Source organism: Phoenix dactylifera, unplaced genomic scaffold (genome assembly GCF_009389715.1).
Source record: "Phoenix dactylifera cultivar Barhee BC4 unplaced genomic scaffold, palm_55x_up_171113_PBpolish2nd_filt_p 000723F, whole genome shotgun sequence".
NCBI classification, from domain to species: domain Eukaryota; kingdom Viridiplantae; phylum Streptophyta; class Magnoliopsida; order Arecales; family Arecaceae; genus Phoenix; species Phoenix dactylifera.
The window spans coordinates 9793-63029 of record NW_024068101.1 but is presented as its reverse complement, the minus strand read 5'-3'; the positions used below and the strand labels follow the sequence as shown (position 1 = coordinate 63029).

The window sequence follows — 53237 nt, the reverse complement described above, 5'->3', positions numbered from 1 at the left end:
TTTTGGGCCGGAGCCTTAGGCGACCGCCTTAGTCGCCTAAGGGTTGGACCGGCCCTGCTTGGATAACTTTCTGAGACATGCAGGTATTCAGGTTGGTTGTTCCTTTTCGATTTCTTTGCAACTGTTACCTCGGGACCTTAGTAACCTACAGATACTAATGGGCCCTCATGATGTGGTGTATGATAGTGAGCCCAGTTTCATCATGTAACCATTCATTTTTTTCAATGAATACTATATATTCCAGTTAATGGCATGATATTTGGTATGATAAGCATCAAATTCTCATAATCAAGTATAATCTTATTTGCATCTGTATGGCAACACCGCCAATGTTCTCTAGCTATACATATGTTGTAGTTTGATCATATATACTTGTCAATTGCCATTGATTCTGTCTAGTGAATACTCTATTCACCAATTAGTTGCTTGGTATATAAGTATTGTAAGCATTAAATATCCTTTGTTTCAGAGACAGTCTTATCTGCAGTCTGGTTGGTGAAGTCCTCAATACTCTCTAGCTTTATATTGGTAGTTGACATATTTACATGGTGATGAATTTGTAAAGCAACTTTTTCTTCTTATTTCAGGCAATTCATGTTGATGATGATCCAATATACGTCACTTGAAGAAATTCCATTCGGTATGCTGGAATGTACAAGCTATTTTTTTTCCTTGAACTTGTATGCCATGTTCTTTCTCTATCTATCCATTGAACTTCTTTGACCTCTAGATTCGGCGCAATTAAGTCGACAATCTCAGATAGGGTCAGCGCATCAGAGATTGTTCGGAAACACTTCGACAACTTCAGGGGAAAGATTTTTTTTCGTAAATACAAGCATTCTTTTCGTAGGCATTTGTCCCCAATTGGATCGAGGGATCAAATCAATGACGTTTCCAATACTGACAGCAGCTCTGGCTGAAGCAATTGTAGCAACTTCGCACGGGGTAGAACCTCCTCCTTAGGGAATATAAGGTTTTTCATGAGGCTGATCCTGAGCCGCCATCCAAAAGCATGAATACCTTCGTTTAAGTGTATATTTTTGGTGTAAAAAGTCTCAAATTCAGGATCTTTCATTAAACTTCTTGAATCCATTAAGTTGGCTTTCTCATTAAATATTAAATCCTTAAATGAATGAAAATTATCATTCATTCCTTCATGGTTGTTTTTTCGGTGAAAATATCATAGAGATGCAAAGCAATATAACCAGGATCCATTTTTACTGATAAACTTCCAGGAACGAAGCAGAGAAACCTTGTGATGCCAGTGCATGCTATGCACTGTTTAACATTTGGCCTCTAATATACTCTTTTTGGGTGTTGTTTTTTATGTAGGAATCTTACATGCATGACCCTCACAACTCCACCATGCATCCAGTTGGCAATACCAAACACAGACATGTAGGCAAAAGAAATGCTGAAGCACAAAAGGGTTAATGTTTTTTGATTGTCAGCATTGATGTTCTAGTTGGACATGCAAAATTCATCTGATATGCTTGAGGAAAAATTACTTTTCCAACATTCTACTTGAATTTTATTTGAATTGTTTTAGAATTCGACATCCGCAACTTGTTGGTTTTACAGTCCAATGTGGACCTACTATCATAAACTCTTAGCACATTTCATCCATGCCTGAAGCTAGCATTGATGGCGTGGAAGTGAACATAATTTGGGAATCTAATTGGCCACATTCTTATTGTGGCTAGCTCATCCCCATACTAAATTACATAGCTTTGCATCATTCCTTTATAAGACAATTCCATAGTTTTGCATCATTTGTGGAACCGAGTCGGAATTGGTTCAGTCACAAAGCAGGATCCAGAACACGACTATCAGGCCGAGCCCGGCCATCCCTTGCTCGACCCTGAGCCTACTTATATTTGTCCAAGCCCGGCTCAACCATCGAATTGTAGCCTAAGATTGGCTTTGCCTAACTCAATTAAACCATAGATCATGCAAACTCATCACTTGGTTTGCACTCCACAGATTTATATATATATATATATCAGATAGATAGATAGATGGATAGATAAATAGATAGATAGATGATAGATAGAGATCGATCTTAAATTTTTTTTCTCTACTAACTACTAGGTAGCAACCTATGCAAGTTGTGCAGGATAGTTGATGGGACGGGTCTTAAATTAAATTGCTCATTTAAGTTAAGTTCCCATGGTTCCAGGGTGCAGTTTAATTGGGAGGCAGAAGACCATATGGAGCCACGTTAGTCTTTTTCCTTTGGGGGGGTCCGATGATGTGAACCTCTCACTTGGAAGTGGCCTCCACCGGCCATGTGCGACTCCAACCCATCGCCTTTTGCCCATCCTCTGCACCAACACCAACTCACCTTTTCCACTCACTGAAGCTGTTGATGCTGGTCCATCAATATCTTTTGGATATCTTTGAAGACAAGGAAACCCGGGGACATTTGTGTTAAGGTGTTTCTAGAGGTATATATCAATCACTATGATAAACTATCACTTGATCTTAGCAATTTTTAAATTGGTGAGAAAATGAACTAGTTTAATTAGCATGTTTCATATTCTAAGGCTCGCTAGTCGATCAAGTGCCTTTAGAGATTTTCTGATATATATATTTATATTTGCTGAAATGGATGATTCATACCATTTTAGTACGGATACGTTCAATAAAAAATATAACATATCTCGAAGCGCACAAGGCAGCTCCCTCTCTCCAACCCAAAGGGTGTTTCCGGAGTGGTTGGTTATGTACGAGGCCACCCAATATAAATGTTTTAATCTAGTCTTGTTATTGTAAGTTGGGGAAGTATTACTTCTTTTATCTTAGAAATAAAAGAACCTATAAAACTTTCATGTCACAAAGAAACCTATTCTAGTGTTGTGATTAAGCCATGGCTGATTTGGATAGGAAAAAGTCTGAATTTGACCCATTACATCAAAGTGCATTCAATCTAGCACCGCACCAAATTATTGGAAACTATGGATTGCCGCGGCAACTTTTGACCTGTATTTACCAAATTGCTTGAAATAGAGAGATTGGGATGAGGAGTTTATATTATTAGATTAGGTTTAGGTTTATAGGTTTGGTCCTCCAACCCGGCAAGTAACCACAAGTTGAACAAACTTACCAAATTCTATATGAAATTTGTAAATTGTACAGTGAGTCATGGTCTAGTCAAGGATTAATTTATATGATTGTAAAGGCTAGACAGCGAATGGCCTTAAGATGAAAAAAAATATACCTAAAGAGTTCAGAGGACAACTGGAGATTTAAATTACAGCACTAGAAGAAGTATTGGTACTTGTTTCGGTCTGACTGTAAACTACATGTAATGCAAAAGTTCAAAATACTATTCAAGGCCATACTCATCTGAATCTAATTAATATTTATTTTGCCAATTAGCATATCTTAGATCCATAAAAGAAAACATATATTGGGGTTCAGCTGCTATGGATATTCATGAATTTTGAATTCTTTAGAAAGAAACCAACTACTGAGTTCACAACCCTGGCCTACATAATATTTGTAACATAATAATAACAGTAGTAGTAGTAATAATAAATCATCATCATCATCACCAACAATGACACATAAGTGAGAAGAGCACATAGCAGTTGTAAAAGAATCAAAGTCCTGACTAATTAATTATAACCTTGTTTTGCTTCATATCATTATCCTCTTAGAACTTCTACTTCATAAATTCATTTGTACGGTCCTAAGCTTACAATAGCAGTTGGACCATAGGTAATTGAGGATTTCACAAGACTTGATCTCTCTTGTCGTGCATGGTCTTACCTCCTTTTCCAAACCAGCTCACCCAAAAATCTGACTCTTCCACACACTTAAATAGCAACATCCTTCACTTTACATCTGCATCTTCTTCTCCACCAGTACTTGCTCTTCTTCTATCCTCTTCCCTTTCTCTATTTCCATCTAGTCTTTCTACTCCCTAACGAGCATGGATGGCTATAGAGAAGACTACTTATGTTGCTATTTCCATCCCAAGGAAGTGGTTGTGGGGATATGTGCCCTTTGCTTGAAAGAAAGGCTCCTCTCCTTGGCTGCTAAACAAGGCCACCTTCCTCTATCCAAGGACACTCAAAAGTCCTTCAGAGTCCTAAGGAGGAAGCCCAACATCACCCTCCCTAAAGTCTTTGCTCTTGGTTCCTTCTTGCATCGCATCGAGTCCCGACGTCCTCGACCAGACGATGGCTCCGATGAAGGTTCCATTGCCAGCCTTGAAGGTACGTACTTTTTCATCACAATTTCCTCATCAGGGAATAAGGTCTTTAAAAAAAACAATTAAACAACTTAAAAGACAGCAAGAACCTTCTCACCAATACTTCTTCAATTTGTTCATTTCATGGGCCATCAAGTCTTTTACTTGCTCGAAAAAAGGGTCATCAACCTTGCAATTTGATCTGACTAATAGAAAATGAAGACAGATGTTGCCAAGAAATGCTGTCATCGAAAGAAATTTAACACAGCTTTATTACCTTCTAATAGTTTTATTGCCCATACATAGTTAGGAGATTAAACTTCAAGAATTCTAAGGAGATATCAATGAATAGAGCTGTTTTATCTCACATTATCAATTATTATGAATTACTATTGATCAAAATGTTCTATTCTAGCTCCTTTCCATGAGCATAGCACACACTTGCAATAATGAAGTCGAAAATTTGTGACAAGTTAACCCAGTAGGACTTTCTATGTGCATTGAATTCATAAGTTGGTGGATTCCAAGTAGAAACTTGTAGAGCGGCATGTTCTCACTGATTTAAGAGCACTGCCTTTGCTTAAATTAGACTCCTTCATATCGATCAAGTTTGAGGACAATGGGCACGCTTCATGGGATAACAAGAAAGCAGCAAGCATGAATCCAACCATGAACACCATCAGCATCACCACCGACAAGATCCAGGCCCCCGGGAAGGAGAGACCAAGGAGCATGGTGGAACATGCAAAGGCTCGTGGGATGCTGAGGTGGCGCAAGCGGATTGGCCACCTTCTCCAGCTGGCGCGATGGAAGAGGTCCAGCAAGGCAGGGACATGCCATGTGGCACTGGGGGGTAAGGTAGAGGGGGCGAAAGGGAGGAGAGGCTGGATCAGGAATCTAACAAGGAGGAGGACCGCCACCATAGGCTAAGTTGGGATAAACCTCTCACCTACTTGCCTTCCACCAAACTTGTGTGTCTTGTCACAATTGGTACATAGATATGTAAATTTATGTGCTTGTCTGAAATAGAGTTTTATTGACACTATACTTGAAGAATATCAAGATAGCACATGGCAAGTTGTGAACTCCCATGATGATGAGCTGCTCTTCTGTCTTTTAGTTATTTGTTTGTTATTATTTTGCACTTAGAAGGGATTAGATATTTTGGCTTCTTCTGCTCTGATTTTCTTGGTGATATCTTTTGGCCCCTGAGTTCTGTGATTATTATTGGCATTATTATTATTATTATTTTCTATTTCAGTGAGTCATGGGAACTAATGGCTCGTTTGGTTCGCGGAAAAAGAAGGGGGAAAAGTGTGGTCAACGGGAAAGTAATGAGATGCATCTTGTTTGGTTGGAGTTTTCAAAAGAGAAAGATGGGAAACTTATATTCTCATGGAAATATGATTCCCACATTTCATGGAAAAGTATTTCCCATGAGAAACATGAGAAAGTTACTTTTCCATAAGGTGGAAATCACTCTATTTTTACTTTTTTCCAAAAAGGCCCTTCAGTATTAAAGAAGCATTAAACAGGCATTAAAGAACTAATTTTTATTAAGGGCATAATAGGAATTATACGTAACTTTCCTAGGAAAGTAGATGACCGACCAAACATAAGCACACACACATATAATTGATTAATTGTGTGTGTATTCATTTGAGAGTAGCTAACTAATATGCATTAGGATCAAGAGTCCGTATTATGTCCAATTAAGCTGTCATATAATTGCTTAATTTATGACTATAACATTATGATTCATGTTCAAAATTAATAATACGAAAATAAGGAATATCCACAAGTAATTTTTATTGTTATATGATGTCCAGTTAAAAATGACCGGCTTGGCATGTTTGTCAATGAATTGCAAAATTAGGTTTCTAAAATTTTGTAGTCTAATTAAGGTTTACTTAAAAAGTTAACCTTAACTATATGGAACTGATGCGGGATTTACACCCCGTCACCAGCAGAGCCCACACACCAGCCGAGCAGCAGAAGAGAGAGTGTCCCTCAGAAGGTATTGTCCGCTTTGGGTCCGATTCGGGGGTCGAGCGTACCCGGAGCCCTCCTCACGGCGCCTCACGGTTTTGCCCCACAAAAGGCGCCTCCTTAGGGAAGGGTGATTGAGCCCCCCATTATATGGCACAGACCTTCCCGCTACACGACCGATGTGGAACTAAATTCGGGGAATCCCCCGTAACACAGCCCCCCCAGCGGGGAGGTCCTGTGCCCGGGTCGGCTCCTTGCTGGATAGGCGGAGGGCCGAGGCCCTCCTTCTAGCGCCATCCGAGGCGGGATTTACACCCCGTCACCAGCAGAGCCCACACACCAGCCGAGCAGCAGAAGAGAGAGTGTCCCTCAGAAGGTATTGTCCGCTTTGGGTCCGATTCGGGGGTCGAGCGTACCCGGAGCCCTCCTCACGGCGCCTCACGGTTTTGTCCCACAAAAGGCGCCTCCTTAGGGAAGGGTGATTGAGCCCCCCATTATATGGCACAGACCTTCCCGCTACACGGCCGATGTGGGACTAAATTTGGAGAACCCCCCGTAACACAGCCCCCCCAGCGGGGAGGTCCTGTGCCCGGGTTGGCTCCTTGCTGGATAGGCGGAGGGCCGAGGCCCTTCCTCTAGCGCCATATGATGCGGGATTTACACCCCGTCACCAGCAGAGCCCACACACCAGCCGAGCAGCAGAAGAGAGAGTGTCCCTCAGAAGGTATTGTCCGCTTTGGGTCCGATTCGGGGGTCGAGCGTACCCGGAGCCCTCCTCACGGCGCCTCATGGTTTTGCCCCACAAAAGGCGCCTCCTTAGGGAAGGGTGATTGAGCCCCCATTATATGGCACAGACCTTCCCGCTACACGGCCGATGTGGGACTAAATTCGGGGAACCCCCTGTAACACAGCCCCCCCAGCGGGGAGGTCCTGTGCCCGGGTCGGCTCCTTGCTGGATAGGCGGAGGGCCGAGGCCCTCCTTCTAGCGCCATCCGAGGCCCTCCTTCTAGCGCCATCTGATGTGGGATTTACACCCCGTCACCAGCAGAGCCCACACACCAGCCGAGCAGCAGAAGAGAGAGTGTCCCTCAGAAGGTATTGTCCGCTTTGGGTCCGATTCGGGGGTCGAGCGTACCCGGAGCCCTCCTCACGGCGCCTCACGGTTTTGCCCCACAAAAGGCGCCTCCTTAGGGAAGGGTGATTGAGCCCCCCATTATATGGCACAGACCTTTCCGCTACACGGCCGATGTGGGACTAAATTCGGGGAACCCCCCGTAACACAGCCCCCCCAGCGGGGAGGTCTTGTGCCCGGGTCGGCTCCTTGCTGGATAGGCGGAGGGCCGAGGCCCTTCCTCTAGCGCCATCTGATGCGGGATTTACACCCCGTCACCAGCAGAGCCCACACACCAGCCGAGCAGCAGAAGAGAGAGTGTCCCTCAGAAGGTATTATCCGCTTTGGGTCCGATTCGGGAGTCGAGCGTACCCGGAGCCCTCCTCACGGCGCCTCACGGTTTTGCCCCACAAAAGGCGCCTCCTTAGGGAAGGATGATTGAGCCTCCCATTATATGGCACAGACCTTCCCGCTACACGGCCGATGTGGGACTAAATTCGGGGAACCCCCCGTAATAGGAACCGATATATATAACATCCCATAATATTTGGCAAAAAGAATAAAAGGATCCCAAAACATTTTTAGGCATCATAGAGCAATGATGGCATTACCAAGACCACCGTTTTAGGAGTCGGCACCAGAAAGCCAACCACACCTTTTTCACATATAACACTAAGAACTAGCATCTCTTGCTTAACTTTCTCATGCGTTCAGATGTATTATTATAATATATATATCACACTTTACAAGCTTGAATCCATAAAAAATATTCACTTCGATCTCTTAGCCTTTGTCGTCACTCAATTAAAAATATAATTATGTGAACGGATATATGTGCTCCCCATCATATGCGCACGTGCGACCAATACATTTCTCTTTCACACGAGCCTTCCACAAGCCAGCTCTTATCAAAGGACCTTATCTTTGGGGTCTATCAAAAGAACCATATATAATTAAGTAATACAAATTACGACAGATCATGAAACTTTCAGGAAACACTAAAAGCATAAATGAGCCGAGTAACTCGTTGGCTTCTTGAGCTCGATTTGGATTTAAGTTCGACTTAATTTGATTATTATCGAACGCGAGTCGAATTTGAGTAGCTCAAATAATTTTTCAAGTTGAGCTCGGACAATAATATACTCAACTTTATGAATCTATGGATATGCGAGCTCATACGTTTCAACATGGTTGTGGAGACGTGCCAATTGGTGGAAACCCCAGCTTAAATTCATTTTGGGATTTGGGAACTTGCTTACAATTTTTTTGGTAATTAGTTAGTGAATAACATGTAACATGTAATTTTCATTTACAAGTAAAAGTCTTTATTTATTATTTATTAGATATTCATGGTTATTAAAAATTATATCTCGATATTCATGGCTATTATTTATTTTTTGGTAATTTTCATTTTCTTTCTTTCTTTCTTTTTAACATCCTTTGAGTATGGTCCTACAACTTCTACCTTTTCGTGGGCTGAGATCTAGACTTCATCAATTTGGTGGTGATAAATTACAATCATACAAAATTGTGCAAGTATATTACGGGAAAACTTTTATAAAGAATGGCTGCAGGCCAGTGAGGCTGTGGACTGAGTAACTTCGTATGTGACTAACTATTTCAGAAATACTTTTTGAGTTGAGGAGAGAGTTGTCTAGTGCGCTCCGAAATCTATTATTTTTCGATTTTTTTTGGATGTATCTGCATCTAAACTATATGAATCATCCGGTTCAGCAGCGGACAAGCACCCGTGCAAGCTAGGTTAAATGGTAGTCCAAATTGCAACAAGGAGAAAGCCAAGGATGCTTGAGTGGACTGCATAATTTGGTGGAGGATTGCTTGGCATCATATAACGAATTATAGAGCTCAATTATGCAAGCAAGAGGGGGCCGGGTCACGGGCCCTTTCATCTGTCAATGTCTTTGAATTTCTTTTTTTTTTTTTTTCAAGTAAAGCGAATAAACTATGTCAGTCTATGAGTTTTAAATCTAATACGGCTAACATCCATTCTGTTTTAAGTCTAGTCACCCTTATACTTTGCAACCCCCTTCAGTGTATTAGTCATCATGCAAACTATGACCGTTGGTATAGAGTCGTATAACGGCTTAACAGTCATTGACATTATCAATCGCTATTGGTGATAAATGCTAGTTTTCATATTCATTAGTATTTAAGAGACTAGTTAAATACTAGATAACCAATAACAGACCTAACTCAAAAATTATTAGTTAACTTTTATCTTCAGAACAAAAAAGAAAAAAAAGATTGCTATTTTAGATGAAGGATATTAGAGTTTTGGACCATGATCATTATGTAACAACATTATTAACTCCGTGGTCCAGTCTCCAAAATTTCCTCAAAACAGAAAAAGCTATGGAGACTTGTGTATGCTAGATGAGCGTGGGTTCTCGCACATACTTAGGATGTGGCAACAATTTGGTGCCTATTTGGAAAATCAAGTAAGATTGGGTTGGATTTCCTACTGGATTTATGGAGTAAGCAAATTATTTGAGTAGGCTCATATCAATTATGGAGTGGCAATCGGGTCGGGTTGCGACGGATACTCGGGTTGGATGCAAATCGGGTCAAAAAATTCGTCAACTCAAATCCGACTTGTTTATTAAATAGGTCAAAATTCAAATTTAAACCCGACCTATTTATTAACCATATAACTTGATCCGATCGGTATAAATCGTTTATTAAATAGGTCGAGTTAGGTTAAACGGATTAAATAAATTAAGTAGATTTTTAACAGGTTAAATAGGTTAAGTGGGTTGATTAAACAAGATAAAAATAGGCTAAGCAAGTTTTAAACAGGTTAAAAAGATCGTCCGATTCAATCCGATCCGAATGTTAAATAGGTTAAATAGGTCTGATGTCTGAAACCCAAATCCAATCTGAATGTTAAATAGATTATATGGGTCAATCTGTTTACGACCCGAACTTATTTAGTCCAAATCTAAACCTGCTTATTTCAGGTTGAACATGATTGGATTGATGAGTTGGGTCATATTTTGCCAGCCTTAATATCAATCCAATACCTCTTTAGTCCAAAAATTCTATAGAAGAAAAAAAAAGATTTATGGAGATTTTTTTTTCTTCACACAGGCCACATACTTACAGATAGAATTTAAGCTAAAGCTAGGACAGACTTTTAAATGAATATGAGCTGGATAGGCAACAAACCCAATTTCTAAAAAAAAAATCTAGCCCATTCTGCTGGATTTTCCGAACATACTTTTAACAATTACACAAGTATTTTATCATGACCGAGCTTTAAAAATTAACAATCATATTTATTTAAATAAGTTATCCTTGTCACCTTTTAGAAATCAGGTCAAGCATATCAACATCACATTGGCTGTCCGCCTTGTGAGTGTGGTGGATGTCCACCTCATGACATGATTTAAGATACTTGGACGGTGTGGGTAGGGCTCGCATGGGAAAGCCTTTTTTTTTTTTCTGGTACTGTAACTTATCCTTAATGTCCAAGCTAATTCCCAACCATGTGGGATGGCTCCTGTTGGCCCATGCATCATTGTTTGATTCAGCCATTGAACCTTCTCCACTATTGAAGCTTTCCTGCTAACCCTTGGTCATAGTTGTACATAGGAGAACAATAATGTCAATAGATTTCAAGCCATTAACATGAGAGGACCCATTGATCAATCAAGAAGATCATGAGGAAGCCTATTAACCTGAAATTGAAGTCAGTAGTAAAAGTTGATTCGAGTTTGAGATATAGAAGTGCCAAAACTTCTTACAATGGCTGGATTGCCGTCCTCTGATCATTGGCTAGCAAAATTGGTGTCCAGCATACTGAAATATAACTAGATCCCAAGTTTCTATCTTCTGCATGGAAATATGATTGTTAAGAAAGCTGCCTTGAGCTACTGGACAGCTCGGGCATGTCCACCAGATCCCTCTTCCTGGAGTCCCACGTTCGGCATCTCGGTCTCCAAACCCTCCTGGTGCAGCTGGTCGGCGCAGCCCCGTCTGATGACACCTTCCACCCGAGCTGTTAATTTAAGCCCTATTGACTCCATCCCCGGCACTTCACCAGTTGCCAACAACTTACTGGAGCCGATCATCGCCCCAACAACCTCATTCATTTATTCATTCTTCTTCTTCTTTACATCCCCAAGAAACCCTCTTGGAGTTAAGCATCGGAGGGTCTGACTGGAGCCAAACTGGCGAGCTCTCTAACCCTTGTTTGTTGCCTTACAAATCCATGGAGACGGTCCACATCATCATGTCAGGATCAGCAACAACAAATTGGCATCATCTATGAAAAATGAAGGAAGAATTGCTCTGAGACTTAGGAGAAACAACCGTTGAGTATCCCTCTAGCTTACTTTAGATTGATCCTCATGCAGCCCTCTAAGAACCTCGTCTTCTTAGCAAGTTATGGGAGCTATCAATGCCATACAATTTGACCTGCTCACCCAGCAAGTGTAGGCCCTAAGAATTATGGTGCAGAACATACAATAACATGCCCATCGATTAAGTCGTTGACGTGGAAGGAGCGCATGATGCTCTTGTCAGCACGTAATTGAATAGCTCGGGCCACATCTTTGGCCACCCGAGGAGTTGTCAAGACCGAATCAGACCCTTTGGCACACCACCTCGGGATATAGACCATGCAAGGGCGAGCCCGAGCTAAAGGGATTTCTTTTGCAAGAGCCAAAGAGCTCGAACTAGCCCGTGCTAAGGTACAAGCCTTGGATGTTGACAGATAGAAAGAAGCAGCAACGACAGATGGTTGGGCAAGGATGACTCCCTCCGGAGGAGCCGACCTAATCGGCGATGCAATCTCAACCTTGGGGTCGAGATCCACATTCTCCGCCCGAGGTACCGGCACGTCGGGAGAAACCTCGAGAACCGAGGCCTCAGCAACTGCATCAGTAAAGGTGGATTCTCCCCTCAACTTCTTCTTCCTCTAAGGGGTTTCATCCCCGAACGCTGCAACCGACCTCTTGCACATTTTCTTCTAAATTAGTGCCAGATCGGTCTTTATAGCTACAAGAGCTGCAAGGCCAAGGACGAGGTTAGATAAGAATATGATAACGAGGAGAAAAGATAAAAATTATGAAAAAAAATTTCCTGAGGATCGGCTAGTTTTAGACTGACGTTAATTAGTGTCTCCTCAGACAATAATTCTTGCAAAGGAGGAATTTTAGATTTAAGGAGAGTATCCTAGGATCGTTGATCGTTGCCAAACAACTTTGGGGGTCGGTTTAAAAATCTTCGAGGTGTCCTCCATAGGGTTTCCAACTGCCATCGTTGCTTGAAGAAAACAAAAAAAAACTCTCTTCCATCCATGAATAGAAGAGAGAGTATCTCGGATCAATTGGCGGCTTTTCTGAGGAGAGAAATACCATCAATTTCTTTTCTGAGGATGCCCCTTTAAAGTAAAGCATTCTCGGAAAAGAAAAATCGAGGCCCGAATGTTCAAAAGAAAACAAAGAAAAAGAAAACCTACAATGACCTGCCAAGAGTTCAGAACCAACTAGGTTGGGATGAGGTTGTAAACCCTCATGAACTAAATGAAAAAGGGTGAAGAGGTAATCTCAATCCAACCCTCAGAGTTTCCTCATATAGGCTGAGCTGGGCTGGAGGAGGATTTGTTATTTGGTCTTCAAGACTGGCAAGCTCAAAAGTAAACTCGAGAAGTATGAAGTGCTGGGCTTGGATGAAGCCATCTCCTCTTGGTGAGGACAGATGCTTCATAGTCTGGGCTTGAGCAGACCTTAGACTCAACCTCACATGGAGGTGAGGACTCTCGAGCTCAAGGAGAATGGTCAGACGACCAACTCTCCACCGAGGTATTGACCTCAACATCACTCATGGTGGTAGAAAAAGTGAGGAAAAGAGTCAAAGGAGAAAGCAAGAAAAGAAATCCGAGCAGCTAAGAGCAGACACCCACTAGAAATTAGAAGAAACATAGAGCACGCTGGAGCCAAAAGAGAAGAGTTTCGTCGAAGCACCACCCGGAAGGGAGCTTGAGCACTTTGGGAGATTTGCCAAAGAAACAAGAGTGAGAAATGAGGGAGGGGGTTACCCTTATAAAGGAGTACGGATGGTCTTGATCAAAGCAACGGTTTGACCACCCGAGCTGATTCATCCACGTGTTAACTCGGGATACGACGTGAGCAATTCACCAGGATCATCGCATTAATGGCGCCTTGAAAAAAATTCCAAAATAATAGTGCCTCAGGATAACTTTGATATGGTGACGCTTCGAGAAGATCAACTGACACATTCGTACTCTCTTCTGGAAGCCTTGTCCTCGATTGAGATGATGATATGACTTCCATCATCCAAATTAAGATGCAGCTCGGCCTCCAAAGTAGGGGGCAAGTGATGAGAAAAATGTTGGACATCTCAACCTCATATTAGACCGACCTCGTTGACCTTGGTATAAACCTAGGCAAACAACTTCAGCGAAGACCGAGGAGCCAATTTGCACATGCTAATAAAGATCGGCAGTTATGGCAATGCTATTGGCAATGCACGATCAGCATAATCACCGTCGTATACCGCTCACCCGAAATGTTTCTCACATTGTAAACGTGTAGCTGGCCGTTACCTAGCAATTAAAACATGTTGCGCCAAATCAGGTAACAAACTGATAAACTACCCTATAAAAAGAGGTAGCCCAAGGCTCCTCAGGTAAGTCCATTCAGAGACTACTTTATAAAATTCATCCCTTCCACACTATTGTCTCATCTTTCTAACTTAAAAATTAGAGAGTCTCCTACCGAAAATTTTTCAGCAAGCGGACTTTTAATAGATCATCCCGGAAGAAGACCAGTTCTTTTACACCTCGATCACCCCAATCAATTCGGCTCTCACTGACCTAAGAGCAAATCGAGCAGTGCTCCAACCTCGGTCTGGGATTCTGTGGCAACACCTCCTAACCAAATCCTTGCTAGGATTTAAGATTCACAAGGGAAATAACCTCATCAGGCAACTATCTCCAGGGACGTGATTATGTCATGCTCATCAAAACATTTGCAACACTAAATGCACCATTACACATAACTGGTTCAAACGCACAACGCAATGCATTCAACATAACGCATAATTGACCATGGAATCCATGTAAAGCAAGTAATACAGAGAAGAAAGTCAAATGTGCAACATTTGTTGCATTTATGCCCTTGGATCATGCCCTTTCCAAGACGACGAATGCAGTTGGCCGCATCTCTAAAAATACATAGTCCAAGCTAGCAGCAATTTATTGATGCAATTATGCGAACAAGGCAGATCAGGTTCGACAAAATCTTGACTGGCTCATACTGGATTTATGTAGTCTTCCCATGCCAGGTTTTTTGGGAACACTTCGGATCCAGGTCAATCCAACAATTGGAGACCACAGCCACTTCCACAGACATGAGACCAGTTTCCCGGCAACTTCCTTCTATCAACTACTGTATCAGTTTCACCCCATATTAGAAGAAAAAAAAATTTTCACAGCTGCAGAAAATCGCAAGGCACGGCATTTCTTTTCTTGTGAAGCTGAAGCCCCAAAGATATATTCTACATGCTTGAGAGATGATTAGATAAGGGAAGGCCTGACATTAACTGAATTCAGTAATATCACAACCCAAACCAGCACAACTTCAAAGAGGTAACGTCAGGGTACCTAACTGCAGTATGGATCATCCAGCCGCTAAAGTTTGCATCAAAACTGTAGCATCAGTAACTAAGGAGTCTAGGACAGCAGGAGAGATTAACACTAATGTTCTTGTTAATGCTGCAGATGAATGCAAATCCATTAAATATACATATATCATAAAGCTTCCCAAGTTGTGCAAGGAGTACAAGTACAGATACCAAACCATTCAAAGCAGGGTCGACCTTCATAATTTATATTTCCTCCCCTTTAATATAAATTTCCTTCCATCAGCATCACTCTTCTTTCCTCTGTGCTACCCACAAACCCTTGTTATCTTTTTCGCACCAGGCATACTCAAAACAGCGAAAAGCTTTAGGATCAATGTGAATAGAAAAGACCATCAAAAGAAGGATAATTTTGGATATCTTTGAAATAGCATCTCTTCTCATTCTTTTTTTCCTTCTTCTTCCTGACTTCCCTGAGAAAAGGAGGAAATGGAAGAGACTAGTCCCACCCAATCACAGCATCTCTTCTCATTCTTACTGCCATCAGTGGATGCAATCATGTCAACGTAACCATAAAGCCATGTCTGTGGCAAATTGTATGGGCAGATTTCTAAAACAACTACCGATATTAATCGGTAAAGTAAGCTCAAAAGGAAAAAATGATGTACCAAAACAGAAGAGTAAGACATCAGTGACAGTATGAACTAGACTAGCTTTAAAATGTCAAACAGCTAGTACCTCAACAACGACTCGGAAATTTCAGACAAGCGAGTTCAACAGTAACATGAAGAAGTCAACATAACAGTTGGAAACACACTAGGTTAACACACTGCTCAAGACAACGCATTAGGATGATTTAGTTGCAAGAGGCAACATTCATGTTGTCTTCAACAAGGACACCTGCAGTGGAAACAACAGCACAACATTCAGGTTGTAAACAAGCATATTATATCCTAATAAACAGCAGAAATGCTCACTTGAACTCATGCAAATTCTTATGTGAAGAAACAAAAAAGCCAGAAAGAATAAAACATCCCGCCATTTCTATCAGACTTATGAAGGCACTTCGATTATTCATGCATACGAATTCATGCCGTCCTCATACTAAATATTTCTTCTTAAAAAAAGAAAAAATAAAAAGAAACAAAGTAGAAAAAATGGCAGCACATATTTTGCCTTCTCAACACTAAGCACTGCTCATGTACTTAAATATTTCGAAAAAGTTCATGTTCTGGGGTGCATTGACTTGTAGTTTCAAAGGCACAGAAAGTTGTTTGGATATAAATCTTCTAACTCAAAATTCTGGTTAATAAATGCTTGCATTTATTTCATAGAACACATGGAAGACATTAGAAGCCCTATCGATTGATAATTTTTCTGAAGGCTTCTACTATATTCTAAGATCAACTTTTCTCCACCACAGTTATGACATATATATAGCATGGGGTTGCCTATAAACAAGCTGAACTTATGATAGAGGACAAAATTGGTATAATACTAAGCATACTTTGGCTATTACCCAATTCTAGTCCCAACAATATGCTGTCTTGGGAGGGGTTAACTAGGAACAAACCTAATCTCTCCCTCTCTTTCCCTCTCTCTATCTTTTCATTTTGGCTTTTCTTTTTCTTTTTCTTTTTTTTTTGCTCAAAGTGGTTGCTCTAGGATCAAGCCCGTGCCATTGCACTTGTTAGCCAAGCCTTTTACTAAGGTTTGCAATACTAGTTTTGGTATCCATACCGATACGATGTCGGTACAATATCCTTATGAGTCAAATAGCTATACTGATGCTCGATATGTCCCCTGTACCAAGTATTGGTTCGGTATTAGTACGGTGCTTAGGGCAATACACCGGCATGGGGCACTTTGCCTTATATCATTGCACCAAGCAATGGCACCTAATTCAAGATATCATAAAACCTCCAAAATATCAAATGGTTACTACCCTTAATCCATGAAAACAAATCCCAGCTCAAAATAACATATATCATAAGGGATATTGGATAAATATATATAAAGAATCATTTATATTCCATATCAAACAACTATTTTCTTTTATTTTGCCCTCTCCAAAAATAAGCTATACACTTCTGCTAATTCAAAAGCAAGCATTGGAGATTATATAAAAAATTCTGCAGTTGAATCCATTCCTTGGGCAAATGAGAATAATAACCTTCCTCGCAAGCTTCTTGGACATTATCTTGCTTATAATCCATCAACAGTTTTCCTACCTCTCACACTTTGTAAGTGAACATTTATCTTATAAAATGCAAACCCTCAACGTAATTAAAAGAAAGAACTTGGCCCAATTAGCAGCATCAATCATTTTAGGAAAGTGAAGCATGAAGCATCAAATTGAACACTAGAGTTGAAAAGATTCTGTTGATGCAGATTATCAATCACTATTCACTACACATTTTGTATCATTATTTTCCTGATTTTGGATTATTTACCTGAATTTAGCTTGTAATGTTGCTTGTGTTTAACCATTAAAGTAACAAATCATAAGACATTATAATTATAGAACAGGCAAAGATGGAAAAGTTTCGAACTAATTGATAACAAAGCATTAAGATAAAAGGCAAGTTACTGGCCAAATTCATGCTACAGACATCATAGACACAGATCCGGAAGAGTCCATATGAAAATCAATTTGGTTCAAGGATAAAACATACCTTCCACGAAACTTAAATAGCTTCATAAATTAAGTTTACACATACACTACAATTAAAAGACAGATTAACAGCATTCACCTTCTGGCATTTCTACTTGCAGTCATAAAAGATCCATCAGTAAGAAAATGAGTTCACTTCCTCAATAAGATCATCATGACCAACAAAGAACATGAGGACCAAAATATAGCAAAATGGACAAAAGAGGGTAGAAAACAAGGTAGCAAGAAAAAATAGGTATTGCCATCCTTTAAATTTCACACTTCAATAATGGCTAGTCCCGTGTCTCATTAAAAAGTATCACATGCATCTTATTCTCAAACCTCAAACTATCTTAAAATTAAATCACATAAAAAAGATTTGCAACAATATTTTAGACATGCAAAATTGAGAACTTTAGCTACAGAACAAGGTGAAGGGCCAGAGTGGTGGGCCTCCTAAAAAATTTGAAAATAAGAACACTTAGGAAGCAGGTTTGCAAACAAATTTCCAAGGAGATTCCAGAGTGGGTATGCAATCCTAAATGGAAATTTCCTACTGCCAAGGGAGGAACATGTTCATGCCAAAACATAATAGAATCTCATGAAATCAAAATAAGGAAGAACTTGATTTTCATGACCATAACTAGGAGTGCAAATAAGCCGAGCAACTCATGAGATGCTTGAGCACGACTTAACTCGTATGTTACCAAGCTCCAGTCGAGCTAAGTAGTGAAGTACTCAGCTCGAAGGATTGCAGGTCTAATCGAGTATATTTATATTTAATAATATTATATTTTACTTATAATATATATTACTAATTTAATATTTTAAAATATAATATTACATTATATTTTTTAAACCATATTTTTTTGATTATGACTAAGGCTTGAGTTCAAGCTCAAGTATAGCTCGGTTGATATTTGAGTTGATCTCGAGTATTGTTTTTTTTTTTTAATCGAGTCAAGCTCGAGCTTCCATATTAAGACTTGATCGATCTCGAGTCGAGTTTTGAGCCCGAGTATTTTGAATCGAGTTGAGCTCGAGCCTCTAGCTACTCGACTCAACTTGGCTTGATTGCACCCCTAACCATATCTTCAACCCATCAATACTCTATCCAAACTAAATTGTCTCACAATTCATGCATCTTCTTCTTTTTCATTTTTCTTTTTCTTTTTTGGGAAGGAGGTTATGAGGGTCACTATGGTCCCCATTTGCACCATAATGCCCAATCCTATTATCTCCCATTTTTCTATATCCATTTTACGGTTCCTCTTGATTCACTCCATGTATTCAAAATTTGTCTTGCACACATAGAAACACATCCTAAAAAGTAGAGGGCAGCAACTACTAAGCCATGCCGCCTCAATGCCATTCATTCACGATAAGGATAATATCAACATAGATACATTTCTTAAGGACATGTTCAGATGCAGGAATTACTTATCTGTATTATAAGTTGTTATTAGAGAAGAATTTCTCTTAAGAAAGGGGATGGAGAGGAAGAGTTGAAAGCAATTGGTGTGCAATTGGGAATGTACCATCTTGATTTTTCAAGATAATACAACCCACCCAAAATGGTGGTTTATCCAGTCCCCAAGAAACTAGGATATATCTTTCCTGCTGTCTTCTCTTCTCCCCTATTTTCCCACGTTTTTTGTTGTGTTGTCAATTCCATTCTTCCTTAAAACTATAAATTCCATTTGCAATAGATTATCCATGGATCGTGCATTCGAGCATCCAAACAGCCCTTAAATCTATTTTCGTATCTTTCGATCAAATCATCTTTGGTTTTTTCCTCCACATTCCTAACCTTCACGATAAATTCAAGCCCAATCTTACCAAGGCCACCTACAATCTGTCTTAAACATCCATATCAATGCAATATAGGTCAAAATTCAGTCAACATTTAGCAATTTACTTTTGTGATTTTTTTATTTGATTTGTTATATTGAATCTCATTAGTCTTTTATATAATTCTTTTGAGAGAAGGTCAGGATTTTCTAATCTCTAGAGATTTTCATACTTATTTTTGGGGTTATTTTTGTGGTGAGTTTTGAAAACTTATTCCGCGAAGGGATATTATCTAAATATCCTACTTTATGGTATAGGATAGATCAGGAAAACTCAAAACTCATCAGGATTGTGACTCAAAAAGATTGCGATGGCCTTTCATGGGGAATCCTCTAGCATTACAAATTTTTCTATTTTAGTAAAGTATTTGGTTGTTAATTTTACCAGAAATGTGTAGGAAAATGTCTAGAAAAATCCTACTCATTTAATGAGTCATACTTGTAAGGTCATATGGCATCTTTAGCTATAAAAGGTACGGGTGCAACAAAGCTCAGGTTGGTTTCTGTTAGAACTACCTAGAAATGACCCAACCCTAGTGGTCATCGATTTTTGGAATTAGAATCAACCAATCAAGGTCAAAACCAACCAAACCCAATCCAAATAAGATTGTCCATGTCAATTTTTAGTCACCCAATTTTTTTTAAAAAAAATATAGCAAAAAGAAACTATTGATTTTATTCAAGAAAACACATCAAGGATAAAAGTCATACAAGTCCTTTATCTTGATATTGGAAAATATTGAATAATAATCTTTTTATTTGTTTTTATTGTTCAAAAATTGTAAAAAAAGGGAATATCAAGATTTTTCATTTTATGGGGGAAAAAAAAAGATAACATAAAGATTGAACCTTTTTTTTGTAACTCCTCTTTCCAGATGTGATGAGGTTGAAAAATTACATATGGATTGGGTGAAGATGATGATACTGGTCATTTTGCAGTGTCATGAACTCACAACAAGATGATAGCAACCCTGATGATAGCAACCCTGATGAGCAACAAGTTAGGGCCAGGGTTCGAGACTTAGGGTTTGTTCTTTATGAGAGGAAGAAATGTAAGAGGGTTTTGGGGCTTCAAGTTGGAGATTAGAGAGGAAAAAAGAAAGTGGAAATGGAAGTGCCTAAGGAAGTGTCGAGTGGTGTATCATGGATCTGGCACCTTGATGGCGAAGCATGGAGTTAAGGACCGATCACTATTTGTGATGCTTTAGGCCACAAGGAATGCCATTAGTTTTGAGGAGAATCATTGATTAGGCGAGAATTTGTGGTAATATTGGGAGGATTGTAAAGTTTTGATGGAGGCTATGGTTTTTTTTGAGAAAGGGGAGACAACTCAGGTGGACAATTGGTAGGACTTTTACTGTCTTGTTGTTTATGATGACTGTCTTCTTGTTTATGAAGACTATGTAGTTATATAAGAAACAAGTCCCACCTTTTGTTTGGAGTAAAGTGAAGGAGAGTGCTCTAGCCCAAACTTGAAAACAGATGTATATACCTACATTATAATGTAATATGTATGTATATATGTATGTATCACTTGTCTGAATTTGAACCAATTTGTATAAAATTTGAACCAGTTTGTATGATACATGTACACACAGACGTACATATGTACATACAAATGCACATATACACATATGTACATACAAGTGGAATAACTGGTAGGACTTCCACTGTCTTGTTGTTTATGAAGACTGTAGTTACATAAGAAACAAGCCCACCTTCTATTTGGAGGAAGGTGAAGGAGAGTGCTCTCGCCGCCTAAATTTGAAGTGAAGGAGAATGAACTCAACTAAATTTGAACCAGATATAAATAACTACATTGTAATGTAGTATGCATTTATATATGTATGCATCACTCATCTAAATTGGAACCAATTTGTATATTACCTATACAGACAGATACACACATACACACATAATACATACATACATTCATATATACAGGTGGAACGATTGGTAGGACTTCCACTATCTCGTTGGTTATGAAGACAATGTAGTTACAAAAGAAAAAAAAAGTCCCACCTTTTGTTTGAAGGAAAGTAGAGACTGCTCTCGCTGCCTAACCTTTTAGTAAAGGAGAATGTTCTCGCTAGGGCTGGAAATGGGCTCTGGTCCCAGGCCAATTGGGCTAGGCTGCTTTTAGTTCGGGCTACAGGCTAAGCTCGAAAGATTTCAGGCTAGGTTTGGGCTTAAATATAGAACTCATTTATTTTTCGGGCCAGGCTTGGATACATCACTAGCCTAGCTCGAGTCCGGCCCCTAAGCTCGAGCTCGAACAAGGCTCGAAACAGAGCCCGAATTCAGGTCCGAACAAGTCTCAAACCCTTCATCATCCTTCCTTAAATCTTTGGGCTCATAACTATTAAATATTGGTGTTTTCAAACTTCTATCGAATCTTCCGAAGGCATAATAGTTGGATGCAATTCGCAACATGTTAAAATGATTAGAATTCTAAATTATCAATGAGGAAACCATTTGTGATTCAATGAACCGCAGTTCACTCCACAAACTCGGGCTGGCCCAATCGGGTTCGGGTTGGGCTCGGGCCAAGGCTCAGGCTTGGGTTTTAAAAAAAAATTCGGGCCTAAGCCTAGCCCAAAGCCCGAAAAAATTTCAGGCTGGACTCAGGTAGGGGTGTGGCCCCATCCAGCCCAGCCCATTTCTAACTTTGGTTCTCGCCTAAATTTGAACCAAATGTATATAACTACATTCTAATTTAGTGTACACATGTATATATGTATCACTCGTCTAAATTTGAACCAATTTGTATAATACATACACATATACAGACATATAGACTCACACACAGACATGTATAAATTTAGTTTACATTCGGGTCACCCAGCTGTTCCAACCCCCAAACCTAGGCTCAAATTGGTCCAATTGGGTCTGTGAATGTTAGAAGGGAGACCAACCCAATCCTCGTACGAACGTGAACCAAACCAACCAAATAAGGGCATTTCAGTTTGTCTCTCTGATTGACCCAAACAAAAGTGCACAATAATAAAAGATGACAGGTGCAAAATGAATATTGATGATAGATATTGAATGGGTTGAAGTGTTTTTCCTCTCAAGTGAGCTATGTAAATGGAGAGATCTAAATATCAGCACTGCTTATAAATATCGAATGGATGGAACTTCTTTACCTCTCTATTGAGCAATGAAGTTCTCCACCTGTTTCTCTCTAGCCTCTATTCTTCTCTCATTTATCATTTCTTCACTTTTCTCCCTTCAATTACTCTCTTTTGCTGATTTTGCTATTTAAAAGGTAGAAAAATTCGACAAAACCAGGATTGCAAATTATCTACAATTAAAATAATAATAATTTTACAATTTGATACTATGTTAGGCTGCATTAATATACTATGTTAGGCTGATTATAGAATATTAAGAGCATTTGATACTAAAGATTTCTCCTATTTCTGTCAAGCCAATTATGATCTCTGTGTAGAATCAAGAGAAATTAATTTCTTTGGGATATAATTATGGCATTTTAATCCAAGGTTGGGAGTTTGGAATTCTTTTGAAGGAGATCAAAAGAACTTACTACGTGTGGTAAATAGAAAAGATCAAGTTTTGAGATGCTGTGATTTTTGTATGTCAAAATCTTGTGAGTAGGTGCTCCGAGAGGGAGACTATTAGAGATCTCAGGGATGATATGATGGATGTATATTTTAAAAGTTTGAGGCTTCAAGTAAGTTAATTTCGAGGACGAAATTTTTTTTTAAGGGGGAGAGTATGTAATACCCAGGAAAAAAAAAGGGGGGGAGGGGAAAGGTGGATGGGCCGGCCCAAAAAGACCAGGCCCATCCACCTATTACAATCGTGCCCTAGGCATGATTGTGGGAGGAGGCCGTTTGAGGGGTGGGGGCGGCGGCGTTGGAGAGGGCTCGCTGGAGGGCTTTGAGCGCCGAGGAGAGGCGACCAAGAGCTGGCCGGCCGTGGAGAAAGCTGGAAAAGCCTTCCTCCTTCAAGAAGATCCCCACAAATCGGTGAAGAGATCTTGGACCCGTGCATGTTTGCTCACGGATTTCCTCCTTCGATTTCTCGCCGGAAAGGTCGCCGGAACACCCATCGGACCAAGGTAAGCATGGCTCGCCCCTTTGCGCTGCATTTGCTAGATTTTTTTTGGGTCATGTGGGTGAGGTTTTGGCCGGTGAATCGTCGGAGAAGAGTCCGAAACAGGGGTATTCTTTCCGGAGCTTGCCGCCGTCGGCCGCCGGGTTGGCAGGATCTATGGTCTTGGGGGTTGAATCGGGACTGTGGGTTGGTTGAGAGGGATTTCTAGGGTTGTAGAGGGGATGGGAAGAGGTGGACCGAGATCTCCTTCCTCGTGATCCCACCTCCTTTCCTTCCCCTCGTTGGTTGGCCGCCGGCTGATCACCGTCGCCGGGGGTGCCGCAGTTGATGGCCATCACTGGCCGGCCGTCGTCGTCGAGGATGGGCACCTTGGTGGTTGTGCCATCCTGATCCGTGAAGAGAGGGAGGGATCGGTCCCCCTATTTTGAGGAGGAAGAGTTTTCTCTCTCCTCTCTTCTCTCTCCTAGGTTCTCTCTCTTGTTTATTAGTTCCTCTCCCTCTACTTGGATTATTTCTCTCTCCAGTTTCTCTCTCTAGATTGGAGTCTTCTCTCTCTAGTTTGATAGGAGGAGACCATTGTTTGTAAAGACTGCTGGATAGTCGTAGGCCAATGGAGGGTTTTGGGTTGTCAGATACTCCGGATAATTTTTAATATTGTCTTGGTTATATAGGAGAACAATCTGTTAACAGACGAAAGGACGCTGAGCAGGGTTCTGCATATCCGGATTTATAGATGGCCGTGAGGGCGGGTGATTAGTCTGTCTGAGTTAACAAAGGTAAGAATCCCTACATTTGATGCACTTTTATTTATGCATATATTGGATTTATCGTTGGATATATTTTATCAGTATGTTGCTATTAATTTTTGAGCTTGTATGACACTATGAGGTGTGCATTTTGTTTATTATGAAAGTATTGGAATAATTAAATTGGAAAAGAATAACATATTTTTGAGAATTTATGAAAATATGTGATGTGATGGAAATGTGATTAAACATGTAAAACTAGACATGTAAAATGGGTTGGACTAACCTTGTCATGAGATAGCCTCTACGAGCTTATGCGTAGGATAGCTGCCACGAGCTTATGCGTGGGATTTGTGCAGTCTTGGACTGGGTCATGAACTTGGTTAGTCCAAAGCCAGAAGTGAAAAACTTTGAAACTTGGGAATCAGAGTAATACGAAAATTGATCACATAATGTGAAAAATGATTTATATGTATGAAATGGTTACATATATTTGCTGTTTGTTGAGCCTTTGAAATGATGAAATGATATTATTTTGATGTTTTGATCATTTTATTATTATTACTGTATGTAGCTGTTGGGCTTCTTACTGGGCTGGAAAAGCTCATACTACACCTACTTTTTTTCAGAGGCACTGGATTTGTAGAGACTATTGGATGGGACGAGAAATAAGATCAGCATAGAGTCTGATTGCTGGATGGATAGAAGTTAATCTATCTTTTATTTATGGACATTTGAAATTATGTAATAAATCAGTACATTTTAGTTGGATTTGATTGAATTACATTAATCTTTGATTTTGGCATATATGTGAATATTGTACCTTTTAGGCCTTGCATGATCTTTAGGGTACTGCTCTAGGGCTCATGCGGCCGGTCGCGTGCCGGACCCGGGAATTGGGTTCGGGGCGTGACAATAGCTTTACAAGATTCTTCATCCATCAAATTCTTCAAAAGCTGTCAAGAAGGTGATGATTGATGGTTATAAAAGATGCGGCAAGTTATAAAAGATAAATGGCAGGAATTAGAGAGGGCTTCGAAAGCCCTCTCTCCCCCCTCCCTTGTCCTTGTTCCAGCCGGCCGCTCTCTCTCTCCTCCTCCTCTCTTCCTCTCTCTATCTTCCTCTCTTTTTCTCCCTCTCCTCTTCCACCAGTTTCAAGTCCGGAACTATCACGTTCTGCTGCTAGTACGGTTCGGTTCCAGTTTGGGACAGTTCCACGATGTTGCTATAGAATATTATATTATAATGTTATAATTATATTATATTATAGTATATTATACTAATATTATGATAATACTATGTTACTATCATTAGTATATCATGACAATCATATTTTGATAGCATAAAATTATTATTCCTATGATATTATATTATTATATTACAATATGATACTACTATAATATTATACTATCTGAAATAAGTAAATTAAGAATACTTTCCCATAACAGTTCTCAATAATACAAAGAGTTAAAAAATTGAAAGCACTATACAATGTTCTTTATTGCCATTTTCTCATACTAAAAATACTTTCTCAATTTGGTTACAAAATAGATGTTAAAGTTCTACAGCACTTCAAAAATATAGTTACCGAACAACAAACAACTTTTTGTTAAAAGCTCTACTAGCAAAAGCTCTACTATCAATAGCAATCCCAAATAGGACCTTAGTCTCAAAGACATTGTGCTTGTATCATAATAAAACATTAACGAAGCACCTCTTCTCTCAACTAAATTAGTCCAAACCTATTAGGTGAGTCTCATCCACCACTATTATTTTATGGTAGATCCAAATGGATGGGTTAATCGTATTGTATTATTTTTTTGCCACCAATTTTTAACTGATTGGGCCATAAATATTGTTTATTTTTCCACTCGATTTGTATCTCTTGGCTATCATTCCATATTTGTTTTATTTTCACTCAATCTGCATCCTAGTCCCTATTATTGGCCTCTCAAGTACATTTAATCATCTCCAAACAATATACTCCATACTATATGCTACTAATATATGGTCCAAAGTAATAATAGTTAAATTCTTACCAGAGGTTGATTTAGTACTCCTCCATTTATATATATATATAGGGGAGGGAGCAGACCAATGCCCACCTCCCAATTGCATTACACTACAACTCTACAAAAGCATCATGACCAAGTTGACTTAGTAAGAAGATAAAAAAGGTCCTGACATTGTATGTTCATTAAATCAGTATGAGAAAATTTTAGCAATCAATGGGTAGGAAATTGTAGAACATTCAGAATACAGTATAGAGACGTCAAGTGGAAGTTTCAAAGAGGAAATTCAAATAGCAATGAAAACAAATCAAATTTAGAGACAGGCCTTGGGATGATCTTAGGTGACAGAGTATCCATTTAAGTTTTCATATCCTCGATACTTAAGATGATTACAGAAAAATGATGTTTGGTGAATAACAGTCATCAATATATGCAAGGGCATACATTGTCAAATTGTCATTTGAGCATGTTTGAAACAGAAAAAGTTACAAGGAATGTCGAATAGAATCAGAAGGCACCTTATCCTGCCGTAGCTTTATATTGAGATACAAAGCACTATCAAATCCTAATTTATATGGCCACATATTCCTTGCAGAGCATTAGTCAACCTTAAAACTAGAACCCAGATACATATATAGCCTGGATAAGTACATAAGCATAAACAAAATACCGAATCTTGAGTTAAATAGTAAGACCAGATATTTCACATATAGGAACACCACTTTGACATTAAATTCAATGTGAACTATTACAAATTTGAGAAATTTGAAATAATTAAATTATATAAAAACAAACAAAAGCATGTTTCGCTGACTCATACCTGTAGAGGCTGCATGTGGCAAGATGCAGACATCATTTCTTTTACATAGAACATGCTTCCAAAGCAGAAACTCTTTGACGTTGCACATCAAGACCATCAAGCAACTGCTTATGTTGGTAGGAGAGAGAAAAATCATGCGGTAGGACTCCACCTGTGGTCTCTCTATACTCTTTATCTGCAGCAACATCAACAGGCTGCTCAGTCTGGATAATCTGACCAAACAACTGAAAAGATCCTCCCCTAGTCTTCCTAGTCGGATTGCAAGCCACAGTTTTGAGGAGATCTGTGCCACAGTCCAGGATACTTCCATTGCTCAGTGGGGATGAGCCCTCTGAAATTAACGTACTTCCAACATTCGAATTAGTGGATACATTATTTAACTTCTGTTGCATCTTAGCGCCATACAGATTCTCAGAGAGTGTTTGTTGGCCATTCAAGGGTATGAAATTGAATAAAGTGGGGACACAGATTTGATCATGCCTGGCTCCCTGCATGCCAGCAGGAAATGTATTGTTATTGATCAATGGGGATAGATTCCCCATGGATTTACTCTTAAAACCTGTTACTGGAAAGAGCATGCTGCCCTCTCCAACATCAGAAAAGTCTTGACTTTGTGGCCCCCTTAGTTTCTTCATGAGGGGATATGGAGTTTGTATCTGAGGAGGGGCTGAAACTAGCTCCACCTGCCAGGGATTTACACTTCTGACATTCTGCAAAACCTCTGGTTCATCCCAGGTAACCTAAGAGAAATATCAAGAATAAAGTTAGAATAAGCTTGAACTTTCCAGCCAAATTATACTGGCTTTTGACTTGTATCTTTTGAATGTGCCAAAGAGAAGTTGCAAGAGAACAAAGAAAGAGATTTTCATCGAATGATTTGGCCGAAAAATAGCAGACTATTTCCTGACGTGCTTTCACATTTGACATGTAAAACGTGCAATCATTTTATTGATTTGATGTAATTAACTTTTGAGATGCCCATGTCGACAGACTAATAATGTATTACAGTAAGTTATGAACCTGGATCTGTCAAACTACTTCAAAGGTGCCACAAATGGTTTGCTAGAAAAAATTATAGATAAAATCAATTGATGTAGGAAGAAATACCTTAAATAACAAGATACAAAATTTAAAATAATTGTTTCCCAGCTTTCAATATACCATCATATTACTGTTTCGGAATATAACCTCATAGAAGAAAGGCCAAAAAGCATGTCAGAATCTTTTTAAATTACCATGATGGAACCGCACCACCATCCATTCATAACTAAGAAAAGCTTTATGTGTCATAAAAAAAGGTTCGGCTTTGAGAAAAAAGAAAGGAAAAAAAAAAGACAGCAGAAAGAAAGATCAAATTACTTAGCAGTTTCCACTGTTTAGTTCTTTTTTATGAATTTGATTGAAAAGAATCGTTCAAAATTATTTATATCTATGATATAGTCATCTACTTAAATCATGTTCTGGACGGGGGGAAAAACTAAAGTGATTCAATTTCTATATGACAAAGGCCCCAGATGACACATTCTCTATATTACGGGCAACCAAGGATTTATTCTTAGAGGGGTTCTAGTAATCTGACCAAAGAGGTGTTGCACATCCAATTCGCTGGCAACGCTGTTACTGCAACAAAAATCTAGCCTGATGGTGTAATTAATGTTAATTTTGACTCTTGAAGGGGTATCAATTTAGAACTTTCAATGCCACCCATCCTTCCTACTACCAAAGAAGACCAAATTGCCAAAGACCAATCCAAACATGCCTGAACCCCTTTCCTCGGCCCCTTTTTTCAAACATCATCACCATCATCTCAGCTGCTTGGCACAAGTCCAGACATCACGATATTCAAAGTTAGAAATATTTCCAATTAGCTTTCTACATTATTCATATATAACACATTTCTTATAATTCTTATAAACTTTTTAGTATTTCAATCCCACAAGTTATATGAGTTGAAAGAAACTAAAAGATATCCCAAAGAATTTTTTTTCTTGAAAAGTAATGATGACAAGTGAGGTAGATACTGTCTAGTTTACAGAAGATATAGATGTAAAGACTAAAGAGGCATGTAAATATGAAGCATTGCCATATGAAAAAAGAAGGTAGGCATTGAGGGACAATTTGACAATACAGAGAGTGTACAACAACCAACCAGTATATAATGAACAAGCAACAAAGATAATTTAAATAAGATAAATAAAAAAAATAACAAAGTAAATGTATTTTGATGTTTCTTAACTATATATTGCAGCTAACATGTCTAGCTTTATAAAATTCAGCAAAACCTATCTGCAACATGTTGCTAAATAGCAAATTGTAATGGCATGGTACAACAATTTCGCACCTGTACCAACCCTAGTTGAGATGCATAATGATGCAGGACTAGCTAAAGGTTTTGACAAGTTGCCAGTTGTATTTTCACAGATGCAACTAGCTCATATGACTATGGTTCCAAGCATAAATATTGTGTTCCTAACACCTTTGACTCAAAGTTGTCAAAGGCTCAAGACACACTAAGGCACCCACATCTCCTGAAGACTAGGCGTAAGGCCCAAAGGAAGGTGTAGAAGAAGCAAATGCACAGCAAAAGAAGCAGAGGCAGAAACAAGAAGAAGAAAGATAACTTCCAGTCCATCTCCCAAAAGAAAAAAGAAAAAAGGAGAAGAAAAAGACAGAGATGAAGAGGAGGAGAACCAGGGAGCTTACCAGATGGAAGAAGAAGAAAAACGTCTCTAGTTTTTTTCTTTTCCCTTATCTCTTTTGGCCATGTAAGCCCCAAGCCCTCGATCCAAATGATGGATGCTGGGACTAAATATAGAAATGACAAACTTTTCACACCTGGTTGAGAGGCAAGGAAAAGGCGTGCATTTTGAGCACCTAAGTGTTGTTGAAATCACCTATTCAAGGTCTAAAAATTTCCTAACTTACTATTTGTTTTTTTATTTTCATTCTTAGCTAGCAAGTCATGATTGAATTCACTAAATTCACTCAAATTCAGTTCACAGAGAACTAGCTGGGATAACTTCTGATACTAGCAAGATACCATGTATCATGACTGACTAAAATAATGTGTGGCATCAACAATTAAATCCTTTCTTTGTAATAACTACGTTTAGGGCCTGTTTGGCTAGGTCCAGCTGGATAGGCGAGGATTGGACTACTAGGGGAAAGGAGGGAGGGAGTGGGAGAGAAAGAGAGGGAGAACACAGGGGTTGTGGGGCCCGATCTCCAGCCGATTCTGGCATGAAGTTCCCAAACAGACCTTTAATCATGCAAAGTTCCTAAAGATAAAATTTCAGAATTCTTTTTTCTTAATTCTACATATAAAAAACAAAGAAGTACTATCCTTTATTTGGTAAATAAAACAACTAAAATCCTTTAAAGTATCCACTATGTTTAATCTTGATCATTTACTCCTATTATCCTGCTCTTGGAATAAAAGAGTAAGAACATTTAAACTTATGGGCTCAAGGAACTAGATATGCCGTTCAATTAACAGGGTGACCATTTAAGTTGAGATTCAAAGTAAGAATAAAAGGAAAATAGTTTCTCAATTTCCTCTGAAGAAGCTAAAGTTTATGATTAATTCAAGGTGCAGATAGAAGAGATTTTGTTCTACAACACATCTTGCAAAGAGATCTCATGAGTGAAGAATTTGAAGAATATACCGCCTTAGTTGTGACCTTGCAAAGTTAAAACCTTCAAGACTTGGTAACAAGTGTGAGCTTAAAGATGCAATTAATTCTACACAATGTCTTTCTATCCTAACAAATGGGGTCCATTTTTGCGGCTTACCAGACTAAACAATATAGGTGCTTGGAGGAGATGAATGTTCATCAAGCTACCTATAATAAACTAATAATAAAGGGGGTCAAGGATGGAGGTTCACCAAGCTCTATGATAGATTTTATGAGAGCATTTCATTCTTATTTATTTCCCTTGTCATTTCCATACCTAAAGTTTCAGAAAGTTTTGCACTATCACATATACACCTTGGACAATCATTGGCGTTGTGCCAATTACATGTGATATAAGATGAAACAAGAGTTGTTAGTCAGTTCAATTCAAATCTCATATGGCATGGTGGTAAGTGGTAACCACAGGGAGTGAACTGATATGCTAAGAGAGGCTAGAAGTTTGAGAAAAGGATTTAGTCGCACGTATATACCAAGCCACATTATACGACGTAAGCACAGTATACAAGAGGTCTATCAATGTATATTACTTGCCAATGTTGCCAATTTGCAAAATATTATACTTTGCTAGATCGTGAGAGACACTGGTGTAGAATACCTTAGTTCATGTTCAAGAGAGTATATGCATAAGATCAAGCTAAGTATCAATGCTTGGAGTGGATGACTGACGTTTGGCTTGATTCTTTTTAATATTGGTTTTTTTTAATATTTTCTTTGTAGTAAAGAGGCAACAAGGAAACCCAAACACGCCCTATAAAATGCCCTTTTCCTGCTCTATTTTTTTATTACATCTCAAAAGTTATCAATATGAGGTTGTGCCTCAACTTTTAATAATATCACTCTGCTTTTGATATTCTTTTTAACCAATCAAATCAAAGATGAAAAAGGGTGGCATACTCAAAGAGCTCACATGAAATGGGGTATAGTTAAAGATGATCATTTGTCCAATCTTTCGATTTGAATCCGCACGTCAAATTGCGTAGTTGACTTACATGATCTACATCACATGAAGTCACAATGTGTCCCAACCAGGGGATATGAACTCACAAGACATTAGATTATTCTCCAAATGTATAAATTTGATTACTCAATCATGTAATGCCGGGATAAGTTGAAAAACGATGCCATGACATGACTATAATATGACCTCTCATTGATTTTATTATATCAGATTCAACAACTGAAGGTACGGCAAACAGTCTCTATCCTAGAACTCCAGGAATGAGTAAAACGAAAACAAAATGTGAGCACTTTACAGTCTGATGCCATAGCAGCCATGCGTGGAACAACAAAATAAAAAATGCAATTATAATCTCCGAAGAAACATGCGGCAGTCACCATACCTTAAGAAACAATACCCAGAAAGACAAATAAAAAGGCAAAGCTACAGCAGAATCAAACAGTTCTAGCGCAATTCTTTATAAGCTAAGAATGGGGCATGGCGGCAAACTAAATTTATTTTTATAAATAATCAACCTCGTCAATGTCACCAAGCCAGATCAACAACAACAAGAGAACAAATAAAGCAAGACAAGCAAAAGATATGACAAGATAAGATGGAAATAAATAACTACCTGAAGCATACGCCATGGTGAACCGGGCCATGGGCCCACATCCTTGAGCGCAGCCGACGACACCGTCCCCTGAAACCAGGTCATCCTGGACATATCTTCCGTGTCCACGGACATCTTAACCCGCATTCCGGCAGTCCAATACACCCTCATCGCCGACTCTACAACCTCCTCGGCCACCACAAAGTCCGGCGACCCGGACCTCGGGTAGTAAAGGACCTCAAACGGGCAGTTCATCTCCACCAATCGGACCGCGTCCACCACCGACGAAGCCGGAACCCGGCCCCTCACATTCCTCGAGAACCCTTCACCGCTGCCGAGGCTCTCTTCGAGTTTAACCCCCGCTCCGGCCGGGGGGCTATAGGGCAGATAGTCCAACGAGCCACAGGACCGGCCGTTGCGGCGTACACCGACGAAGAGCTCGCCGGCCTGGTTCTTGATGAACACGACCGAGTCCCCGGCGACGAGCTTCTTGCAGTTGACGAACTTGCTCCAGCCGGTGGTCAGCAGGTGCCGCCGCGGCGTGCCCCGGTAGATGTGCCGGAAATCCCACCGGGCCCCATGCACATCCCGAACCGAGATGGTCTGGACCGGCGGGTCCGCCTTGAAGTCCAGCCCCGGAAAAATCGAGTCCGCGCAGAACCTCGGCACCGAGAAGCCCCCGCCGTTGTTCGCGTCGCTCGGAGTCAGGATCTTCGCGAACGACACCACTCCCCCACCCCCGCCGCTGCCGCCGTCGACGATGTCCGCCGGGGGCGGCGCAGCCGCCGGCGGGAGAAAGCGGGGGTCGAGGTCGATCTGGGCGAAGACCTCGTCGGAATCGGGGTTGGCGAGAAAGCGGACGGCGGAGACCGAGCATAGGACGAAGGGGCGGCGGCAGGGGACGGCGGAGAAGTCCGGCGTGGAGGAGGACTGCTCGGCATGACCCTGGGGGAAATAGTACACGCGCGAACCGACGGAGGGGATTTTGGCAGCGGTTCCGGCGCAGGCCTTCCAGACATGTGGATCGACCAACCGGAGCTCCTTTGCAGCGGCCGCCTGCGCCATTAGGGCTAGGGTTCCTGCCGGGTTTCGGTGATCGCAGTGGTGCTAGGGTTTCCAATCGCGCGCCTCCGGCGGCGATCGGTAAGGGTATTTATAGTGCCAGGGAAGGATTTTTTTTTTTTTTTTTTTTTGGCCAGAGAGAGAGAAGCTTCGAAGAGTTCAGGGGAGGGATGGGGAGGTGACGGGAGAGTGGGACAGTGCCGTCTTGAGGTTGGGGGCCGGGCACGGAAAGAGGAGGGGTAAGTGCCCCTGGGGAAATTACAATTACCGGAGGGGGAGTGCCACTAGGGGATAGGAGGGGATGAGTTGGTTACAGGTTGTCTTCTATGTGACCGTTTTGCCCTTTGGGACCTCCCGTTCTGTCCCGCCTACGTGGCGTTCCGTTTTAAGAAAAAAAAAAGAGAGAGAGAGAGAAGATAACGGGACCCAGAAGGACTAAATTCCTAATTCCTCGGTCTCTGTTTCGGTCCAACCTGACCCAGTGATTCAATTCACAAGTAACACATATCGTCCGGATGATTGGGACGGGCACGGCAACTAGACCACTTGTGTCCAAAATATTGAACTGTGAGGGTATTTTTTGTCATTTCAGTAAATATACACGGAACGATAGCTCTGCTAGGATGTATAAAAATTTCCACAGGAGCTAGATTGATGCCATTAGATCAGTGAACTCATCACGAAACCATCCTGTCGGATGACCTGGTAGAATTAGTTATATAGTTTGTTTTGTAGTTACCTTAATTTTTCACCAAATTTACAGAATTGATTTGATCTTAAAATTAATGGAAGAATTAGTTACATTGTTTGTTTTGATAAGGCTTTGAAACTCTAGAATTTAGATTGAATAGAAATTATTGGTGTTGTTACGAGCACTGATTTATTACATCATGATGTACTAGTTTTAAGTGTATTTTTTTGTTGCACTATTTCATTCTTTTTTTTTCTGTCTAATTTTGTTATAAATATTTTTGTTATGCTAAATTTATATTTTTTGCCAAGCAAAAAGAGAATTTGTTTAGATATATACAATTCTGAAAAGGATAAAACAAACTTCAACAACTACCACGAAACAAAAAAAATATGCTTGATTGGTGATGGGATGTAAAATATGCATGCACAAACTAAAATTTATGATAGAATTTATGAACCGGGACATATTGGATACCTAAAAAATTCTAAAATGCTAAATGACTATCAAGAGATGATGAGAAACATTGAAAACGAAATTTTATAATATTATCTACGTGCAACTATCTAATTTCTTTGATGACAAATTTTAGCCCACCTTGTTTGCAGACCTACGGAGGAATAAAACCCTACATAGAGACTCGACAATGAAAAAAATCTTGAGAATACGTCGCTTAGTTTGACATCGATGGGATGACAACCTCCAAGATGCGGACATAATAAACTCACATGCTTGTCTTTATAGTTGTGAGAAGAAATTATACTCTACACCACATGCACTACGTCAGCGGTGCACTATAGAAATAATCCAAGTTTCATGATAAGTTGAGAGGGCAATAATTTGAGATGAGCTACATAAAGCTGGCGTGGTGCACTACTAACATGGGGCATATGGTGTAGAGTATAATTTCTCGGATATGAGTGGAGCAATATTTTTGCCCGACGTCCCTAGGCAAAGCCCGCTTGACTACCCTCAAGCATGGAGCATGGTAGTCATTGTTAGAGAAATTAATTAGTTGCGCGAGAGTCAAATTAGCCCAATGTAGTTTTGCTCAAGAGAGAGAATTACCTTGCTTTATTTTTCCATGTCTCTATGAATAAGGTTTTAAATATTAGGAATGGTGAGATACCAATACAATTATTGGTGTGTACAGGATTCCTCGAATTAAAAATGAAAAGCAATTGATACAGTATTAGTATAGACTGCAGGTTACCGACCGATATACAGCGATCTTTTTTTCATGCCAAAGATGGTATTAGCATGATAATGATAAAAAAAGTGCTGGTATCATCCCGTTCGAATGATATTTGATTCCTTATTTACAAGCCTATTTAGATGACTAAGTCTTCTTCATATGATTGGCTCTCAAGAGATACTAGCTGCAAAGAGGAAAGAATTTTTCTAACAGAGAGTGTCCTAGATCACAGAGTTTTGAGAGTTTCCATGACAAGAATTTTGCCATAAATGACATCGCAGATTGTGCTCTGGATTCCCGATACAATCCCATCTCTTCTGCCTCTCACGCCAGAGTTTGGGCTTATGCAAGAAAGCCCTTAATCATCCAAAGAGACCATAGAGGTATGAGAGAGAGTCCAATACCGACAAATGATATCAAATTTTGATAAAGATGGTTTAAACTATAAATTTAAAAAGCTGTTTGGCAACTCTAAAATATAGATTTAATAGACATTATTGGTGTTGTTACGAGCACTGCATCTATTACGTCATCCTAGTTTTAAGTGTAATTTTTGTCGTACTATTTCATTCTGTTTTTTTCTGTTTAAGTTTGTTAGAATTTTTTATGTCAGGCTAAATTCACACTCTGTGAGGGGATTTGTTTAGATGTGTACACTTCTAAAAACGATAAACATACCTCAACCGCTACCACTTTTATTGAAACGGTCACCGAAATTTATGAGAGAAGTTACAGGGAAATATTGGATACCTGAAAATTCTAAAATGCTAAACAACTAGAGGAAAATCCTTGAAAACGATGCTCCTAAGCCATACGCCAGAACAGCAAATTTAATGTTATCTACATGGAACTATCTAATTTCTTTGATGACAAAGTTCAGAGTAAAATCCTAAATAGAGAAGGACAACAAAAAAGTCTCAATGATGGGATAGCAGCCCAAGATGCGGACCCATGAACTCTCGAAACCTCCACATGCCTGTCCATGCAGATAAGAAATTATATGCTACACAAATAAACAATCCAAGTTCCGAGATGAGGCGAGAGGGTGACAATCCGAGACGAGCCACAGGGAGCCTACAGAAATTCACTAATTAGCATAATGCACTACTAACATGGGACACATGATGTAGGATATAATTTTTCGAATGCAAGTGAAGCAAAATTTCCTACAGGATAAAATGGCCCTAGGCAAAGCCTCCAGTATGGATATGGCAAGCATGAAGGCCATTGTTGGAGAAATAACTCGGCGTGAGTCAAATTAGCTCAATGTAGTTTGGCTTAGGTTGCAATGGTTGGATACAGTTCAGGTGCAATTTGGAAAAGCGCTACAATGTGATAATTCAATAGGCTACGGTTGAGAACAAGGAGACTAATCATTGTACTAGTTAAGTCGCATGGGTATCTCTCAACTACCACACGAGAGAACCTTGCTGTCTCTATGGAGATACCAATACAGTTGGTGTACACCGGGATTCCTCGAATTAAAAATTAAAATCAACTGATACAGTGTTACTATAGACTGCAAAAAGTGCTGGTAACATCCCATTTGAATAATATTTGATTCCTTATTTACAAGCCTATTTAGATGACTACTGAAATTATTCAAAAAGTATTCTTCATATGATTGGCTCCCAAGAGATACTAGCTGCGAGGAGGAAAGAATTTTTCTAACTGAAAGAACCCTAAATCACAAAGTTTGTAGAGTTTCCATGACAACAAGGAGTTTTCATGACAACAAGAATGCCATAAATCACATTGCAGACGCTGCTCTGGACTCCGACACAATCTCATCTCTTCTGCCTCTCAAAACCTAAATACCTTAATCAAGATATCCGAAGAGACTATGAGATAGTCCCGTGCCAACAAATGATATCAAATTCAGCAAAGCAATGCATAAGATGTAAAACCCTTTAATCAGACATCTGAAGAGACGGCAATCCAAATCTAACAAACCATATCAAATTCTATGTAACAACCGTAAAACCTATCCCTTCCCCGCTTCCTTGGGAACCAGTACAACAAACAGCATATATATATATATATACATATATCTGCACATCGGCGTATTGGATATAAAGACTCCAACTGTTGGGTAATTGGGTAATTTTGTCCACATCTTGAATTAGACAAGCTGTTTTCCAAGTTACATATTTATGGGACCATGCTTAGGGCAATCATACAATTAGGTTTAAATGATTTCACTGGCATAACTCCATTCATGAACAATAATTATCTATTTACGGCAACAGTTGCTCCAGAGATTTTTTTTAACGGCTCCATTTGCACATCTAATCCTATATCATCATTTGACTAAACATTTTTTTTGCCATAGATGTCCTAGAATACTAAAAACTTTTTGAGAGCCTCTTCGCTTGCAAGAACATCAATCAGATGGAATCAAATTTATGAGTTCTCCTGCCACTCTGTCATGACAATCACACAATCCTGCATGCTACGATCAACCAGGCCCCACTTCTCTGATAAATGCTTATTACATTGCACAGACTTTTGGATAATAACTAATTAAAGACAGTTGACAACCACCAACGCTGAGACAGTAGTCTAGCCTGGAAGCAAAATGGAATAAGCAAGGCCACCCAGCATCTTATTCTTTCTTTCTTTCTTTCTTTTTTCTTTTTTTTTTTTTGAAAAAAAGAGAAAAAAGAGGAAGGAACAAGCTCACCCCGTATAGCAGCCCCCACCCACCAAGAGAATGTTCGATGCGGATAGAAATGACCGTATGTTGGACAATCCGGCCGATTTTACTCATACCCTCCCCACCCGTGGGTCTGGCTCGATATCCCTCCGGCCTCCGGCACAAACCTTCCGTGTGAATACATCATACTTGGCACCACTGAGACTATCAGCGGATCAATAAACCCTCCCAAACCTCGTGTCTAAGCAGGGAGCATCCGGTCTCCACAATTTAATCGACATCCGTTTCAAATTTGAAACTACTTAGTTGAAAGTAAGGCCTCATTCCACTGAGCTACCACCTCAGTGGCACTCAGCATCTCTCTACCTATCTGACTTAGCAGGGTCTTTTTGTCTGCATCTCTTCACCTATCTAATTTAGCTGAGACTTTCTAATAACAGCAGCAATCGAGACCCACTTCCTTCACACAGGGGAGCCACATGTATAAGTGCGGAAAAATGTCATTAGCTTGCATTACAAGCAGATAAAAAACGTCACCTTATAGAAAAGACTGCAGACAAGTTAAACAATTGAGGCCCCAATCATAACAAAGTCCTTAAATAAATCGCAGTATAATGACAAATAATTAGAAAGCTTTAATCATGTCCTATATGAAAATAAGAAGAGCAGAGAGCACATGGCCAGCTGCACGTGTTCTTAGTCTGCACGGGATTGACCAGCCCGAGATGAAAGGATGATGCCGACAATGAGACCATAGAGGGCAAGAGCTTCCGCAAAAATGAGAATGAGAATCATGCCGACAAATAGCTTTGGCTGCTGTGCGTTGGCCCTGCAATGACATATAAACCCAATTATTAAAATACAGTGCAAATAAGTATAAACTACATGTAAAATAACATGCATTAGAACAGGCCCATACAATATAAACCATTGTATGCAAGTTAGGCCATACATATTTGATACTAATATACAGATCAGATCTTTTGGCATACCAATAAAAACTACAGTTGCGAAAGCCTGCTTTTTTGCGGAAAATGCAAAATAATATGACCTCCCACAGCCAATTTTCTCTTTCCCTCAATTTCAGCAGCCAAACATAGACAACATTCGAATCATAAGAAAAAGATATAGGCGGAGCAAAAATATGTCAAACACCCCTGAAAAATTCCCATGTCTGCGGGCAAGTAATTGATCACAAATCTAGGAGAGGAGAGCGCCAAGTCTATCTCCGGCTTCATCGACCATGCTAACATCAAAATCAAGACAGTGACTCATTTCGCAAGGTGCAAACATGCATATCAATAGCATCAGCCTTCACCACAGGATTAATATATGAAAGGTAAAGTATTGTCGTATATGACTGATTAAATGAACCAGTGATAGGTCCCACTGAGACTCAATGTCGACATCAACATGATCAAAAATATTAAATACAATTACTGACTAGGCTACAACTCCCACCTACCATACAACTACAAATCCCACCTCAACATTTAGGCCAACTCCTTCAGGCTACAATAACTAGGTCTAAATCATGGCATGTAATCATGTGTTTCTACCGATAACACTACACTAGCCAATAACATTCAAGGTGCCAGTGGTGAAGTCATTACAATACTATGAAACAAAATTTGCAAAGTTTAGCAGAAGATTAATACGATACCTTAATGGGTAGAAGGATATGCAAATTAAACATAACAACAAAAATTATGCTGATGTCAAGCCAATGAGGTTTGTTTAGGTTCAACAAGTAAAATCAAATATCCAAAACAATTTGATAGGGAAATTGCTCATATAGACCACAAGGACAGATCATTAGTTTTCTTTTTTTTTTTTAATTTAAAAAAATGTGTATCCCTATTGCACAACACTTCCAGACCATGAGATCTTAGTTGAAAAATCATACGTTTGGTGCTTCTAATACTTTCAAGAGATGTCATGTCGAAGTGTCTCTTGTACACGCAACTTCAAGAGGATTGTATCTCATAAAATTTTTATCATACCAGATGGCATTTTCAAGGGCCATCATATAAACATCAAATACTTTTTCAACTTGTATGTGATAACAATGATACAATTGCATGAAACTGCGCCTTTGTTTTTCAGATGAGTAATCTGTAGGACAGTATATCAATTTGACAAACTATGGTGTTGTTATTCTAACCAGAAGATTTGTTGATGAACTCTTACATCATAAGCTTCATCAGTCATACATTTACTTGATGGTCTCAAAACACTCAGTGATGCTTATATTGTCTATTTCACCTGTTACCAATGTTCCTTCTACCTAATCTAGAGCCCCATCCACTAGATTTCCAACTTGTCCAAAATGAAATGGACTATCCTGGATGCACCTAGTAATACAATCAAGCAAATGATACTGAAACTAAATCAGCATCATAATCAATATTTTAACCCTGAAGTTATCTTGGATAAGCCAACAAAATGCATCCCAATAAAATTCCACCTATAATGAAGTATGACATAAAAGAAAACAATGTTGATGTAATGATCACATCATTTGTGATCAATTGACACCCTTTATTTCCATTTTTTATAACTTGATGTCAAGTTTAATGTCAATATTTTAATATTTTTTGGCAATAGAAGGGCCACCTTTGATAAATCAGACAAATGGCATCATTGTTGTGAAGACATATGAACTTTTTGAATGATGTTCCAAAATAACATGTCTTGGAATTTCATTAAGGTATACCACATGCTATAAGCAGTGACCTCACATTGCTGCAACATCAAATATATGACGTTCAATATCAGATCTGAAATAATGCATTTAAAGATATTAATAAAAGCAAAAATGAAGGAAACTTTTTTATCAATCAGGTATGGTAATTGAATTAATTACAGGTATAATCTAAACAAACAAAGAATAAAGAATACATAAAATTCAAGATAACATGGACATCAAACCAGGGGAACATAAAACCAGGGGAAAAGGAGAATCCAACTGTGCTAAGCAAAATAATCAAAATTTCAGATAGTAACAACAAATGTTCATTTCCTTCATGATAAAACATTCATGTTTAAAGCCCAAAGAACAACACAAACAAAATATTATGGCGGTATCTTCAATATTTTACAACACAAACATATGCAAATACTTTCACCTTAAAGCTCCCCCCGATAACCCCCCAAAAAAATGAAGAACAACAGAAAAAAAGAAAAACAACAAGGTACTCCTTGCTTTGCATTCATCCATGATCATAAATGCAAAACAATTTATCAGCAAATTAGACCTCCAATTACCATGAGCCACCCAAATAAGACTTGAAAAATTGCAAGTGGGGAATGTTGTTTCCTTTGCTCTAGCACAATGTGCAACTCTATACCCTACCCAGCATCCTCCAAGGAGACTTCAACATGTTAAGAACTAACATAAGACTATATCTAAAACAGAACCTGGATCATGTTAATGTAGTCGGGCCTCTAGATCTCCCAAACATAAAAGTATTCCCCTGTCCATGATGCAAGGGCCAATAAGTCTCATCAAATTTCCTAACAGGTTACCCATTTCCCTAAGCTAAAGTCTTCACCTACAAATATAACAGGTATTTGATGAGGATTGCAACAGTTTTCAAGACTAAAAAAGGCATTCGAGGAGAAATCAAAGTTTGTGGAACAACATTAACAACCTAGTGGCTTAATTAAAGACTGTTAGAGCACTCAATCATAACCCAAGTCACAAAGGAGTTATTTTAGAGTCTATTTTTGCGGGTGCGGGGGATAGAAGAGAGGACCTCGTAGAAAGGTTCGTTGTCTCGGTACTGGACCCATACCGAACTATCCGAACCGTTCCAGCTCTTGACCGAGTCAGTTCGGTACAGACCGAATCATTTGGTTCGGACTAGTTCAGCCTTCTTGACAAAAAAGTTGTCTATTTCATGCTTAGAACTAAATAGAACAGAAAATACACAAACCTCCCTCCCTCCCCCGCCTTTTTTCCTCTCCCCCTCTCTTTCCTTTTTTCTATACTTCCCGAAATGGTATGGACCCGTACTGTACCATGTTGGTTGTCAACCATTGCAAGCCCTCATACCAGTTCAGTGAACCTTATTTTTCGTAAATTAAACCTTTAGGTATTAAATTCTAGATGCAAAGAAATATTACGATCAAAACGGATGGACTGGCTTTACTTATAGGTGTTGGCTGGCCATTGGAGTTGTCAAAGCAACAAGCCTAGCAGCAGCAATAGCAATAGAAGGTGTTCTTTGTTGTGACTAAGCTTTTCTATGAGGCGCAAAAATGGCACATTGGCCTAAGCAAAGTTGCCTCTCGTACCATGTACCAGTACCGAACCAGTTCAGTATGGTACGCCCTGTACTGCCCGGTTCAGCCCGATACGGCGAATGTTGGCCTAAGCAAAGTTACCTCGCCTAGGGTAGGTGAGGTGCGAAGGTGGTAGCACTGTGTGCCTTGCACCTTAGGTCCAACTTTAACAACATTGATAGCCACATGGCCCTTTAAGATTTTCATTATGCATGAATTTGCTACTTAACAACAAGAATCTCTGTTTTTCCCCTCTAACTGTGGTGCATGGGTGTAAGGTCCATAGAGCGATTCTCTAGTTTATCAATGTAAGATTGATAGGTTGTTATCCCCTCTCTCCCTTCTTTGCTATTTTCCCTGTTACCTTCGATTCCTTCTCTGTTTTCCCATTATCTCACAACCTTAAACAGTCCCTCTCACAACCGTAACAGCATCTAACTGCTGTCTCAACAAAGTAATAGCCAACAACTGCTAAACCACCCCATTACAAGAAAAGAACCAACTAAGAGTCCCTACAGGTCCTGACCAAATAGCAGCCTGTAGTGGACTATTTGACAGTCCAACCAATCCCCAACAGCTCCCAATTTTATTTCCTATATAACCTCATAGCACCAAATATTCAACTCTAATTCATCCTTGCCTGAGCACAAAGCTTTCCTTGTTTGCAAAAAGTTCAGATTTGAAATTTCACTTTCAATCACTACAAAGATATAAGCCAAATCTAAGTCATAGGGCTTTGGAGAATGATCCTCATACATGATTTGAAAAATTAGTTCGCAGGTCATTAATGAAGTATATGATCTAAAAGCATGGAAGGAAATGTGATTTATTTTTGAAAAGCAGCTGCAAAATCCTGAAGGAACACAGATCCTTTCTTTTGATTCATTTGATTCCCTTCAGCAACCCTTTAATTGATGCTTTAACTTGCTGGACTTAAGGTTATTTGCATATACTCTATCAGCTGATGCTAAATTATAGAAACAAGCATGCGTACAATATCTCTTCGCATCAATCCTCCTATCAAGATTACTTTCTAGTTAACTTTCTGCATATCAGTAACATTGTATTTTAATTTCAGGTAACTTTATACACTTTCATGTTGTTTCATGATTAAAACCTGCAGAGTTTCTTCACATGTGCTATCCTACTTCTCATATCCAGAGTTTGTGTTAATTATAGAGCAGAACTTCATCATATATGCATGACATTGCATATTAGGGTTCCACGCAGTTGTCTTGAATCAATAAACTTAGAAGAAATTTATGAACCAAAACTCCTTAACCACCCTCCTAAGAATTTCTTTGAGAGAGAGACCTTGATAATTCATTACATCTCAGCTATGGAAATATCTTGAACTAGAAACACCTTAAATGCCCAATATAAAATGTTCAAGAGTGCAACCTCAATAAATTGATTTAATCACAAGAACATTCATAAATCACATTACAGTTATCGTATGTACCTTAATGTGGTAACCCAAATTGCCACAGTTCTCTTCCAGAGAGTAGAGAGAAACTCTAAGTGTTGGATTTAATTCCATGCTGCAAAATTAGAACCAAAATCAATCACAACCTCCACCATCATCCCCGCCCCTCACTGCTGACTAAAGCTACCTAATTTATTAGCTGTTTCTGTTGGCATGTCTTTCCATTTGCTTATCAGGTAAGAGCTTCTGTAGAAGTGCCCCTCGCTAACGCTCTTCCACATCAAAATTTTCCTTGCGTGTTTAGTGACTGATGAGAACATATTACAAGAAAATTACTTTAATGAGCTTTAAGTTAGCTTGTGTTGGTGCTGAAAAATCAGCTAGTAAACACTGGCTTCGACAAGTTCAAGGTTTACCAAACCCATCCAGAGCTATATCTGTACTACCATAGAAAAAGGAAGCTTCTTACATAAAAGCAGCCACATACACAAACCTAATACAATTTATTTTAAATCTTGCACAAATCACTAGGAACAAAGTTCTAGCCCTTCCATTTGACATTGCAGGAACAATTAAAAGAATATATATATTCATTTTAAATTTTGTCCAAGGACTTTACAAGGAATATTGAACACACTCTAATGCCAGGCCACTCACTCTAGGCTTCTGCCAAGCAAGACCCCTTTTACCATGCAAAATCTACAGCCCTATTTAATGACAACATAATATTGCTCTTCTCCCTCAGATTAATTATATTTGCACACAAAACAGCCTCTGCACTCCTTTGAGCCTATACGTTATAAGCTACCACCACAAGCATCCTAGATATATCTAAAGGTGAATTTGAAAGGATGGATGAATAAGAGTCAACACAAGAGAGAAGTTTCCCTTTCCAACCATGGAGCCACCAGTTAAATTCCATAGATAGAACTAAACCATGGCGTTATTGTAAAACCTATCAAACTTTCTTATGGCATGAGGCTACCTAGAATATATGGTATTTGATATCCATTCAGGGTTCCTACACAAGATGAATGAAATTTCAGAAGTTTCCATGTTAAATCATTGCAGCTTGAGATTCACGTCCTCTATATGCCCATTCTCTTTAGGACAATGATATAGAAATATTCAATATGGAATTTTAACTGACTGTGATCCTATTGTTCAAGTATATGAGGCCATGGACTAAAAATTTTAGATTGCACAGATGATCCAACAACAAAAGGTACTTGCATGATGCCAAAAGAAACTTCTCCTTTTAGTTTCATTATATTCTAGAAATGGAAGATCAAATTTAATTCTCAGAATTTATTCTATAGAAAAGTAATTAACCATTTTTTCAGATAAATGAAATAGCTTTCTTATACATGATAATTTATAAAGGAAAATGAGTCAACTCCTCCAAGCATTTCTATATATTTTTTCCTAGCGCATCTGTTATAGAAAGGGGAAAAGTTAACATTTCTCTTTTAATTAAAAATCTTTGAACTCATGCCTAACCTAAAGTGCATTTGATAAAAATGGACAAAAGCATTTTAAATCTATATTTAGAACATTTATTTACTGTCATTTACATCTCAAAAAAGGGACTAAAAACGATACTAAAATGCGTGGTAAAAGATTTCCCATAAGATTACAGTTAAATCTTGCTATTCTAGAACTTAAAATAATAAAGTGGAACAAACTGCAAAAAAATTCAACCACAATTCAAGCTACCAAAGGAGGGATCTTGCACCACAAGGGTACTATACAAAACCACAAGAGACAAAAGTCCACATCATTTGGAGTCAACAGAATAAAAATAACAAATAAGAATATGGCCGGGATCTTAAAGCCTCAGATTTGAATCTCATCAAATTTCTTTCCCTCAATAGACAGTCTTGACTAAGCAGCAACTGCAAGGTACCAGATTCAAATCTGTAGTTTAAAACATCATTCACTATGTTATAGAAAATGTCTTGGTGCATTTTCATATCCAGATTAAGTTTACAAAACTTAAGCATTCTTCCATCTTGCGTTATATAGATTTTATTCATCTTGCATCAGAAGAGATGTTTCTTCGGCCCATGCCAGGGTGATCATTGTCTTATAATTTGTTTCTGCAATACCTCAACTTGGAGATTGTTTCTTAGACACATGCCACCTATATCAGTTGTCTGTTATCTGCAGTAATTTAACTTGCAGATGTATTTTCTGGACGAAATTCATCATAATAACAAACACAATCAAAAGATCAGTTAAAGATGAAATTTAGAATTAGCACCAACGACAAAGCATTCATAGGCAGTCCATAAAATAGATATCCCTCACTGCCTTCCAAGATGTGTTACCCAAACACTTTAACTTTTGAAAATAAGGGTTTACCCTTCTAGGCATTTAAATATGACACAACATGGCAGAACACCCTATGACACTCCAAAAGCGAAGAGTCCTGCTTACATCAACCAGAAGTGCTGGCACTTGGCACTTTTGGAGTAACCTGTCAAAACTAATTCATTGCAATATCTGACATTTGAACTTCTTTACTATGTTACCACTAGACAAATATTAGTGGAAATTGTCCAGAGACTTCTAGTAAAGTATCATACATCGCTGTTTTTCTTTAACATCATGATGGCAAGAATGTAAGTTTTCTCCATATCAGAAGTACAATTCATTAGTAAACCTACCCTGTCATCTCTATATTTCAACATATTTATTTTTTATTTTTATAAATTGTGTTATACAGAAGTAACCCCATGCTATGATTTTCATAGGTTAAAGTGTCAGACACCTCCACACCTGGGACAGATTCTTCGAAAACATTTGCACTCGGACGTAGTCATGGTTCACCTATATGCTTAACATAGCAAAACTTGTCTATCTCACATTTATCATAAAATACATATATTATCCCAGAATATTTTCATATCTTTGTTCCCTTATATTTTCATAGAGATATGCATAAAAGACTTTAAGTGAAATCTTCATTAAGTTCCTGAACGAGCAAGCAAGCATATAATGGAATATACTACAGGATCTTTTGTTAAGAAGCAGAATTACGGGCAGAGGTATCAGGCTCGACTACCCCATGAAAAGAAAATATAGAAAAAAAAAAACTAACAAGCAAATATTCTAAACCATCAAAACAATCTCATTTAACCCCACTAATGACAACAGAATAGAAGAATACTTAATCAGGAGGCCTTTGTCCAAATAAAAGAGACATTCAGCCAGCCAAAAAAAAAACTCAGATAGATCTCTCAACTGATTCTTAGGAACCATAATAATAAGCATCAAGCTAGATCCAATCCAATCATCCCTCTTTTGATAATAAATTTGCATCAAATAAACCCTTGGCTGAATTATTGCTAAGAACCAATAAAGCCAGAGCTATAATCCTTCAACTGGCTTGCAAAACAATTAATTAAGCATTCAATCACATAGAAAAAGAACAATTTTGGCAGATCAGGTCAAAAAAATACACTAAGAGATCAAAACAAAGCCACTTACTGAAATCAATGAAAAATCTAAAATTTGCAGATCATCTAGACAGAGAGAGAATCGGGCTTAGAGATTTTAAACAAAGAAAAAAAAATTACCTGACTCCTGCATCACCAACAATCCCGATCGCCATGCCTGCAGAGAGGCCAGCAAGGCCACAAGCGAGCCCGGACGAGAGGTGCGCATATCCATCGAATAGGTAGTAAGACTTGGCCTTGGGGTTAATCCCCGTGCTTATGATCACAGCTATGATCAACCCGTAGATCCCGAGCACTCCAGCCATGACCACGGGCACGATCGACTTCATCACGAGCTCCGGCCGCATCACGCCCATCGACGCCACCCCGACTCCACTCTTCGCCGTCCCGTACGCCGCTCCCATGCCTTCAAATAATAATTAAAAAAAAGCCATCAAAATTCAAAAAATAAGAACCTTGGAATGGGAGAAGCCCAACAATTCGACTAAACCCTACAAAGGGGATAGAGATCGAGGGATTACAGGAGAAGACGAGCGCTGCCGCGGCTCCAAGGAAGCCAAAGAAGGGGGCGGTCTCGTCGCCGCTGAAGTTCGACATGGGTGGAGAGATTGGAGAAACCCTAGATCTTGGAAACCCTAATTTCTATCTCTTCGAAGGAGAGGAACAGGGGATGAAGAGGAGGAGACGACTGGCTTATCGGCAGCAGATGGAGAGTTCTGGTCCGAATAATCATTGTTGTAATAGTAATGCCCCTATCTTTGATTTCATTTACGTAATTTACCATCATTGACATGTAATGAGACGTATGCCGTTTCCAAAAATGAAATTCCTTTTGTTCATGCACCAAGGGGGATTGCGTAAAGCCATATTCCTTTTTTTACCATATACCTTGTCACATACATCTTAAAATAGAAATCAAAAAGTTAAATCGAGATGGGCTCTGAATCTATCCATCTTATGATATTTTAAAACATAAAAATAAAAAAAGGTAAAGCATCCTCTATAATACCGTCCATCCTTATATCTCACTTCTTTATTACCAAGCCAGTCTTCCTTCTCCATTAGTTCGTGCTGCCTTTCTCTTCCTCCCCAATTTTCTTTCTCCTCCAAAGTTTTTTTCCTCGTAAAAGTATTCGTTCTAAATATGTATATTAGTTTACTCGAAAATGTTTATTAAGTCGCTGCTGAATATGTATCAAAAAAGCTTAAATTATGAATTAGAAACCCATGAATATGTATCACCTATATATATACACACATACTATATACTGGTAAACATGATATTTTAGAAACTATGTATCACTTTATCTAAATATGTATTAATTTGTTTAGAAAAGTATATTAGATCGTTACTGGGTGTATATCAAAGAAGCTTAAAATATATATCAAAAATTCATCGAGTATGTATCACTTGAATATATACTATATACTGGTGAACACAATTTCTGGAAACTGTTTATCAATTTATTTAGAGATGTGTATAGATCGTTTGATGAGTAATTTACTAGGTGTGTATCATCAGACCAAGTCCTGTGTATTGGTAAACACAATCTATGCGAAGAAAGGGACTCCATATTTTGGAGGAAAAAGAGACTCGGAGAGGAAGAGGATGGCCTCACCAACGAGGCTTCACAAATATATTTTTTTAATTAAGTCACAGGATGGATGAACTTCATTAGTAAGAGAAGTCTCGTCCTACTTTTAACTCTTGAGTTTCTACTTTAAGATGGATGTTATAAGTTACATGGTAAAAAGGGAAGACGGCTCAATACGACCTTCTCTACTGCGTGCGCTAAAAAAAATTTATTCTATCTTTCTAATGAGGAATATTTTTTTATTTTCTTTTTCAATTTCTATCTAATTAGCATTCAATAGCAGGTTCATTTTGTCTTTTTGGCCATTTTAGGTGCCTGATACCAGTTACATTCTACTAAAATACATTTGAAAAGTCAAGGAAGGTAAGTTTCAATTTCTAACTTCCTCGCTTCCTATGTTTTAATTTTATTTTTCTTATGAAGAAAGTGATTTATTTATTTATTTATTTATGGGGTTAAGATGGGAGAGGATATGAACTTACAAAGCAAATGCTTTTTTTTCATAGAAATACTTCTTAGCCTTCCATGTTTTGACAAGAAGCATATTGATCTTGAAAATTTAAAAATTTTCAATTAATTTTAAAATTTATTTTTTTATATTACTGTGGTCCAATAGTTCATCTGGCGGTTAATAAAGGGACTAAAATGACTAAAATATCTTTGATCTTCCAGAGAGGTTATTGATTCCACCAACTATTTTTGGAGAGAAATTTGGCTAGGCTCCCATCATAATTCTTCTCATCCATCACCATCTCCTCCCCCTTTCCGCCTTAATCTAAACCTTAGTAAACTAACCCACTAAAGCAATTCAATCATCTTTTGCTTGACCAAAATTAGTAATTTTCTGATTTAAAATAGAATGAAAATTTAACAACACGGAATTATTAATTTTAAGATAATCCACCCATGAATCGCACCTCAATTCTTGTTAAAAATAAAATAAAATTTACACATTGCACTGATTTAAATCACTTATATCCTCAAACTGATAAAAAGAACCCTAAATCTAGCGAAAATCTGACCAAAATTTCATTTTGCATGAAAACCATTCTACCACACCCACTCAAAACCTTGAAAAACAATTTAGGAACTCGGAGAATTGAACTAACATGGAAGATGCTGACGGGCTTGGAGATCAAGGAGGCGGCTGAGGTGAAGAGCACTAGGAGCATGAAATCAATGACAAACTAGTAAGCTATGTGACTGCACTATTGGTCGATACATTTGCAGACCCCCTTGGAAATGATCCCACATGGCCAGGGTGTACATGTAGTCGAGCCCCGCATTCGGGGCCTTGAACCCTACCTCTAAACCCTTAACAACATCCTTGAGCTCATGTAGCATCGCCCCTACACGAATTGCTCCCGAAAGAAAAGGCTCTATTATTGCCAAAACTTGACCTAATGGAGATGGAGATCTGACAGTCGGTGGTGGCTTTGCTTAGAAAGGGAGCTCGACCTACGAGCAGAGAGAAGATGAGATATTGCTGAAGCTAATCCGACAGTGGACTCTCCGATACCTAAGTCAGTCGAATTTCATTTCTTTACTGGGTGTAATAACAGTACTATTAGGAGCTACTTTTTCTCTTGCTCAAACATACATTAAAAGAAGTTTAGCCTATTCTACAATGTCTCAATTAGGTTATATTATGTTAGCTCTAGGTATAGGTTCTTATCGAGCAGCTTTATTCCATTTGATCACTCATGCCTATTTTAAAGCTTTATTGTTTTTGGGATCTGGATCTATTATTCATTCAATGGAACCTATTGTTGGATATTCACCAGAAAAAAAGTCAGAATATGGTTTTTATGGGTGGTTTAACAAGATATGTTCTAATTACAAGAACTACTTTTTATTAGGTACACTTCTTTAGTAGAACAGGAGATAAAAGAAAAAAAGATCCGAAAAACAAAATGATAGTATAAGCTAATAGATGAGCTATATGTTTGATGCATACTTGGGTCGCCTAGCCCTGTTTATATAGAGGCGAGGGCGTAGATGGTTATGCTTGGGCTCCGAGATCAGAAGACGAGCTGTAACTGTCCTTTCTTATTTCGATCCTCTTAATCACATGGAGCAGTAATTGGTCCTCCTGATCCACCTAGAATTTAAATCCGCATGCTAGATGTCAAAATATCACTGGACACCTAATCTAGGCTGTAATTGTCTCTAGGCATCTAATCCGAGCTACATCAGGCTCTGCATGGCGAGCATGCACCAGTGGATGTGGACTTCGGCGGGGGGTCGCCGGTGATGACGGATCCAACGTTGATGCAAGGGTCGAGGCAAAACACTAGGTCCAGCTAGTGGAGGAGGGCCTTGATGTGCTCCAAGAGGTGGCGAAGGGCCACGACTTCGGCTGGGCACCGGTTTGCTGCCGGTGCCAAGGTCACAGACATTACTCCTGAGATCCGGATCCGCGTAGAGGTGGCTCGTCTCCATTTCTGACGAGATCCGTGTCCAATAAACAGCAAGGAAAGGGAGCCTACAGAGAGACAAAAGACTATTATCTTATCTAAAACAGTAGATTTAAACCCTTCTCTCAAATGTAGAAAAACGATAATTACATGACTGCTTGGTGACTCTTCTTTTCTTGGTGCCCAAATGTAAGCCTGATGGTAATTAAAAAGCAAGATTTTTTTCTAGAATAAGATAAGTATTAACTTGTAGCCTGATGATTAATAGAGATGGACAGCTGTGCCTTTTTGACACAAAAGAAAGGTTTCAGAGGTTAATTGAAAATTTTTAATTTTTGGACCGACATATTTCTTACCAAAACTTGAAAGGATGTTATTGTATTTTTATCTAACATAAAATCTATTCTGGCTAGCAACCACTTCCTAATGCATATGTGAGAAATATAACAGTTCTCATTGTATTTTTTTTAAAGAAGTTTGGCTCGTCCACTATTTCCCTCTAGAAGACATCTAATTTTCTACATCAAATCCTATTTGTAAATGCATTTTAGGCTAATCATCAGCCAAATAATGATGGCTCAAGGCTAGAGTTGATAGACTAATAAGTGTTATGGGGTTCATTGATAGCAAGGACGGCAACAAAAAAGGTGAGAGTGGTAAACAAGCAAGAAGGATCCTTCACCTTTTGTTGCGTGGGACGCAAAGGATTCACCCTCCTTCACACAAATCTACCATTAAATCACCCACTGCATACAAATCTACCATTAAATCACCCACTGCATAGATCTCAAAGCACTCTAAACTCTATCATCTATCCATCTGCATAAATCCCAAAGCAACCAATGGGTGATCCAACGATGAATTCGCAAGAAAGGTGATTCCTTCTTTTGCACCAAAGATACAACCCTTATCCTTGTTGTGCACCAATCTGTGCTAATTCAACCAGGACTTGGTGAGTTCTAGTTCTTATACATGACAGCTTGGAATGAAACCGTCTTGATAGCCATAACCAAGAAAATCCTCTCTTCGATATCTTGATCTATAGTCAGCAGCAATACATAGAGAATCCACAACTTTATAACTTTCTGCACCTCTACAACCGGCATCGACAGCTAAACAATTAACAGACAAACAAACAGAGTTCAGGGACAAAAGATAGAGTTGGAACAAAATGGCTCATAGTTCAAACAACAAAATTCATATGAACTGCACAACCCAACAGCTCACCATCAATATACCGCAACCCACTCTAACATGAATCTTCAAAGGTCTGAAAAAAGGAAAATCAAACATAATACAACCAATAGCATGCTGTAACTTATCAAACAGGGACCCCATCACGTATTTACAGCAGTTCTGGAACAATTAAAAACATTTCAACTTGCCCGAGTAGAATGTCACACAGGCTTCCAAACAGTTAGGACCTCTTGGAACATTTCCAACATCAGCTCCCTATCTGCATGGCGGAAGAAGCTATTTATCTCATCTCTCACATCATATATCTTTCCGAAATCAAACAAGTACATCATGCACCCCTTCTTTAGCTTGCTAAGTTGATAAAGCCATGCCTCATGAAGCCGCTCAAGGACATTACTGGAGTTGATATCCTCCAAGAGGCTCTCCTCGCAGCACTCTTTAAGGTCAGCAATATCGTACTTGTTTGCTGCACCAAGCAACGAGAGGCGGTGCTTCCAGAACTCATCCTGCTTAATGGTTCCATAAATATAGTTGAGAAGAGCCGAGCAAGATTCAAGCGACATGTCCTCTATATCTATTATGGAGGATTCTTTCTCTTTGAGATCGTGCAAGAACATGCTCTCAAATACAGGAGAGCTTGCAGAAAGTACAGCCTTGTGGGCCTTCAACACACCATTGGAAGTGTTGATGGTGACATCAGAATGGATGCCTTCTTCTAGCATGCGAGAGAGGCATCGGAGAGTGCTTTTGCTTGCAAGAGACTGCATCATGCTTTCGTTAGGCCATATAGAGTATGGGTCACCTCCCTGCATTTCCATATGAAATACGAAATTACACTTATTTGAAAGTCTGAACTCACTTCAGAATTCTTGCTCAACATATTTCTTTACTCCGGTCTTCTACTAAAAAATAACAATAAA

General features: G+C 39.1%; 4 protein-coding genes across 5 annotated transcripts in view; 1 reads left to right on the top strand and 3 right to left on the bottom strand.

Moving 5' to 3' along the window:
- The first annotated feature begins 3867 nt into the window (after positions 1-3867).
- LOC120107009 lies at positions 3868-5378 on the top strand. The gene is made up of 2 exons (XM_039120155.1): positions 3868-4223; positions 4788-5378. The coding sequence occupies exons 1-2, from the start codon at positions 3938-3940 to the stop codon at positions 5126-5128; spliced, it is 627 nt and encodes a 208-aa protein (XP_038976083.1). The 5' UTR covers positions 3868-3937; the 3' UTR covers positions 5129-5378.
- A 9142-nt stretch (positions 5379-14520) lies between these two features.
- Positions 14521-33635, bottom strand: LOC120103762 (auxin response factor 17-like). Of its 2 annotated transcripts, XR_005508994.1 has the most exons (4): positions 32352-33635; positions 27086-27825; positions 15663-15824; positions 14521-15461 (listed from the first exon to the last, which is right to left on the bottom strand). XR_005508994.1 is itself a non-coding variant. In XM_039120156.1 (3 exons), exons 1-2 carry the CDS (start codon positions 33393-33395, stop codon positions 27127-27129), a joined length of 1743 nt encoding a protein of 580 aa, XP_038976084.1. In that variant the 5' UTR covers positions 33396-33635; the 3' UTR covers positions 15031-15824; positions 27086-27126. The 2 variants fall into 2 exon arrangements, 1 of the variants encoding a protein (XP_038976084.1); XM_039120156.1 differs by having other exon boundaries at positions 15031-15824.
- A 4783-nt stretch (positions 33636-38418) lies between these two features.
- On the bottom strand, positions 38419-47846 carry LOC103704397 (V-type proton ATPase 16 kDa proteolipid subunit-like). The gene is made up of 3 exons (XM_008787665.3): positions 47630-47846; positions 47229-47514; positions 38419-38763 (listed from the first exon to the last, which is right to left on the bottom strand). The coding sequence occupies exons 1-3, from the start codon at positions 47703-47705 to the stop codon at positions 38631-38633; spliced, it is 495 nt and encodes a 164-aa protein (XP_008785887.1). The 5' UTR covers positions 47706-47846; the 3' UTR covers positions 38419-38630.
- A 4421-nt stretch (positions 47847-52267) lies between these two features.
- LOC120107003 (BTB/POZ domain-containing protein At1g21780-like) overlaps positions 52268-53237 on the bottom strand; it is a 4647-nt gene continuing 3677 nt past the window's right edge. Inside the window, exon 4 of the mRNA XM_039120146.1 lies at positions 52268-53123. Coding sequence (XP_038976074.1) covers positions 52518-53123 — 606 coding nt within the window. The 3' untranslated portion in view covers positions 52268-52517. The remainder of the gene's footprint in view (positions 53124-53237) is intronic.

What these genes read in the sequence shown, in the direction of transcription:
- LOC120107009 (XM_039120155.1), top strand. Translation starts at nt 3,938, where the DNA reads ATGGATGGCTATAGAGAAGACTACTTATGTTGCTATTTCCATCCCAAG. An exon ending in TTCCATTGCCAGCCTTGAAG is followed by an intron (nt 4,224 to 4,787) that starts GTACGTACTTTT and finishes TGCTTAAATTAG; the next exon opens with ACTCCTTCATATCGATCAAG.
- LOC120103762 (XM_039120156.1), bottom strand. Translation starts at nt 33,395, where the DNA reads ATGGCGCAGGCGGCCGCTGCAAAGGAGCTCCGGTTGGTCGATCCACAT. An exon ending in CACCATGGCGTATGCTTCAG is followed by an intron (nt 27,826 to 32,351) that starts GTAGTTATTTAT and finishes TATTTCTCTTAG; the next exon opens with GTTACCTGGGATGAACCAGA.
- LOC103704397 (XM_008787665.3), bottom strand. Translation starts at nt 47,705, where the DNA reads ATGTCGAACTTCAGCGGCGACGAGACCGCCCCCTTCTTTGGCTTCCTT. An exon ending in GGCAGCGCTCGTCTTCTCCT is followed by an intron (nt 47,515 to 47,629) that starts GTAATCCCTCGA and finishes TATTATTTGAAG; the next exon opens with GCATGGGAGCGGCGTACGGG. An exon ending in GTTGGTGATGCAGGAGTCAG is followed by an intron (nt 38,764 to 47,228) that starts GTAATTTTTTTT and finishes ATGTCATTGCAG; the next exon opens with GGCCAACGCACAGCAGCCAA.